The following is a 72,089-nucleotide window of genomic DNA, read 5'->3' on the forward strand; positions in this document are numbered from 1 at the left end:
TGACTAGATCACAGACACGAAATGCAGAAATGCAAACTGATGAGACACCTCGAACTAGGGATGCAAAAACAAATCTAGTGGACAAGACCCTACAGTCCAGTAGAAAAAAAAACACTCGGCGGAAGAAGAACCGAGGCAAACAAACTAAAAGTACATCCACTAGTTCTCAAGAAGCCTCTAAACAAAACATAAAAGATAAAACTTTTACATCCCAAGAAGTGCGTGAGGAACATCAACCTCAACCTGAGCCTAGTGTTAAACAAGATGAGGCTAGTACGACTGAGGATAGTTCTGGGGGTTCTGTCTTTGTGGATAAAGTGAATGAGACTCTAGAGGCCATCATTGATGCTCATAGAAGTCGCATTACAGCCTTATCTGAACTACCCAAGAAGCTTCAAGAATACCCAAACCCTCGTGAGGAGAAGATCAATCTAGCTGTACATCAGCAACTCATTAGGGAAGCTCAGTCAATACTTGAGGGACCACCACCACCTATTTCTCGGGGCCCAGCCTCTCTTAAGCCAACATTAGAACCCATACCGGAAGTGTCATCAAGTAGAGAAATGAAAAGTGAGCTCATTTCACAAGCTCATAGCGAAAGGTCTGCACCAATTGACACCCAATTGAAAGATGAAATTCTGCCACCACCTAGCCTTGTCTTCCCATACAATGATGAAGTTATTGATGCTAATGAGGACATGGCAAATGAAATGTGGGCCGCAGTAACTGAGAAAATTAATGAGAACATGTCTTCTGCTAGTTCGCCTCCATTCCCTGAGGTGGATTTTACCATAGGCACGGAAAACAAATTTAGACACCCAAGCATTCAGGAGGAAGTTCAAACAATTGTTTCTCCTAGAAGTAAGCATACAATGAAAACCTTACCATCATATCTAGGAGAATATGAGAACTGTTCTCAAACCTTGAGGATACCCTCCATGCATAAAAGGTTGACAAAGGAGAAAGATATGAGTATGGTGCAGGCTATTTTGTCAGCACTAGTGGCTTGTACCTTACCTTTGCTTGACTTGATAAAAAGTCGACCTGAATTGTGGAATGATATTGCCACATGTTTGTCAGAGCAGGTATTGCTACAAAAGGGTCACCAAGAGTGTACCATAAACCCTGAGACAAAGCATGTAATGCCAGTTCCTATCAACAAAGTGGGAAAATTTTGTGAGGACGATCAAGGAAATGCTACCCTCCCATTAGAAGTGCGAAAAGTATCTTCAACTGCAATACTTGATAGTGGCGCAGGAGTGGGCATTGTGACAAGGTCCATTTGGGAAAAGTGGGGTAAACCAGCTATTAGGAGTACAAGGATGCGCTTGCAGCTAGCAGATGGAAGCTTAGAACATCCCCTTGGGCTGCTTGAGAACATATTGGTCACCACATGTGGGATTGAATATGAGCACACCTTTGCAGTAGTGGATTTCGGAAAGCATCCAAACTATGAAGTGATATTGGGTAGACCATTTATGCGACAATTTCAAATGATTCAAGATTGGGGATACAATTATTTGTACCTCCGACATGATTCTGTCATCACAAGGGTCAACCTAAGGAATCACTCATATCGTGATGTAACAAGGTCTCCAATAGATGAGTTTGATTCTGCTTCATCTGAGGGCTCAAGAGTTACATTATCAGAGGGACGAGAAGATCTATGGATGTGCGGAGCCTCATGTAGGGATTTCAACACTGAGAGACTTAAGGGTAATCGAAGTGTATCAGACGAGGCATACATTCCACAACCCTTCCCTGAGCATTTAATTGATCCATTAGAATGGAGTCATGTCCTTGCAACATTATCGACATGTGCTTTACCGAAGCCAATTCAATTTTGTGACTCAGATGGATATGATATTATTCCTATACGAATGGTACAACCACGTGCCCTTCTAGATGATTTGTACTATAGGAATGCATCCACAACAGCATTGCATGTTAAGGAAGTCTCGGCTAATCCACGAGCTTTATCGTGTCAAAGGGGTAATGTTTCTACCTTACCCAACCCACAATCAAAATCTGCTGTTGGAATTCCAACACAAATGATGTGGATAATTGATGAGTACTCAAGTGAGGGCCATGGCTGGCATGATCCAACTACTCTAGTTGCTGCTCAAAGAAGGCCAGGTAAGAAGGAATTATCAATGTGGCTACCCAAATATGCGTACAAACTTGTACCATCTAGTCCAGTTGCTAAGCCTCTTAAGAAGCACATCATTTCCAAGCCTAAACCTTGGATTGTCAATCGATGGGTCCCAAAACATGTGCTCAAAGCACAAGGCTATTATGAGGGTGCAACAACAATTTGGCTTCCAAAATGCCATGCTTTGCTAGGGGTAACAGAGTCTTTCAGAAAGATTCCAAATACCACCCTTGATTTTCCATATCAGTGGGTGCAAAAGAAATCAACACAAACTCTTCAAGAAAGGAAAGGTGGCTGTGATAGCACCTACAAAACTACTTGTGTTGATCTTCCTAAAACATGTATTGAAACACCGGTTGTTCCGATTTCTCCTTGTTTCACAATTCTACCATCAACTGGTGTACCTAAGACACATCCAACTCCAAAGGAGTCTCATTTGAGCATAGATTCTAGCATTTCAAAGCCTAAAACCTCTTATCTTGCTCAAATTCCAAGACAATTGATAAAATTTCCACTCAAGAAGGACATACCTAACACCAAAGATAAGGCATTAACACTACAATTGAAGCTCTTTGGTAGATCAATGTTTACATAATGTAGTTCCTTATGCCTTTAAAGGATTATGTTCTTTTTGAGATGATCTCCACTACCCGCGCAAGGGTAAGTTCAACGACTCCATAATAAGATCGACAAGCCAGGGCACTTTTCTCCCATTGGGTTTTTCCCCTCGGCTATATTCAGTGTTTGGCACCAATGGCAAATGTTATTTTTTTCTTTTCTTTTTGTGTTTGTTAATAAAAATTTTGCAGAAATCTCCGTAAAAAACAAGTGCATCAAACACGCCCCAATAGTCCACCTATCGTGCACACAAATTAGGAAGGGGGGAGACATGCTACGCCTACAAAGATCAAGGAGGAGCAATCTGCACAAAATCAGCAATTCATCAATGCAAACGAACAACATCAACAGGGCACTACAACAGGTGTATTCAACTCTTAATCTTTATTTCTTTATGTGCTCTTATCTTTCGAATATATGGTTTGCATGTTCACACAATGTTGGCTGGTTTCAGTTTTTGATTAGTTGTTAAAATATGGTGAGTGAGTTCTAGAGTCTTAGAAGACTTAGTAAAAGATATTTCTATTAAAAGACAGTGTAGGATATATACCAATGGAGTATGCCAAGTACTTATGTTTTCAAGGTATATTAGTTATCCTTAGTGGTAGTTACCTCTTAGATATGAGCTAGGTGCTAGGAGTAATAAAAATTTACGAAAATGTGCCCTAAAAAATATATATCCAAAATAAATTGAGACAGGAAATGTCTACCGCCATGTGAAATGCTTGGTAGGACCTGAGGTTGTCTTAGCACCTTGGGGCCGATGCCTTGGTTTCCATAGGGTGAACACTGATGTCTAAAAACTTCAGAAGAAGAACTTTGAGGAATCTATCGCCTTGATTGATGTTGGTAGGACTCGGGGGTACACTATGGGCCCTCAAGACCGATGCCCTCATCTTCATGGGATACTCCTTAGGTCATAACAGAAAGAAAAAGGGTCTGTCGCCCTTGAGATACTTAGCGGTCTTTAGATTCTCTTGGCGGAGGTCTCTTGGCCATTGCTTGGGTCTCTTTGGGATAGAACCTTAATCTTCATCAACTTCTACACACATATCAAAAAAAAAAAAAAAAAAACGAGAGTTCCAATCACCTTTGCTCATATTTAGGAGTAGGTTTGCCACTTAGGAATAACTTACATACTTGTAGGACATTGAGACTGCGGTCATAACCGGCGGTGTACAAAGCACACTGGCCTTTGCATAGCATTATCTACCACTTAAGTCTCATTTGGACTAGTCTTTACTCACCCATTTTAGTACTCATTAAAACTTTAATCAGCCCTGCACTTGATTGCTCACGTGTGTAATTATCATAGCTGGTTTTTCTTTTCTTTTCTTTTCTTTTCAATAAAGGACTTTACTCGTATCAATTGTTTTTTTTGTTGCAGCTCTTGCTACTACCGCGCTCGAGGACGTGCGCAAAATAGGATGTGGTAGAGTTTATTTACAAGACTGAGCATATGGATTGGGTTTCACCAATCATCATAGTGCCAAAAAGAATGGTAAGCTCAAGGTATGCATGGATTTGAAAGAGATCAATGCAGCAACGTGGAGAGATCATTACCCTTTTACATTGAACATGTTTTGGAAAGAGTGGCAATGGTAGACACATAACTTTTTGGATGGATTTTTGGGACACAATCAAGTGTCTATAGCCTCCCTGAGGATTAGCATGAAATGGCATTGAAAACTACATGGGGAACATTTACCTACAAGGTCACGCCCCTAGGGGAGTCACTTAAAAATATGTAAGATAGCACGTGAGTTCAACAGAAGGGGTTTCTTTCTCTTGTGGAGTTACAGAAAATTTACATACATAAGGGGATTTTTAATTCAAATGGTGAAAATTTTTGTACAAAAGGGGGTACTTTTATTGTAAATAGAGTTATAAAAAGGGTACTTTTATTGTAAATAGAGTTATAGAAGGGTTATTTTTAAAATTCAAAAATCTATAAGTAGGGGGTTTTGTAAATAGCCCTTAAACACACATGCTGCACAAGGGGTTGACAAAGTGATCCCCCCAAGGTCATGGCATTCAGTGCTTGACCAATGCTCTGACAATATTTCAAAGTTTAATGTGTACTACATTCAAGGAACTTAACTTGCAAAAATGGCTAAAAAAATTTATAGATGATCTCTATGCACACACACAATGGAAGGACCATTTGGATTTCCCAAGAAAGATATTTCAAAGATGTGAACTATATCACATATCCTTGAACCCTTTGAAATGTCAATTCTAGGTAAAGCATGGTGTTATATATTCAATGGGTCACATAGTATTAAAAAATGAAACTTCCACAGATGAAAGTAAAGTGAAGCGAATTTGTGAACTACCCCCACCAATTACAAATTACAGCACTCGTAATCTTTAAATGGACCAAAGAGTGTCAGCAAGTTTACAACAATGAATTGAAAAAGGCATTGGCAATTGTTGCATGCAAATGAAGATCAATACAAGGATGCAACAAAAAAGACACTTAGGGCTCTTGAAAAGAGTTCAAAGTTGTAGATGAATGTGGGAGGGGGCTTGACAATAATCCCACATGGGAACTTTTGGGAGTTCTAGAATTTTTGTATAAAAGGTGGCCCATTTGAGAGAGGGAGCACACTCTTTGGTCATTTGGTTGAGAGGCTCATAGAGAGAGCTTGCTCCATAGCTCCTTCTCAAGTGCTCTCCCAAGGCTCTCCATCTCCATTCATGCTTTAATCTTGTACTCTCTACTCTCTACATTTTCAATGATATGAGGTTTTTGTCTACACACTTGCTAATCTAGATTTCTTAATGATGTTTTGATTTGTGAGTTGTGCATGTGATGAAGCTTGTGCTTGAAATAATGTGTAGTTGAGGCTTGTGTGATAGCTCTTTGCATATTAGGTTCTTTGCATAAGTTGTATCTTTGTGCTTAAGTGTAGCCTAATCTTGATGCTTTGATAATGCTAGATTGATGTGTTGATTGTGTTAGATTGATTGCTTGAGTGTTGAGAAGGATTGAGTAGGACTAGAGGTCATTAGTGTGTGGTTAACTCTTCTTCTCCCATTCGGGATAGCCTCTATGCGCTAACCGGGTTGCATTCACGGATTGACAAGTGTGTGGGTTGGAGTGTAGCCTCCGCTATGCTATGATGCCCCAAACAGCAATGCACCTATTTTGAGACCACCTAATTGGGACTTGATCTTTCATGTCCACCTCGATGCCTCCAATTTTGTAATCGGTTGTGTGTTGATGAGATCAGGTGAATTCAAGGTGGACTACCTGGTAACTAGGCTTTGCAAGTAGACAATTAAGTCATGTGAATTCAAGCTAGACTACTCAGTACGCTTTACAAGTAGACAATAAAATGAGATGGAAATGAACTATACCACTACATAATAAGAGGGATTGGTAATGGTTTATGTGGTTAAGTAGAATAGGTAATAAATTTGTGTTCTTTGTAGATCACCAAGGCTTGTTATACCTTGTCAAAACAAACCATGCATAACTAGGCAAATTACGAGATGGTTGCTCTTATGGATGGAATTTAGGAGTTGTTGCTAAATTACCAAATGCGTACTTATTCAAACTCAACTTGGTGCCTGAATGGAGGGCATTAATTTTTGAGTACCTCTCTTATGGATTCCTAAGAGATACGGCCCTGATGAACAAGGATAGGATGCAATAACTTATTAAGTTAATGCTTGCACAAATTTTTGAGTACCTCGCTTCTGGATTCCTAAAAGATAAGGTTCTGAACAAGGAGAGGATGCAATGACTTATTAAGTTGGTAGTCCCCTATTAATTAATAGTCTTACAAATATATAAAACTAGGTAACTACCATGTTGTCTAAGGGAAGATGAATTCGTTTCTGTTCTAGAGGAAGAACATTACAAAATTACAAGAGGACATTTTGCTCACAAGATCCTACAAGCCGATTTATGGAGGCCAACTATGTTTGGAGATTCTATGGGATTTGTGAAGAGGTTCTATGAGGTCAATGCTTCAATGTGCCTCAAGAGAGGGTAGAGTTCCTCTAACCCCTATAATTGTGCAATAAACATTCAAAAAGTGGGGGATAGATTTTGCTATATGCTCGACAGATTGGCAAAGTCAAGCTTGTTATACCATTGTAGCCACTGATTATTTTACCAAATGGATAGAGGCCTAGACATGAAAGGTTGACACTCGTACATCAGCTTAATTTTTATACGAGCATGTGATTTCAAGGTTTGGATACCCATTAGAGCTAGTCAGGATGATGACGATAGGGGGTTACACTTGATAAAAACAAAGTGGTAAAACACATTCTAGCAGGTTTCTTAGTGGTGCACTATTGTAAATCTTCACCCTACTACCCACACAAGCAAAAAGTAACAACAAAATGTCTGCTCCATAATGATAAAAAGATCACCACATGACCCCGCAGCACCTCTGTGCATCCACAAACACCAACTCGCTGGCTATGGAACTAAAAAGACAAAGCTACAAAGCTGGCGGCAATGACATCAAGGCTTTTATCATGGTGGATGGGTAAGAAACTCTTTGTCTTCTCTTAGTGAGGCCACATGGCGAAAACCCCCTTGTACGTATGTACATAGCACTTCCTATTAATTGTAAATACACATACCCGGGAATTATTAAAAACTTGAAACCTAAAACAAAACTAAGAATGATAAAAATTCAAAAACACGCACATGTCTACAGGAACACATCAGATATACACACCCATGCTCAAATCAAATTTGCACACTCTCTATACATGGTGACATACACACATCAGATATACACACCCATGCTTAAATGTGCACACTCTCTATACATGGTAACATACACACATGCACAAGTGCGTAGCACCCCTCTAAAAACCACCCCCTCTCTCTCTCTAAAAAACTTTCCCCATAGATTTCCTCCCCCTAAAATTTTAAAACAACCCTTTTCATGGAGAAAATTTCCACATGCATAACATTTTAAGAAATAGGTTATGTGTGCCCCACGTGGCAATGCAACCCACATTGCTGTTGGAATTAGGCTTGCAGGAAAGCACACAAAGCTTGGAGAAGAAGAAGCAAGAATGCACACAACACAAAGTGTATTAGATTGTGTCAATGTACAAAAGATAAGTTAGCCTTAGAAGGATGGGCATATATACAAGCCGGGGGAAAAAACCTCCTAAAGAGGGAAAAAGTGCCCCGGCAGTCCTAAGTGTGTTCACACACATCACTGCCTATATATATGGCAACAAATCCCCCCTGGGAGTGATGGTGTGAATGAGAGCTGGCACTCATGTATAGGGGAGTGCCATGCCCGAAGTAGATCAATCCACAAAGGGGAGCAAGCCCAAAGCTTTGCGGAAAGCTTCGAACTTCTCACGAGGAAGCACCTTTGTGAAAAGATCGGCGAGGTTGTCCTGTGTTGGCACATAGGCCAAGCTGATCTCTCCTGCTGAGAGTCTCTCCCTGACATAGTGAGCCACACACACTCAACCATAGCTGTGAAAGCTACCATGTACTCAGCTTCACAACTAGAAGTGGCCACAGTAGGTTGCTTCTTGCTCAACCAAGATATGCATGAGCTACCGAGCATGAAACAAAAACCACTTGTGGACACTCTTGTGTCATAGCAACCAGCCCAATCTGAGTCCGAAAAAGCATGTAAATCTAGCGGCAACGATCCCCCTTGGGATAAAACAACCCAAGATGTATGGTGCAACTCAAGTAGCGAAAGATGCGTTTAACTGCCTTTCAATGCTGAGACCCTGGGCTATGCATAAACCTGCTCACCTGTGAGACTGTAAACTGAATGTCCGGCCTCATAATGCATACATAAATGAGGCAACCAACAGCTGTCTGATAGAGTGTGACATCAAAGTGATCTCCAACATCATGAAGACTCAACTTCAAACCTGTCTCCATTGGAGTAGCAATAGGCTTGTAGTCTTCAAGGCCAAATCTCCGCAATAATGTCTCAATATACTTTGTCTAACACAAAGCAATACCTCCATCACACTGCTTAAATTGTATCCCCAAATAATGATGCAAATGCCCCAAATCTGACATCTCAAAAGAGGCATTCAAATCAGTCTTAAAATCAGCAATATGACTCTCATTTGGTCCTTTGAGCAGCATGTCATCGACATAGAGAGCAATGATTAGATGTACACCATCCACACATTTAACATACAAAGTGCTTTCTGTTGGGCTATTCTGAAAACCATGTGCAGTCAAATATGCATGTATCTTTTCATACCAAGCTCGTGGAGCTTGCTTTAAACCATATAAAGCCTTTTTCAACCTGCACACTTTGTTTTCTTGCCCTCTTTGAACAAAACCACGAGGCTGCGATACATACACCTCCTCATGCAAATCTCCATTCAAGAATGCAGTCTTTATGTCCAACTGATGTACATTCCAACCATTATGAGCTGCCAATGCACAAATGCTACGAATGGTAGTCATACGACAACTGGGAGCAAAGGTCTCATCAAAATCAATGCCCTTTTCTTGAGCCTTTTCTTGAGCATAACCCTTTGCAACAAGTCTGGGATTCTTATAGCGATCAACACTGCCATCTGGCTTTCGTTTCAATTTAAAAACCCACTTACATCCAGCAATGGCCTTTTTACCAATAGGCAAATCACACAAAGACCATGTACCATTCTTCATTATAGCATCATATTCACTTTGCATTGCAGCCAACCAATTTTCTGAATTTTGTGCCTCATCAAATGAAAGAGGTTCTTCCTCTTCACACATACTAGACATAGCCAAAGCATAACAATCTGATGCATAAGAGGCATGCTGAAAACCTGAACGAGTACGACTAGATAAAGGTGCATCAATTTTACTATCACGCAAGGTTTGCACCAGCCATTTAGGCATACCTCTAGCCTGCTCATTTTCAGCCCTATCCTCAGAAATTACATCCTATAAATCTGCATCAGAAATAGGCTGATCTATGATGTCGTTTGAAATCTGCATAGGCTGAATATTTGCCTCATTAGGACTTACATTTGAATTCCCACCTGTAAACAGAGGCAACAATGTATCAAATACATCCCGTGAGCTCACACCTGTCTCTTTGGTACATGATAACAAAGGCTGCACAGCATCTTCCACAAAAACAACATCTCGACTAATCAAGATACGCTTTGACTGCGGATGATACAATCTGTAACCTTTGCTCTCAGCACTGTAACCAACAAAAATGCATTTGACAGCTTTATCATCCAATTTTCTGCGTTGTTGCACAGGCACTAAAGCATAGGCCAAGCAACCAAAGACACGCAAGTGACCAATAGAAGGCTTCCTACCATGCCAAGCTTTGTATGGAGTAATAGACTGCAAGGCCTTAGTGGGACACCTGTTGAGTACATATGCAGCACACATGACAGCCTCAAGCCAAAACGCATGTGGCAAAGCTTGGCTCTTGACCATACATCGTGCCATCTCCATAAGTGACCTGTTTTTCCTCTCAGCAACACCATTTTGCTGAGGGGTATACGGCACTGTACATTGGTGTTTTATCCCACGACTAGCCAGAAATGCATCAAATTCTTTAGACATGTACTCCCCCCCTCGATCACTACGGAGGGTACCCACAGTACAATTGGATACATTTTCAACCATAAGAAAAAACTGTTTGAAGCACAAAAACACTTCGGACTTTGCCTTCAGTGGATATACCCATGCATGCCTTGAGTAATCATCAATGAAAGTCACGAAGTACAAGTGTTTACCAAATGACGGAGTTTGCATAGGCCCACATACATCACTATGCACAAGCTGCAATTTGCGAGTGGCCCCCACAGAACCATCCTTTGGAAATGCAGAACGCTGTATTTTGCCCAAAATACAGCCTTCACAAACATGTTTCAATGGTGCCTCAAGAGGGGGCAATGAAGCAACCATATCAAATTTCTACAAACGCAGCAAACTAGCAAAGTTCAGATGACCAAAACGAGCATGCCATAGTTTTGCATCTGAAACTGCCTTTTCATCAGAAACTGCATTTGCTGAATCTTCCACACACGTCATAAGAATTGAGCCTATACAGCCGACGAAACAAGGTGCCAGATACAATAATCGTATCACCAGAAGTCAAATCATGAACAATACATCTGTCATCCACAAATTTAACTACAAGTCCAAGTCTAGCAAGCGCAGAGACAAACAATAGATTCTTCTTTATCCCTGGCACATACAAAGCATCTGAAAGTGTGAAAGCGCTGCCATTTGCAGCAGCAGTAAGCATAATTTTACCAATGCCCTTCACTGGGTAAGAAGCATTATTGGCACATGTGACAGTATTCCCATTAGGGACAGCCTCAAGAGAAGTGAACATATTACAATGCGAGGTAATGTGCTTTGTAGCACCACTGTCAAAATACCATACATGAGAGTCAACAGAAACTGCCAAACATGCATCATGTATAGATGGGTCATACTGGCAATACACGCTAAACGCCCATTCTGTATCCTGCACAACATTTACAGAATCTGCATTTGTAGAAGCATCCGCTATTGTGGCTGCATTTGACTCTTTCTTCTTTGCCTCTTTAGCCTTTAGCTTAGGGCAATTCTTAATGACATGATCATTTACCTTACAATAGTTGCACCTGGTCTTTTTCTTGCCTTTATCAAGAGCCTTCTCAGACTTATTGTTGCTACCTGTGGAAGGAGAAGAAGTTGCAGACCTACTAATAGGAGAAGAAACAGTGGAAGGGGCTGCCTTACCACTTCTTCTTTATTCCTGGTGGGCAGCAATAAATGCTTGATCAGCTGCACGCTGCCTGGCCCTGTTTTGCCTGGACTGCGCTTCTTGCAAGAGCTTGTTGACTAAAGTATCATACTTGACAGCATCAGGTCTGTCCTCATTAAGAAGTCTCAACGTGGAAGCAAAAGTCTGATATGTCTCAAGTAAAGCATCAAGAACAGTCTACACAAGAGAATGATCAGGAATAATCTCACCTGCAGAAATCAACTGTTCTTTGAGATCTTTAATCTCAGCAAGAAAAACATTCATGTCATCATCTTCTTGCATAATCTTCAATTCTAGCTCTTTACGCAGGTAAGCGATTTTTGCCTCGTTACGACCTGCATATTTTACACTACAAGGGATTGGGCTCATACCCGCGCTCTTAGCCGCTAAAAATGACTTGTGAAAAAAAGTAGCGGGCCCGTGTATCAGCGCGTGTATTCTCGCGGCCAGAGACATGCGTGTAAAAACGCGTGTACAGTGCCTCTCAGACGCGCGTATACACGGGTGTGTAGCCGCGTTTTTTTTTTGCAGACGCGTTAATACACGCCAGTATACACGCGTCTTATTCTATTAGACGCGGTTATACACGGGTGTATAGCCGCATCCTGTTCAGTTCCAATGTCCCAGCCGCGTTTTTACTTGCGTCTGTACACGCGTTTCTTTTATTTAGATGCGCTTATACACGCGTTACTGCCAGTTTATACGCGTGTATACACGCGTTATTTTCAGTGTATCCGCGCAGATACACGCAATTTTTAGCAATTTTGACGCGTTTATACACGCGAACAGAGAGCAAAAAAAAAAATCCAGAGAGTGCTATTTGGTGCCTGAATACTGTTCCAGCATTCCAGCACCCAATAGCACTCTCTGGTTTAGGGTTTTTGGTGCATTAGACCATCCCATTAGACCATCCACGAAGAACATATGCACGAGAGAGATTAAGACAAGAACGACATGAATGCATACATTGTCATTACACGATTCAAGACAGCCATGAATGTAATACTATCGATCAATCAATTCAATATTACTATCAAAATTTCATACATGTATACAAGGGAGTCCATATCTCGAAGTAGCCCATGGCTTGAGTTTACAAAAAAATATATACAATCACATCCTAAATATGGAATGTGATACTACAAATCTGAGTACTACTCAGACCCAGATGATGACTCGGTGCTCCCCTCATGCTCAGATGAGCTCGCATCGGTCGGAATGTCCGAGGAGTAGTGCTCACGTCCACCCTCTGCAGCGGCGGCCGGTGGATCATCAGCAGCTTGTGCCTGTTCAAGTAAATTATAGTATATAAGTATATATATATATATATATGCAATTCAATAAACCAAAACCATTCGTTACGAATTTTCAAGTACCTGTCGACCGTATGGTCTCATGGCCAACTCAAACTGCGCGTCCGTAATACGTCCCTCGGCTCTGAAGATGGCCCACGTGTCACGTCTGCTATGCCGGCGAGCATACGCAGTATCGTGGGTTGTGGGCTTCCTCCCCGTAACCCGTCGCTGTATCATAATCAACACAATTTGTAAGATTAAAACAATTCATAGAATCAATGAATTAAGTAAGCAATCAAATAAAGTGACAGGATACTTACGAACTCTGCCTCCCATGACTCGACGCCGCCAGATCCGAAATGCGAAGATCCAACGGTCTCCATCTGGATCCGTCGTGCCTCCACATGCTGCCTGCTCTTCACGCCACCCTCTGCTCGTTTCTTTGCCTCCTTCCACTCGCGTTTGTGCGCAGTGGCAGGTTTCTCGGCAGGATAGCCACCCGCAGCTACATTTAGCCGGTCATCGTACGCGAGTTTTTTAAGGTGAGATCTTTTATTACTTAAGATCTCCCTTATTCGCGTCCTTCCCCATACATCCGAGAATGTAGCATGTGGGGGATTGGGGTACCGACTGTGTACAGCCTCTATCACCTCCCCAACTAATCGGCTATTTTGATCTTTAAATTTAATAAAATAATTTCTATATGAGTTTGATACTACCCCACGCATGTATTCCATTACCTCCCTCCCCCTCGCATCCATCACTATCCCGCCCCTATCCGTCACATCATAGCAAACCACTCTCTCCATCTCTCTCATCTCCTCCTCTTCCGAACTGTCTCCTCTAACTCTTCTCCCTCTATCTCCTCTCTCACCCCGTGCCCTACTACCTCCCCCACCTCCCCCACCTCCCCCACCAAAGCACCCGCCGCATCCTCCCCCACTCCCACTCTTCCTACTGCTGCGGGTGGAGTCACGACTGGGGGATTGTCTACGTGACGGTGGCTGTGAGCCCTGACGTGACGGTGGCTCTGAGGGAGCACGTGATGGTGGCTGTGAGGGTGTACGTGAGTGTGTCTGGGACGAGGTATGTCTCCTCGGTGGACGTGGAAGAGGAGAAGCTGCATGCCGTCTCGTCGGACTCGGAGGAATAGACGGCACTGGAGTGCCCTGGATACTCGCGATAGGGGTATAGACACCAGGCAGGGAAGGAGGGGGATGGACATACATATACTCTGTAAGCTCAACCGGACCAGGTTGGCGCCCAAAGTGATTCATCATCTCCATCAACCAATTGCTGTACGCAAATGGATCGGATGAAGAACCTGGAATATCCATAAAGAACCTGCAACAAACATCATCATGTACATCATGGACTGTCTCTTTACTCACACATTGTCATTACACAAGTCAAATGCCTGCAAACCATGAAATCTGAAACGCCGCAGTTTTCTGTCTGCAGAAACGCGTGTATACACCCGTCAAAAAACGCGTGTATATACCCGGCAAAAAACGCGTGTATATGCGCGTGGAAAAACTCTGCAGACAGGTTACACGCGCTCCTACACGCGTTCTTACACGCGACCTGCGAAAAAAATTTCTCGAAAAGACCGACCCCCCGACAAAAACAGAATGTCCTTATAAAAGGACCAGCCATTGTCGCCCCTGTCAGGATGCAGCAACCCAATCGTGTGCAAAAAGACAAACCCAAAGAGCAAAGAGCAAAGTAAACAAATCTGACAAAAGAGACAAGGCACAGGACAAAGTGACTCACCTCTGAAAAAGTGAGTCCTCTCTGCTCCTTCTCTGCTCCCTCTTTCTCCCGTGTGTGTGTTCCTTTCTCTGCTCCCTCTTTGCTGTTGGAAGAGGCGAAAACAGGCGCACTGTTGATTTCTAAGTTCAAAATCTATATTTGGGGAAGGCGGGCTATGTTTAGTTTAAATATGCCGCCGCGTTTATGGGTGCGTTTATGTTCGCGTTTATAAACGCAGGTATATTCGCGTGTACATGATTTTAGCTGCGTTTATACACGCGTTTTGCAGAAATTAGCCGCGTGAATACACGCGTTTTTTAGGAAGTAGCCGCGTTTATACACGCAAATTTTAGGAGATAGCCGCGTGAATACACGCATTTTTGTGCTTTCATTAAAAATATATAATGAGTTTGTGTTTTCTGGTTTGTACACAGGATGTCATCAACCTCTTCAAGCAGTTTTGAGGAAGATGAGACAATGCGTCATCGTAATCGCGATGTGTGGTTGGGACAACGGATCAAATGTATGTGTAATCGATGTCAAGGATGCATTGTACGAGCACGTCGAATTACCTTGAATCATATCTCCATGTATGGAGAATGGAATCAAACAGGTTTAGAGGTGAGTAGATGTAAATTGATGGTATTCAAATGACTCATGGTATCCAAATTAAATTAATAGAGTTGTAACATATAATTTGATAAATTGAAGCAGGATGCAGTACCACACCCTAACATGGTACCCTACGCGCGACGAGAGCACGTAAAGCGTCGACGAGATGATGCTGGAGCTTCGGGATCTAATGTCAGAGATGAGTGGGAAAGGGACGACAATAGCCCTGCACCTCACGAAGTTGTGGAAGAGGAGGTGCTTGATGATATGGTGCGGAATCTTTTTAAGGATGATCCCAAAGGTATGGACGACGATGATATGGAACAAGAGCATCTTTATAAAGCTTCATCGACACCGGTGTTTGAAGGGTGCACATTCTCAGTTTTACGTGCTTCCCTTGAACTACTTAATATACAAACAGTTTATGGATGGAGCAATGCAAGTCTTGACGCATTGTTGAAGTAAGCATTCTAACTTATAAATTTGAATTAGTGGTTTAAGGTTTAGGATTTAAGACTAATTATAATTGATGATATTGGATGCAGGCTATTGTCAAATATGCTTCCAAAGGAAAATAGACTGCCCACCTCAAGAGACATAGCGAGGCGCTATGTGACATCTCTTGGAGGACTGGATTATGATAAAATACATGCATGCGTCAATGATTGCATTCTCTTTCGTGGGACGCATAAGGAGGCTCTGACATGTCCCACTTGTGGTGAAGCAAGGTACAGAACAGATATGAAGAGTTTTGATGTACCTCGTAAAGTCTTGCGACACTTTCCTATAATTCCTCGCATCAAACACATGTTCAAGTGCAAATCCATAGCAGAGCTCATGTCATGGCATTCCTCACATCGATCGGATGATGGCATGTGGAGAATTCCCGCAGACACTCCTGCTTGGAAGCATATTGAAGATGAGTGGCCCAGCTTTAAAACAGAGCCCAGAAACTTGAGACTTGGCCTGGGTATGGATGGAGTGAATCCATTTGGTTTCAAAAGCACCGCGTACAGCGTGTGGCCAGTTGTGCTGGTGAATTATAACCTTCCACCATCAATGGCGATCAAGAAGGGACATCTTATGTTATCCCTTCTAATTCCAGGGAAACATAAAGTCAAGCATATGGATGTTTATCTTGAACCACTGATTGATGAGTTGGAGGAACTATGGAGAGGTGTTGCGGTGGTGGACATTAGTAGGCCTCCCTCCTCTCGACACTTCGACTTAAAAGCAGTGTTGATGTGGACAATGCATGACTTTCCAGGATACAGCGATTGTTCTGGTAAGAATTCTAATTACCTCCCTACTCTATTACTATTGGCTATATATATTAATTAGACGGTTTGACTTTATTATTCTAACTTTTATTTATATTTTAACAGGTTTGAAAACATCGGGTAAACATGCATGTCCTGTTTGTGGCCCTTCGTTAGTACATGAGTATGCTGATGGTTTGTGTAAGACTATATTCGATAATCATCATCGATTTCTCCCCTCAGATCATCCTAAATATGTTGCTAGTAAGAGTAACATTCCTCCACAAACACTTCGTGCAAAAGATTGGAAGCGTATTTGGGAGTCTACAACTATTCTTCCTCCAGATGGCATGAACAGGTATAGTGATGTTTTTTCAATCTTGTTTTGTGTAGTCTCTAATTGGATTAAAGGTCACATAGAGCAATCCCTTGTGCAGGTACTCCATTTTTTTCCGGCTGCCATATTGGACCCATCTTAAGATCAACCATCTTCTTGATCCCATGCACATCTTCAAGAATGTGGGATCTGGTATTTGGGAACATATTACTGGTAAACGAGACAATGTTAGCGTACGTGAGGACTTGCGGGTCGCAGGACGTATGCGTCAAGCTTGGCCACGAGAGGTGGGTGGGCACGTTCGTCTTCCGCCTGCACCATGGATTATATCAAAGAAAGAGGAGAAGCAGGTAAAGCAGGCCATCACCACTTTGCGTACTCCCACTGGATGCATGAGATCATTGAAGGGAGCCTTTACAACCACTAAGAAAAGAGGCGTTGAGCAACTATATGGGTTGAAGTCCCACGATTGGCACAAGATGCTTCAAGTAAGTGTTTTCCAAGTCTTGTACGTACGTTGAAATTAAATTTTGTAATGCCATAAACCATAAATGTGCTCTTATGTGCGCAGTTCATACTACCTACTAGCATCGACCATTGTGCGAATAAGAGTTTGAAAAAATGTATTTATAAGATGGGCGAGCTTGTGAGGTATGTAAAACCCATGCTCAGATCACCCTTCATTATACCTTGCAAAATGAACGTGCATGAGGTATAACGTACTATTTATTTATTTTTCAGATATGTTAGTTCCAAAGCAATTGATCCAGCCACGTTGGATGATGCGCGTGTTATGGCAGTGGAGGTGGTTTGTTTGGTAGAGGAGACTTTTCCGCGAACCATTCTCACAAGTCAACTACATCTCATTGTGCATTTAGTGGACGAAATTGCTTTATGTGGTACTGTGCATGCACGTTGGATGTTCTTCCTAGAGCGCTTCATGAAGACCTTAAAAGACTTTGTGAGGCAAAGTGCAAGGCCTGAAGGAAGCATGGCCGAGGGTTGGTTGATACAAGAGTCGCTTGTATATATTTCAGAATTTCTTGGTCAGGTGGACAGCTCTTTGCCACGACTATGGAGCAATGAAGAGGACTTGAGGATGACCTCTATTGTGCCTCAAGGAAAAGGACAGAGTAAAGTAATTGACAGAACGTTGATTGATGATCTCAATTTCACTTGTATCCTTAATAGTGATGTGATGAGCAGATGGGTTACAAGATATGAGGATGCAAAGACAAAAAGGCAAGCAGAAAGAGCTCTCTTTCGGAGGCAACATGGCTCTCGGAAGGCGTACCCTAAGCATCTAGCAACACTTCCGAATGATATCCATGTTGATTGGTTGCATGAGGAAATGGAGAGAGCAGAGAGTGACGAGGGGCTGCATATCACGGCGGAAGAATGGGAGTATGCACGAGGATGCATGTCAAAGGTACATAGAACTAATGTTTTGCATTAGTTGTAAGTGATTTTCTTTTAATATTTGTTCACATTGCTTACACAAATATTGTTTCTATTTTGGTCCAGTGCACTATGTTCAATGCTATATGGTGTGAAGGCAAGCATTTTCGAACACAAAGAAATGATGAAAAGAGAAATACACAAGATTGCGGTGTCATTAGTAGCTTTGAGGGAGCTAATGGAAAAATGGATGATTATTGTGGCATAATCCAAGACATATTTAGGCTTGACTTTCGTCGCTTCTTTGTGTATGTTTTGGATGTCAAATGGCAAATGAACGTGGTGGAAAAAGGGCCTGATGCAACGATAAAACGCCATGCAAGTGGATATGTAACTATTGACTCTACAAAGTTCTGGCAAACAAAGAAAGATAGGCTCGTATTGCCACAACAATGTGAGCAGGTATGCATTTTTTTACTAATGTGTTTCATGTACATATATATCTAAGCTCGCGTACCCCTTGACTTTTGATATGCTAATTAATTACTGTACTGTGTGTATTTGAGTAGGTTATCTATCTACCAATGGTGCATGACATCAAATGGTGGTACGTCATCCCTATTGCACCACGTTCCAAAGTGATGTATAATACATTCACTGATATGGAGCATATGGAGGATGTAACAAGCCGCAATGAAGATGACGTCGAACATGCCATTGAAGATGTTGTGATCGATGATCAAGAAATAAGAGATGATCGTGATAATGAGGATGAGCATGCCATTTCTCATGATCATGAGAATGACCCTACCATTGAGGATGATGGTGATGTTGATGAGGATGATCAGGACATCGATACCATTATCAATGGAGTACAGAATATCGATAGTGGAATAAATTTAATCGTAGCCTTACCAATTGATCAAATGGATATTGATGTTGATCGTTTGGCAAGGATGGATCTTATTGAAGATGAGATCGAACCCTAACCAATCCGTCACTGTATGTTCTAAATTGATGACATTTCCATCATCTCATATGCAATATGATTTATTTTTGAATATATTTCATTGTTGTAAATGCATGTAGTGGGATTGTGTAATGATGTATACTGTAATGTACTATGAGATGGTTTAAGGAAAATAGTTTTTAATTTTGTAAAGGAATTCAGTTTTTTTCCAGTTTTTCTCTGCCATGCGTGTATTAATCCGTGTATAGTAGCGTGTATTTATCCGTGTATAATAGCGAGTATTACCCCGTGAATATTATCGTGTATAGGTGCGTGTATTACTGCGTGTATATAGACGCGTTTATACACGCGTTGATTAATGCAAACATACACGCGAATTTAAATGCAAAAATACACGCGCCCGATTCTATTCAAATACAGGCGCGACCATACACGCGTTCGTAATTTATCGCGTGTATGAAACGCGTGTATGGCAGCATTGTCTTGTAGTGAAACCAGCTAGAATATCCCAAGCCTGTTTTGCTATTTTAGCTGAACGAATATGTGGGGTGATGTTACGTTTGACAGAAAGTGCAATCAAGGCATGAGCCTGCGCATCTTTACCATCCCAACGAGCTTGTTCAGCAGTGGGTAAAACAGCAGCAACAGTAGAGCTGCTAGAACCTGCAACATCCTCAATAGATCCTACATCCACAGAACCTGGACGTACATCCGTACCCTGCACAATGTTCCACACTCCTTTTGCAACCAAAACAAGCTGCATCATGTATGCCTAAAGTGGGTAGTTGTTGTCTCCATCCAGTTTGTCTTCAGCAGACAACATGCGAAATACATCATTGATGTTATCAGCCATGGCCACTGACTGAAACTGATGCAAAAGCTACCTATAATGAAGTAAAGACTGAACAGAAGACAACTTGTGCTATGTAGCACGGTCCACAATAGAACACGTATGCTTGTTTTGCAGAAAACTGCACTGTCAAAATTTCTGCAGAAAATGACGAAAACACCAGTGCAGAACTTGAAATGCAAAAACTGAGCCCGAAACGACCTCAAATGCAAATTTTGAGAACGCGAAGCCCTACGGGCAAATTTGTAGAGAATAGGGCTCGTGAAAGCTCACCTCAATCAGAGAACGTGAGTCAGAGGGTGCTGGCGGCATAGCCCTGGGAGCCGATGCCTGCTCTGATACCAATTGCTGGAATTAGGGTTGCAGGAAGGATGGGCGTATATACAAGCCGGGGGAAAAAACCTCCTAAAGAGGGAAAAAGTGCCCCGATGGTCCTAAGTGTGTTCACACACATCACTGCCTATATATATGGCAACAATTGCCAAACGGCACCACATGCTAGGTCATCACCCAAAAGTACAAAGGGGCAAGAAGAAGGGAATCCCCCATGAGGCTTATGTGGATAAGATGTATGTGTTCTATCACAATGAGAAGGTTGATCAAGAGAGTCACACCATAGAGAGGTCTATTAATCAAGATGAAAACCCCGTAGAGGCCAAGAAGGGAATGATAGTCTTAGCATGCATACACTCTCACAGTGGGATCTTGTAAATTATCCATGGTGGATAGACTATCCAAGTGGCCATGTGTTGACAAGATATGGATATCATTATATGCAATAGTCCTCCAATAAAAAGGTGATATGTGTTGACAAGAGAGGGATATCATTATATGCAATATGCCTCCAATAAAAAGGTGATGGATTCACACTTGCAAATTATCCATGTTGGATAAACTTCCCATGTGGCCATGTGTTGACAAGAGAGGGAGATCATTATATGCAATATGCCTCCAATAAAAATGTGCTGGATTCACACTTTGACAAAACAACAAAAGAGATATCTTCTCACCAAAAAAGCCATCCACCAACCAAGAACAAGGTGCATTTTCTTTTTGATAATAATTCTACTTATATATATATTATTTTTTATGTTTAACTTAAGCATAGGGTTTTTTTGGTTTGCGTATGTAGTAGTTGATGCAGATAGTCCATCTCCTAGAAAAAAATGAGGACAAGGATTTGCATTGAGAAGATAAACATGATGATGGTAAAAAATGTTTCATTTTTTTAATCGCTTCCTAAATATGTTTGGTTCTTTTGCACTTCAACAATCTTGAATAATTTAGCATTACAAAGCCAAAGATATTAGAAGGGAGAATATTGAGTACGTGTTTAGTCATCCAACACCAATACATAAGCTTCTACCTCATGGCACCACTTCATTGTATGGCTCTACTAGAGAACGTGTTATACACAAAATTACATGTTTTTTTCTTGAGAATGGCTACAAAAGATAGAGGCTATATTGGGTTAGGCAAGAAACTTTGATGGTGGGCTGTTGCCTTGACTTAAGCATAGGTTTTTTTTTGGTTTAGATATGTAGTAGTTGATGTGGATAGTCCATCTCCTCTTAAAAAATGAGGACAAGGATTTGCATGGAGAAGACAATCATTGATGATGGTAAAAAATGTTTTTTTATCGCTTTCTACATATGTTTTGTTCTTTTTCACTTCAATCTTGAATAATTTAGGTTCACAAAGCCAAAGATATTATAAAGGAGAATATTTAGCTTGTGTTTAGTCATCATCCACCATGGATGACCTTCTACCTCATGGTACCACCACTTCATTGTATGGTTGCCTTTGCCACGCTACAACAGAATGTGTTATACACAAAATTACATGTTTTTTCTTTGGGGATGGTTAGAAGATAGAGACTATATGCGGTTGGGCAAGAATGTTTAATGGTGGGCTATTCCCTTGACTTCATGACTAGCTATGCAATGGAGGGAGTTGGAGCCTCAAAATGGAACAAGCTCACTAAGGAGAATTTATAGTAGGGTATTGTAGTGTAATGGTTGTGGCTAGCTTCGAAAATCTTATCCTTAGTAGGTTGTAAAATATTTCTTGCCACATCAGAGGCTTTTTGTCTTGCTCTAGCCTTGAGATATTGTTGATTGGCATATGTGTAATAGCCTCATAAGGTGGTGATTCATTTGTGCAAATAAATACTAGTAGTGTGGAATTGGAGTTCTTAAATTTGAATTTCAAGGTCCATGAATCACTTGGATGGAAAGATACATTCATGTTCAAGGCCTCCAGGTTACGAGGCATGTTGTCATGTTTGACAAGATTCCAAATGGCTCTCCTGCTATTTATGCATATAGCTAATGGTGGACTTCTAGACTCATTATCTTCAAGAGGCTAAGATAACGATGGGAGTCTATGGGCCTATTTGAGGGGGAGTGGAAAGATCCATTAGTTTTATTTCATGCATCTTGAGTTTGTTGTGTGCTCCAAAGAACTCATTATAGAGATGGAGTGCTCTCTAGAGGTTTCGTTATATAGAGATGGGGTGCTTCAAAGAGGACTCGTTAGATGGGATATGGTATTGATAGTGATTCTTCGATTATGAGCAGTGTGGTAGAACTTCTTGTGAGAGCATGTAGTATTAAGAGAGCTCAATTGGATTTCAATGACTGTGTATATGTGGATCTCCTTGCGTGTTTTTAATTCATAACGTTGGTAAGCACCCACCATTTTTTTAATGTAGAGAGAAAGGCATTTTACTGGATATACCCAATGGCGGACTTCTAGACTCATTATCTTCTAGAGGCCAAGAAGATGATGGGAGCCCATGGGCCTATCAGAGGAGGAGTGGAAAGATCCATTAGTTTTATTGCATGCATCTTGAGTCTGTTGTGTGCTCATCCAAAGGACTCATTGTAGAAATGGGGCGCTCTCCAAAGCGCTTGTTATGGAGATGGGGTGCTTCAAAGAGGATTCATTATGGACATGGGGTGTGCTATTTCACCTCTCGTGAGAGCATGCATGGCATCTACACACCGATGCTTTTCTTTTGATAGTGATTCTTCTATTCTGAGCTCTGTGGTGGACCTTCTTATGTGAGCATCTAGTACTAAGAGAGCTTGAGTGGATTTTAATGAGAAAGGTCAAGGTGATAAGTACGATGTGATGGAGGTGATGTGAGTATGTTCTGATGCCCACTAGAAATCCTTTTTTTTTCTTGAAAAAGATCTTCTATTAGTTACTAAAAAAACAAGCCATGAAGGACTAAAACAAACACAAAGGGCTAGATACAAACTCACCTCATGTATAGGGAAGGGATCAAGTAACCAAAAGAGGGGAAAGAGACGCTTCTCCTCCTTGTTGGCTGCTCTACGAGGAGATGTATATCTCATACAAGAGGGGGGGAACAACCACACAGGTGGTCTGTAATGCCAAGTGGGGTCACCGTCAGGCCACCACAGCCTCAAGAAAGCTTCCCACTGCTTCTGCATGCGGTCAGATCGACCCTACAGCTTCCCCCACTAACCACAACTCGCCAAATGTGTTAAGCTACAATATTGCTCCAAATCTCCCATCTCTGCCATGAGCCTAGTCACCAATGGTCTCTGTAGATTAGGTTACGACTGGTATTACCGAAATGCAGTGGGTGGTGAGAGACCTGTAGGGCTAGCCCTCCACCATCCTCCTAGTCCAGACCTCCTTAACCTCTGTATCCAAGAAACTATGCCCCATGTAATGATCGGGGTCAAAGCCCTGTCCATAGTGAAGATGTGGAGAATCCACCACCAAACCTATTGAGCCTCTAGGAAATCCTAAAGACAATGTCATTGTTGAGACTCTTGTTGTGGGTGGCTACACCTCTGAAAAGCTACTGGGCCAGCCAAGCTCCTATCTTCCACAATCCCAAAGCCTCTTCCAAAAATCTGAGAGGAAACATTGTGAGCCGTGGTCCAATGATTGCCAATGTGCTGCTGCTACCAGGGTGCCATCAATCTCTAGCATCTGGATCATGTGGTCTACCCACGCTGTGTATGCAAAGAAGCGGACATCTAGATTCTCCTCTCAATCAGTGGGGTCCTGCCAAGTCCAATTTCTCGGGTCCCACTAGAGGCATGTGAGAGATCGCCACACCCATATCCAAAGCTACCAGAATCTGTCCGAGGCCACCTTGGTGGCCGATGGTGGGTCTATGTGCCACTCTAATGCTGCCTGAAGTCCAATCATCCTCATCCTCTGTAAGGTGTAGCCACTAAAATCCTCTAAGGGAATCTCGGATCTCTCTAATCGCCATGTGATCCAATAGAAAAAGTGGGCAGACCACTGCCCTCATCTTCTCCTCCGTGGACTGCCACAAGAATATCACGCTTGGCAAACATGCCAGGGGAGTCAAATCTGGGATAGGAGTCAGCCACTCCTGAGGAATAGCTGAGTCGATATCGATGCTGAGCTTGTCTCTACCCTTGATCCCTGCTGTTATGCCTCTCTCCTGTGCAACTCCGGGGTAAACTTCCTATGTGTGATAAAATCTCCAAGGGACCTGGCATATCCTATGCTCAACGCGCCCCATGAAACATGAGGTCGATCCTCCAGCATGTGGCCACTGGATCAGGGGGTTCCAGACCAATGGCTGGTGCCAAAGCCGCTCCTCTAAGGCTATCTAAGCTATCTTCCTAAGGGATGGCCTAAGGTGATGCCAAGCTCGTAGAGTAAACTAGCTGTAATATGTCCTCAAAAGCTAGACTAAAACTCCGGGCATGCATTTTTGTGAAGATCCATCTCGTGCTCTGTAGCCAAGGGCCCCCTAGACTCGGGGTATAGGCTTGGCCCAACAGGAAGTCCTTCCAACGCTCACCACCGAGACAAGGAGTCCTCTAATCAGTTTGCCCAGCAAGTCAAGGATTTGAATAGCGGGGTCAATGATGCCTAGGCCTCCTCTACGTCATGGCTAAATAATCACTCTCCATGCCACCTTGGCACTAGCAGGCCTCCCATCACTAATGCCAACCCATAAGGAATTCCAGATTAACCATTGTACCTGATCAATACATGCTCAAGAGAAGGCCCAACAAGAAGTAATGTACCACATGGTGGCAGGAGGACTTGGTTTACTACCACCACTCATTCAATTAGGGAGAGTCCCGTGGAACTCCAATACAAAAACTTCTTCCGAATGCTCAAAAGAAGGAGAGGGATCTGCTGCTCTAGAGAGATATAAATGCCCACATGACATCCAATATAGCAAATGGGAGTGCCCCTCAGAATCCACTGGAAAGCCTCAACTGGACGCCAAGTCGGGGTAGGTGCAGAGCCTACCCAAAAACCACATGACTTGTGTCAGTTGATTTGCATATAACAAAAAATCTTGATCGCCTCACTGAACCTCTAGAGATTCCCCCCTCTCTTTGTTCCTCTTCAAGCAAATTGGTAACCCATTGTGCTTGCCCTGGAACTATGAATGTTCTCCAAAAGAGGGTTCTACTTGCAATAGCGTTCGAGACGTAAACATTGAGGAAGACAACGCAATCCTCTCCAACCAAATTGGTAACCCATTGTGCTTGCCCTAGAACTATGACTCATAATCCTGTCACTACTGGCAAAAGTTGCTCACTGACAGAGATACAATCTCCTCCATGCGTCCCTAACTCGACCAAAGGATGGAGACCAAAAAGTGTGACTCCTTCCTTGTAAAATCTTCCTGCATCGGTGTGCACCCCTTAGAAAGGTGTGCCCCTAGAGGAAAAGAATGTCTATAAGTCCCCCAACTCTAGCTCTCTAAAGCTCTCCTCTAAGGGGGTGCCTCCTCTAAAAGCACTAAGGCCCCCTAAACCATGAATGTTCCATGAGACTATCCGCATATCAATCTATGTGGGAGGTAGAACTATCGGAACTATCCTCCACTCGAAGAGTCTTGGGCGAGAGTTTATACGGGGAATAATCCCAATCTGTCCTGGAACGAAGTGGGCGTGAATACTATCCTCCATGTGACACCACTCTATCTGAGCACGAGAGTATGCATACTTTAAACTCCATCGATCACAATGGAGGTACCTAACTAGAATATGCATGAACACAAAAAGCAACACCTCCACGCTAGAGAGGCCACGATCTCCCAGACCTAGTCTCTATGGCCTAAGCCTCCAAGCTCCATCCTAGCGAATGGCCATAGATGGGTGATTACATCGGTGATACAAAAGTTGTGAAGATGGTGGGATGGCGGCAGCCACTGATTTCGAGGCCCACTCCATCCTTAGGATTACACTCAAAGGGAAAGAGAAGATCATTATGCCATTCTCTAGCGTAGAGGGTCTGGAATGGTGTGAAAACCACATATATCCAAATGGAAGCTATTGTCTCATCAAACATATATGTCCCTTTTGTTGGAAGACATCAAGCGACAAACAGAACTCACCGGCTATCTCTCCTCCAGGTTGAGGGCTACTACAGGTTGGCAAGAGTGCTCTAGAGAGGTGGAGGGAGGGGGGAGGGTGGCCTCTGATTAGGAGGACGGGATAGAAGGAACTGCTATAGAAAGAGACGGTGCTAAGGATAGAGTAGGAGAGGAAGGAGGTAAGGGGAGAAGGCAAGGGGGCAGGTTACGAAGGGGAAGGAGAGGGCCTCGACTAGGAGTGATCCATTGTAGAGGTATGCTGCTGGGAGAGGCTTGTCAGGGGCTCAATGGGATCTTCACTGGACACTTAGAGCTGGGGGAGGAATCACGACGGGGAATCGGCCACCAAATTGATGAGATCGAAGGGACCCGTTTCGTGGCGGTCCCTTCGATCTACCCCCTAGTGAGGATCTGGATTGGAAAGGGGGGGGAAACCATAGGAGGTGGTCTCCTAGATTGGTGCTGCCAAGGGAAAGCTCTGGCTAGGTGTCCCATCTTCCTGCAAATGAAACGTTAGCCTAGAAGGCCTAAATACTCCACTCGCCGCTAAATGACGCGATTACGCCGAAAGGCATGGAATAGATATAACATGAGGTACTGAATCCAGTGAGACAGCACAGATGCAAAGGAATGGAATCTTGGCTCCTCGATCGAGTGTCGAGGTAGCAGTGGGGGGGATTCCATCACTCCCTCGATGGTACCAGCAATCATCATGAGAACAGGGAGGTATTTGTTCCTAAGGCCGGGGAAGCAAACAATGACTAGGGAGCCGACAGGCCAACTAAAGGGTCCGATGTAGGGTCAAAGCCATGCTACCACTGCGCAAAGAAGTCGTGGCCCGTATGCAATGCAAGGGGGCTCAGTTGCATGACTCCTGAAGCTACTAGAAAGTCAAACTCCACCTAGTAATCGCCTCCGCGCACTACCGGATCTCCAATCTATCACCACCCTCCTTGGGAATCAAATGTATCAAGCCCTCTGTGAGCCTTAAGTTATTGTTTTTCATTTTTGTTTTGAAGCTTGTTTGCATTATAGTTTCGTACTTGGAAGGGAAAAACCTTGGTTTTATTATGATTTGTAGGACTTTAAAGCTTACCACAAGGCTTAGATTTCATTGCATTTAATCAAGAAATAGCTTATTTGTTATTAGGATTGTAATCCACTCTGAAAACATTTAGAGTGGGAAAATTAATTTTTGTTCGAGCATTTATAATTTTCCATGCATTGTTGGGATTGCTTAGAAGCATGAAAAATTTACCAAAAATAGTCAAAACGCACTGAATCACTTGCATAAACATCATTAATTAGGATTATGAATCTTAATCACCACTTTCTACTCTTGTTCATACACCCAAAATTACATGCCAACTCCCAAAGTATAAGGATGTAAAAAACCAAGAAAAATAAATCATGTCGCAGGACATGCAAATGCAGAACATTACATAAACATATTTATACGAAATGTATCGGACATTTAATGTATGACAATAAATTTTAAAAAATTTGTTTTGCATAGAATAAATTTAAGCATAAAATAAAAATAAAAATAATTGAATCCGCCGTACATATATATTTGCATTAACTTTGAACATTTCACTGATTCTCAACCTCTACGGTGATTTTAAGAGAAAAAATAATTCTGTAGAGAGATCTTAGCCGCCGCCGCGCGGCCCTTAGAGGGGTTTGCAGACGACGACGGAGTGGTTGGCGATGTGGAGGCTGAACTGGCCGCCCTCCTCGGAGGTGTCGACTTTGGATTGGCCAGGCGGTGGGAGGAGGTGGAACGATTGGATGAGGCGGCCGAGGACGAGGGCGAGGATGGGCATGGCGAGGACGATGCCCGGGCAGCTCCTACGGCCGACACCGAAGGGCAGGAATCGGAAATCGTTACCGGTGGCATCGATTTTGATGTCAGGGCCCAAGAACCTCCGCGGGTCGAACGCCTCCGGCTTGTCCCACATGGCGGGGTTGTTGGCCAAGTTTCAAGAGTTCACGACGATTCTGCTCTCGGCCGGTATGTCGTAGCCACCAAGCTTGGCCGGCTTGAGGTTCATGTGCGGCACCATCAGCGGTATCGCCATGCGAAGCCTCATCGTCTCCTTCACCACCGCATGCAGGTAGGGCAGCTTGGGGATGTCTGGTTCTGTCAATGCGACGCCCTTGCCTAGCACCCTCTCCATCTCTTCCCGCACCTTCTGCTGTATGTCTTGGTGGTTCACCAGCTCCGCTATGCCCCATTCAACGGACCATAGAGTCGTCTCAATAGCTGCAGCAGTACATACATGCAGAATTAATATACAAGATATATATATATATATATATATATATTGTCAACCCAGTATCATGCAGCTATATTTAAGGTGGACGTCGTATGATCTTAATCAGCTCTCATGATCTTATACTCCGCAATCATGCAGCAAGGCGCAACGAGTCGTGAATTATAATTACTAGCACATACAAATTAGACGCTATCAATTTCTAGTGCGTCATGACCAACTAATTACCAACTCTCTCTGCATGATCCGAGGCTCGCGACCTCACCTGATCATCACCTGCGTAATAATAATTAGTACACAACATATAATGCCACTGAATTCAGTTTTTATACCTGCCACGTTAATGTTCTCCACAATGTACAACACATTGTCCTCATTGATTTCCCCATTCTTCTGCGCATCCAAAATGTGATCGATGCCACACTTCTCCTCAGACTTCAGATCAATATTCATGGCCTTGGAGCTCCTCAATTTCCTGAACCAAGATCACAATACAATAAGAATCCGGGCCCAGTAGCTTTTCGTGATTAGCTGATTAGAACCCCTAATCATCATTCACCTCATATTTTAACATATTCTACAATAGTATACTGCTTTAAAATACCTTCGACGCTCGTCTATGAAGCACTCTTTGAAGAGCTGGAGACGCTCTTCCTTCACCTTCTTGCACAATGCAAGATAACCCCTCAGGAAAGGCCTCAGAATCGGGATGAAATCACCATAATTGAAGTCAAAGCTCTGTGAAAGCCTACTCCTCTCCCCATTCAGCTTCTTGAGCTGCTTGAAGATGGGATCGTCCTCTGTCTCAAACCTCTTGTTGAACATGAGGCGGTACATGTTGTTGTACATGAGCAATTGCAGTCTTCGTCTGATGACAACACCGGTGGTGGAGGCCTCAGGGCGGGCTTTGAGGTCGGCAATGGCGTGATCGATTTCGTCTTCCCAGCAGGCTCTGGATTGCTGCACAACTTTGTTAGTGAAGAAGGGGACAGTCATGATCCTCCTCATCTTTCTCCAGTGGTCGCCATATTCAGTGAACGCCATGTCCTGGCCTTTCCCCGTGAAAACGTCCAAGACGACATTGCGAGAGTGGGAGCCAAACTCTACCCCTTGTGTGTGGAGAACCTCCTTGGCAAGCTCAGGAGACGACACCACCACAAGGTTCCTTTGGCCCATCCTCAGAAGGAAAATGTGCCCAAACTTCTTGGCGAGGTCAGAGAGGTTTCTATGGTTGAGATCATTCCCCACTTGGAACCAGTTGCCAAATATGGGGAGTGCAAGGGGGCCAGGAGGGAGTTTGAGCTTGGGGCGGGCGAGGTGAAGGATGGCAAGGGAGACCAAAACCATTCCCAAAAGGGTTATAAGTAGCATGGATGGCGCAGGAGAAGAGGTCGAGCTGGGGAGGAGAGTCGAAGAGACATCAGAGAGGGCCATGGCCAACATAGCTAGTCGGGCAAGAGCTAGTCCAGCAAAGGTTTACAGTAATTAAACACCCGAAGTACTGTGATGCAAATCGAGAAAAGAGAGTACGTGTGGCTGGGCTGGGAGAGCAGGAGGTGATTATAAGTGCACTACTCTCCAGCTTCGACTAGCTGGGCTCGGCGCACACAGGGATTGAGGATGCTACACAGATTTTTATAGTGGCTTGCACCAAGTCTCTCTCTCTCTCTCTCTCTCTCTCTCTCTCTGTATTGTGACGGAGTCAAGAAGGGCGTTCTTTGCTTCGCAATATTATGACTGGCCTTCTTTGCCTCCTTAGTGTTTGGCTGTCGTGGGCCTTCTGCGCAGTCGCACTCTTATGACTAACCTCCGCAATGTTTCGTTTGAATTTATTTTGTAAAGTTCTTTTCGTGAGGCTCACATTGATAAAACGAAAATAGAATACGATTCTGCCTTGAAAATACCGCATTTCAGACCAACGAGCGAGCAGTGAGCCTTAGCATGACGTACTTGTGCATATGCAAGCACACATACCTCAGCGTGGCGTAGCTATGCATATGAATGAACCTTCTTCCCGCTCATACCTCATTCGTTACATAGTCCTCCATTACACAATGGGACCATGGAAGCAATAGGCCCTACATGAAGCACACCACAAAAAAAAGGAGGATGTCAACGCCCATCATGAATTGGTCCTCAAAATCCAAGATATTGTCTTAATACCTCATCAGCCGGAGGCAAGGATAAGATCATCCCGTTGTATAAACAAGAAAATTAAGAGCTTGCCTCTCAATTCCCAATTTTTGTAGCCTCTGCACTTTTCAAGTACAACAATTGTATCTGTTTTCTTTCCATGTTACACAAATGCGAAATCAATAAATTTTTCTCTAGGGTTTTTGAAATCAACAAATTTTTCTCCAAGGTTTTTGATTGATTACTATATGCTTTATTGCCCAAAGGCAATGCCTTGCCTAAGACACAAGATGAAGCAAAGAAGATATTGACTACAGTCTATAGGCATGGATTTTAAGTGAATTCATGCCAAGGCCTCTTCGTCCAGGTATTTATTGCCTTTTACCTGCTCGTACTACAGAGTGTTCCACCTCCTCCCGAAAGGTATTATCTCTAGAGGGTCTTCCCCTCGTGTGCAGGGAGCAGATACGTAGGAAAAAACCTAAGCTGCGCGAGGGGAGTCCAGCGGATGATTACCCTTTCCGGTCCTATTATGGTTCTTCTCCCTCTAGTGAAGAATAAGGTCCGTTGAACAAACACCTCCATTGAAGAAGAGAGCCGGTTTGGTGCTTGATCTACCACACAAGTACAAACTGTCCACATCTAGCCTCGACCTTTGATGTATTGTGCATATTGTATGCGGCTAGGAAATAATGATATCAATATGTGTGGATATCTGTGGCCACAACAAGCATTATAATTTCCACAACTATCGGTAATAACACCTCCCTTACTGTTACCAACACCCCCTATTCATGGGAATGTTAAAGAAACTCACGTGTCCTAACAACATGCAAAACCAAGCTAGGGGGATGTATACAAATGTACCCGGTACCACCATTAGTATTATCACCATAGCCACCAATGCCCAAACTGACGTCTGTCCACCAGGTGGTTATTGAATGAGTGAGACTACTCTAGGGAGCTAGCGATAGCTTACCTTGATGAAGCTCAAGAGATCAATCTTGAGTATTACATTATGCAAGGAGAGGGACACCACTTACTACATTCTAAACCACAACACAATGGAAAAAGAAAAGTGGATGAACACTACATCAAGGAGAGCCCCACTCTGGATTGGTAACTACACCTTTTAAGGTCAAAACCTAAGCACATACATAAATGATACAAAGGGATCAAACTATGAACCTTGGATCGAACTCGGCACACAAGGCCCAAAAGGAGGAGAAGAGTGAGGAAGGTAGCAAGACGTGAATCATGTAGTTGGTAAGGAAAATAGATCAAAAACAACCTTAGATACTCCAAAGGGAATGGGAGAATACCCTAGAATGAACCTAGAACCTTCATTATGGAAAGTTAGGAGAAATTTGATGAGAGACTAAGCCATTCGAGCTACAAAGATAGTCTAACCAAGTAAGGGAACAACAAGGGACCCAAGAGAACTCTAAGACCCTTGTTGGAATATATAATGGAAGCAGCAAGCTTGGAGTCTAATATGAAGGAGGATTTTTTCAATCATATGCTTGGCTAAAGAGAATGGGCCCTCTCTCAGGAACGAGCAATTCTTGAACATGCTTGTGAGTAATATAAAGGAGAATTTATTTAATCGTATGTTTGCTGAACATGGAGCTCTCTCTTCAACAATTCCTCCCTCTCCCAAGGGGGACCAACAATTCCTCCCTCTCCCAAGGGAGGACTCTCTCTCTTCAACAATTCCTCCCTCTCCCAAGGGGGACCAACAATTCCTAAACAATTTTACTAATTGTTGGCTCCCCCCTCTCCCGAGGGGAACTAGCGATTCGTGAACATTTATCCTTGGAATTTGATGATTACTCAAACCATCTCACCAAGAGATGTAGCATGACTTATGACCTTTCTTTCTTCGTAAAATGAAGCTGCCGATAGGGGCATTGTTGAGGGGAAATAAATGCTTGTGTTGGATGGATTTGAAAGAATGGGAAGAAGGATGACTCCGATCTAAGACAAGGTCTGATGATAATTTTCCAATAGCTATTAAGGAGGCCTTGAACTTGATCAGAGAAGACAAGATACTACTTCAACGTGCACAGATTCTCATGAATCATTTAGGACATTACTAGGAGAGTGATAACACAAATACAAAACTAATAGTATTACACAAGAGTTATCAAGCTACAACTATCCTAGATGGAGGAGAAAGAGTCATTATCGTTACCACAAACAATCCTGGGAGAGGTGGGGTAAACCAAACTTGATTGTAAAAAAGGAAAATGGGATGATAGACAAACCCATGGGAGTTTTGTGGAATTTGAAAATTAATATTTTCCCATTTAAATTTTGCCATAACTTTATGGTAATGAACTTTTCTAGCCAACACAACTCATATGACATCATACGCATGAAATTTACATACATAAGGGGATTTTTAATTCAAATGGCAAAAATTTTTGTACAAAAGGGGGTACTTTTACTGTAAATAGAGTTATAGAAATTGTACTTTTATTGTAAATAGAGTTATAGAAAGGGTACTTTTATTGTAAATAGAGTTATAGAAGGGGTATTTTTAAAATTCAAAAATCTATAAGTAGGGGGTTTTGTAAATAGCCCTTAAACACACATGCTACACAAGGGGTTGACAAAGTGATCCCCCCGAGGTCATGGCATTCAGTGCTTGACCAATGCTCTGACAACATTTCAAAGTTTAATGTGTCCTACATTCAAGGAACTTAACTTGCAAAAATGGTTGGAAATTTTTATAGATGATCTCTATGCACACACACAATGGAAGGACCATTTGGATTTCCCAAGAAAGATATTTCAAAGGTGTGAACTATATCACATATCCTTGAACCCTTTGAAATGTGAATTCTAGGTAAAGCACGGTGTTATATATTCAATGGGTCGCATAGTATCAAAAAATGGAATTTCCACAGATGAAAATAAAGTGAAGCGAATTTGTGAACTACCTCCACCCACCAATTACAAATTACAGCACTCGTAATCTTTAAATGGACCAAAGAGTGTTAGCAAGTTTACAATAAATTGCAAAAGGCATTTGCAATGCACCTATTTTGAGACCACCTAATTGGGACTTGATCTTTCATGTCCACCTCGATGCCTCCAATTTTGCAATCGGTTGTGTGTTGATGAAATCAGGTGAATTCAAGGTGGACTACCTGGTAACTAGGCTTTGCAAGTAGACAATTGAGTCATGTGAGTTCAAGCTAGACTATCCGGTACGCTTTGCAAGTAGACAATAAAATGAGATGGAAATGAACTATACCACTACATAGCGAGAGAGATTGGTAATGGTTTATGTGGTTAAGTAGAATAGGTAATAAATTTGTGTTCTTTGTAGATCACCAAGCCTTGTTATACCTTGTCAAAACAAACCATGCATAACTAGGCAAATTACGAGATGGTTGCTCTTATGGATGGAATTTAGGAGTTGTTGCTAAATTACCAAATGCGGCTTTATTCAAACTCAACTTGGTGCCTGAATGGAGGGCATAAATTTTTGAGTACCTCTCTTATGGATTCCTAAGAGATAAGGCCGTGAACAAGGATAGGATGCAATAACTTATTAAGTTGATGCTTGCACAAATTTTTGAGTACCTCGCTTCTGATCTCCTAAAAAATAAGGTTTTGAACAAGGAGAGGATGCGATGACTTATTAAGTTGGTAGTCCCCTATTAATTAATAGTCTTACAAATATATAAAACTAGGTAACTACCATGTTGTCTAAGGGAAGATGAATTCGTTTCTGTTCTAGAGGAAGAACATTACAAAATTACAAGAGGACATTTTGCTCACAAAGTGACAGCTCACAAGATCCTACAAGCCGGTTTATGGAGGCCAACTGTGTTTGGAGATTCTATGGAATTTGTGAAGAGGTTCTATGAGGTCAATGCTTCAATGTGCCTCAAGAGAGGGTAGAGTTCCTCTAACCCCTATAATTGTGCAATAAACATTCAAAAAAGTGGGGGATAGATTTTGCTATATGCCAGACAGATTGGCAAAGTCAAGCTTGTTATGCCATTGTAGCCACTGATTATTTTACCAAATGGATAGAGGCCTAGACATGAAAGGTTGACACTCGTACATCAGCTTAATTTTTACACGAGCATGTGATTTCAAGTTTTGGATACCCATTACAGCTAGTCAGGATGATGATGATAGGGGGTTACACTTGATAAAAACAAAGTGGTAAAACACATTCTAACAGGTTTCTCAGTGGTGCACTATTGTAAATCTTCACCCTCCTACCCACACAAGCAAAAAGTAACGACAAAATGTGTGCTCCATAATGATAAAGAGATCACCACATGACCCCACGGCACCTGTCTGCGTCCACAAACACCAACTCGTTGGCTATGGAACTAAAAAGATAAAGCTACAAAGCTGGTGGCAATGACGTCAAGGCTTTTATCATGGTGGATGGGTAAGAAACTCTTTGTCTTCTCTCAGTGAGGCCACATGGCAAAAACCCCCTTGTACATATGTACATAGCACTTCCTATTAATTGTAAATACACATACCCGAAAATTATTAAAAACTTGAAACCTAAAACAAAACTAAGAATGATAAAAATTCAAAAACACGCACATGTCTACAGGTACACACATCAGATATACACACCCATGCTCAAATCAAATTTGCACACTCTCTATACATGGAAATTTGCACACTCTCTATACATGGTGACATACACACATCAGATATACACACCCATGCTTAAATGTGCACACTCTCTATACATGGTAACATACACACATGCACAAGTGCATAGCACCCCTCTAAAAACCACCCCCTCTCTCTCTCTCTAAAAAACTTTCCCCATAGATCCTTTAAATTTCCTCCCCCTAAAATTTCAAAACAACCCTTTTCATGGAGAAAATTTCCACACACATAACATTTTAAGAAAAGGTTATGTGTGTGCCATGTGGCAATGTAACCCACATTGCCAAACGGCACCACGTGCTAGGTCATCACCCAAAAGTACAAAGGGGCAAGAAGAAGGGAATCCCCCATGAGTCTTATGTGGATAAGATGTATGTGTTCTATCACCATGAGAAGGTTGATCAAGAGAGTTAAACCATAGAGACGTCTATTAATCAAGATGAAAACCCCGTAGAGGCCAAGAAGGGAATGATAGTCTTAGCATGCATACACTCTCACAGTGGGATCTTGTAAATTATCCATGGTGGATAGACTTTCCAAGTGGCCATGTGTTGACAAGATATGGATATCATTATATACAATAGTCCTCGAATAAAAAGGTGATATGTGTTGCCAAAGATATTATAAAGGAGAATATTTAGCTTGTGTTTAGTCATCATCCACCATGGATGACCTTCTACCTCATGGTACCACCACTTCATTGTATGGTTGCCTTTGCCATGCTACAACAGAATGTGTTATACACAAAATTACATGTTTTTTCCTTGAGGATGGTTAGAAGATAGAGACTATATGCGGTTGGGCAAGAATGTTTAATGGTGGGCTATTCCCTTGACTTCATGACTAGCTATGCAATGGAGGGAGTTTGAGCCTCAAAATGGAACAAGCTCACTAAGGAGAATTTATAGTAGGGTATTGTAGTGTAATGGTTGTGGCTAGCTTTGAAAATCTTATCCTTAGTAGGTTGTAAAATATTTCTTGCATTATCAGAGGCTTTTTCTCTTGGTCTAGCCTTGAGATATTGTTTGATTGGCATATGTGTAACAACCTCATGAGGTAGTGATTCATTTGTGCAAATAAATACTAGTAGTGTGTGGAATTGGAGTTCTTAAATTTGAATTTTAAGGTCCATGAATCACTTGGATGGAAATATACATTCATGTTCAAGGCCTCCAGGTTACAAGGCATGTTGTCATGTTTGACAAGATTCCAAATGGCTCTCCTATTATTTATGCATATAGCTAATGGTGGACTTCTAGACTCATTATCTTCAAGAGGCTATACATACAGCCAATGGTGGACTTCTAGACTCATTATCTTCTAGAGGCCAAGATAATGATGGGAGTCTATGGGCCTGTTTGAGGGGGAGTGGAAAGATCCATTAGTTTTATTGCATGCATCTTGAGTTTGTTGTGTGCTCCAAAGAACTCATTATAGAGATGGAGTGCTCTCCAGAGGTTTCATTATATAGAGATGGGGTGCTTCAAAGAGGACTCGTTAGATGGGATGTGGTATTGATAGTGATTCTTCTATTATGAGCAGTGTGGTAGAACTTCTTGTGAGAGCATGTAGTATTAAGAGAGCTCAATCGGATTTCAATGACTAAGGTGTATATGTGGATCTCCTTGCGTGTTTTTAATTCATAATGTTGGTAAGCACCCACCATTTTTTTAATGTAGAGAGAAAGGCATTTTAATGGATCTAGACTTGTTCTCTTCTAGAGGCCAAGAATATGATGGGAGCCCATGGGCCTATCAGAGGAGGAGTGGAAAGATCCATTAGTTTTATTGCATGCATCTTGAGTCTGTTGTGTGCTCGTCCAAAGGACTCATTGTAGAAATGGGGCGCTCTCCAAAGCTCTTGTTATGGAGATGGGGTGCTTCAAAGAGGATTCGTTATGGACATGGGGTGTGCTATTGCACCTCTCGTGAGAGCATACATGGCATCTACACACCGATGCTTTTCTTTTGATAGTGATTCTTCTATTCTGAGCTTTGTGGTGGACCTTCTTATGTGAGCATCTAGTACTAAGAGAGCTTGAGTGGATTTTAATGAGAAAGGTCAAGGTGATAAGTACAATGTGATGGAGGTGATGTGAGTATGTTGTGATGCCCACTAGAAATCCTTTTTTCTTTCTAGAAAAAGATCCTTCTATTAGTTACGGAAAAAACTAGCCACGAAGGACTTAAACAAACACAAAGGGCTAGATACAGACTCGCCTCATGTATAGGGAAGCGATCACCTCATGTATAGGGAAGGGATCAAGTAACCAAAAGAGGGGAAAGAGACGCTTCTCCTCCTTGTTGGCTGCTCTATGAGGAGATGTATATCTCATACAAGAGGGGGGGAACAACCACACAGGTGGTCTCTAATGCCAAGTGGGGTCACCATCAGGCCACCACAGCCTCAAGAAAGCTTCCCGCTACTTCTGCATGCGGTCAGATCGACCCTACAGCTTCCCCCACTACAAGAGCTTGAGGGCATACCGACGCTAAAATACCGACGCAAATGTCGAACGTCGGTATGTCCGTCGTAATGTTGGAGGAGACAAGTAGGGCGGGGTTTTTTCAAATTTTCGTGTCCCGTCGCGTATACCGACGCCTATACCGACGCACATTCCAATGTATATACCGACGCACATTCCGTAGCATATACCGACGTATATTCCGACGCATATTCCGTAGCATATACCGGCGCTCGTAAGTTTTTCACAGCCGAGAGCCTATTTTCTGGTTTTTTCGCAGAGAAGGCGCGTTACAGGTCAAGAAGGTCTCTTTCTCTCCCTCTTCTCTTTCTCTCCCTCTCCTCTTTTTTCCTCTCTTCTCTTTTCTCCTTCTTTCTTCTTTTCTCCTCTTCTCCTTCTCCTAATATGTTCTTGCAATTGCTTTTACTTTTTAATTTAAGAATTAGGACGTTTAGGGTTTTGTGTTTTTTTGGCTCTCTATGCATGTTGAGAGCTCTCTATGTATGCATAGATCTCCTAATGCATGCATAGAGATTTTAGGGTTTTGTATTAGTTCTTTTTCTTGTGTTTAATTTACTAATTAGTTTGTTTAATATTTTGTTTTGCAGCTCTTTCACCTCACCAATCTTTCACCAATCCTCTCCTTCAACTTTGCAAAAAAGAGGTAGATCCTCTTTCGATTTTTCTTGTTTATGCTATTTTCTATGAATTATTGCATCCCTGTTTTATGGTTTAGGGTTAGTTTTGGGTTCTTGTAAGCTTACACATAGGATTAATTTAATATCTATGCATAAAACCTTTAATAAGCTTGCAATCTCTATGCATAGCCTTCTTGCAAGCGTTATGCATAAGCTCTATTCATAGAGCTTGTGAGCTTGTGAAATCTCTATGCATAAGCTCTATGCATAGGCTTTATGCATAGAGTTTGCAAGCTTATAAAATCTCTATGCATAGGTTTCTTACAAGCTTATAAAATCTCTATGCATAGGTTTCTTGAAAGCTTGCATGGACATTGTACATAGAGCTTGCGTAGCCTTCTTGTTGAAAGCTTTTTGAATGTTTTTACTCTCTTATACATATAACATATAAGTCTTATGCTCTGTTTTTCTATGCATAAGGTATTCTCTTTATTCATAGAGTTTATATATGTTATCAAGGTAAGATCTATTATCCATGTAAAACAAGATCATGTTTATTACACCATTGGGTGATGGGATTAAGGGTTAGCATAGTGCATAAGGCATATAGCATAGAGCTTAATATGCATAAGTCTTGCATAGAGCGTATGCATAAGACTTATGCATAGAGCGTATGCATAAGACTTATGCATATGGCTTATGCATAGAGCTTATGCATATGGCTTTGCATAGAGCGTACGCATAAGACTTATGCATATGGCTTATGCATAAGACTTATGCATATGGCTTATGCATAGAGCTTATGCATAAGGCTTATGAATAGAGCGTGTGCATATGGCTTATGCAAAGAGCGTGTGCATAAGGCTTATGTGAAAGGGATTGTTGGAATGCAATTGCAAGTGGTTAACAAATGCTTATGCAAATGCCATGGTGAGGGCATTGTGAATTGTTGGTTTGTGTTGGAGCTTTTGGATGATGGATTGAGGCATGAGTCCATGCTTTATTGATGAGTTCTAAATTGTAAAAGGGCATGAGTCATGCTCAATACTTGTAAGCCAACAAACTTGTTCTATCATTTGATATTATCCACATCATTTTGTACCTACACTCACCATTGCTACCACTTCAAGTTTCTATAGAATCTAGCAATGTGTGAGGGTACCTTGGCATTGGTTGGAGAGGCCAAGGGGAGAATGGCTTGAACTCTTTGTGCCGTGATTGCTTGGTAAAGCGGTACAAAGGGGGATTAGGTACACCGGTGTGAAGAAATGGCCTCAACCTTCACCTTGGAGGAAAACTCGGTGAAGGGGTGAGAAGAGCTTGGCCAGGAGATCGGCAAGCTTCAACGCGCGTCCTCAACAATCCTCACCATCGACTTTGTGGATGCATTTGGGCAATGGGGCCCCTTTTCCGTCATATTGTGTGGATATTGCAAATGCTTTGATGGACAAAGAGTGCATATGATCTTTCATGACATTGTGGGATACAAAGAGTATTGCATTGTGATTTGAGAAGTTGCATTTTCATTTGAGATTTGGTTCCAATTACAAAGGAGACTCTGGCGGAATTTTTCCAACAAGGGAGCCAAACAAGCTTATTGATTGGAGATTTACCCCATGGATACACTTGAAGAGTTATTCACAACTACCAAGGGGAGAAACACCAATCATTTGTAGCCGGATTGAGCTTTGGGACCGAATTTTGGAAATTTCTGGGATTTTACAAAACCCTAATTCAGTCCTAGGGTTTTTGGGATTAGGTCCGAGTGATTACACGACTCTATTCTACTCCTTGAGAGTTTTCAAATGAGCCATAGAACCCCTTAATCGGATATCACAATCTCGGTCAAAGTAGTCATGTTGACTTTCTGGTCAAAGTCAAACAGAATATACTTCCACTTTGACTGAATCACAATGCTTTTAGGGGTAGGTTCTATCTTCCGTTAGCTTTCTATAGAGCCGTCAAAATCCTAATTCCGACATATATTTTGTATTTTAGAGCCAAATTACTACTTTCAGCTGTCCCGCACAGAAAAGAATTATGGTGACTATGAGCAAAGAAAAGGCAAGGGCATCTTGAATGAGGGTTTAGGGTTTATGCATAGAGCTTATGGCTTATGCATAAGACTTATGCATAGAGCGGTGCATATGGCTTATGCATAAGACTTATGCATAGAGCGTGTGCATAAGACTTATGCATAGAGCTTATGCATATGGCTTATGCATAAGACTTATGCATAAGGCTTATGCATAGAGCTTATGCATAAGTCTTGCAGCCTTATTATGCAAGCTTATACTTATACTATGCATTTAGATTATTGCATAAGGCCTTTATAAATAGCTATTTATGAATAGAGATAGCTTCTCTCTCCATCCTTGTTCAAATTCTATTTAATTTTCTAACAGGGCTGGGAAAAAGAAGCCCTGTTTTATGGTTTACATAGTGCTTTGTGTAATGCATAATGATTTGTGTTTAATGAGCTGCATATACATGTTATCCTGCTAGATGGAGCCTCTCAATCTTGAAGAGAGAATAGCGTGTCCATGCATGCGATGTAAGTACCAAATCTTTCGAAAACGAAGGATTTGCAACGAGCATGTTCATGACGCTGGCATATTTCCAATGGAGCGCTTGCAAAATTTACGGTTTCAATCGTACAACCAAGCAAGTGTGCAGCCGCATCTTGATAACATTGCGCCTGTGAATTCTCGTCCCCAACAAAGGATGAGGATATCGCAGGAGGGAGTGACAGATGGAGCTCAATTAACAGCACCCGAGGGAATGGAAGAAGGTCAGGAAATGGAAGAAGGTGCAATGGAAGAAATGTTGGATGCCTTCATCGAGCAACAAGAAGCTCTCTTCGAGGAGCATGAACATGAAGATCATCAACCACGACATTCTCAACGGTCAAATTATGAACGAGAGGAAGAGTCAAGAGTCATGATTGGCACAAGTTTCTACAATTTGTGCTACCCATAGCAATAAAAGATTGCCTCACTGAAGACATTAGAGCTATTATCTATAAGATTGGCACATTGGTGCGCTGGATTTCTTCAAAAGAGATAAAGAGAGACACTTTGGAGATAGCGCGTTTAAACTCCATAGAGGCAGTCTGCATGGTAGAGAAGTTTTTCCCTACAAGTTTATTAACAATCCAGATGCATCTGCTAGTTCATGTTGTAGATGAGGTTGCAGTTACTGGAACAGTCCATTCAAGATGGATGTTCTTTGGGAGAGGTTTATGAAGACATTAAAGGGATTTGTTCGCCAAATGGCTCGCCCAGAGGGTAGTATGTCAGAAGGGTGCCTGATACAAGAGTCCCTTGTTTACATCACTGAATATTTAAGTTCCTCAGATCCAGAGATACCTCGACTATGGTCTCAAGAGTCCAACAGGCGAGTCATTGGTGAGGAACCTCAAGGCCAAGGCATTAAGAGAAAGATGGATAACACTTTGAGGGAAAAAATCAACAAATTTTGCATCTTGAACTCTCATGTAATGGAGAAGTGGATTGAGACATATGAAGCTCTCAAGCGACAGCGAGTACAAGATCGTTTAAGTTTCAGAAGGAATCGCACTACAAGAAATCTCCCATATCCAGAAGGTATGCAAGATCTTCCGGACTTTCCCACAGGTAGATGGCTAGAAGCTACAATTTTAGAAGCCAAACATGCTGGTTTACCTATAACAGAGGAGGAGGAGGAACTTACAAAAGGATGCGATTGGCATGTAAGTGTTTAAGTTCTACATGTCTCTCTTTTTTTTCTCTACATGTCTCAGTGTTTGATTCTCCATCAACAAACTTTTTGTGCTATTTGTAGTATCACAAATATGGGGCATTTTGGTCACATGGACGTCATTTTCGAGTAGAACGAATAGACCAAAGAAGAGCAACCTTTGATTGTGGTGTCACAGCACAGTTTGTTCAAGAAAGTCGTGCAAGTGCAAGTGATGATAACACAATTACTGGAATGCTTGATTACTTTGGAACCATTCAAGATATATTAAAGGTTGGCTTTAGAAGTTTTGAGTTGTTTATCTTTGATGTGAAGTGGTTCAAGGTAATCATGAATGGGCCACATGCAACTGTACGTAGAGACAAGAGTGGCCTCATCCAAGTGGACTCCACAAAGGTATGGACCGATCAGCAAGATACTTTTGTGCGCCCAGAGCATTGTGAGCAGGTTGTCTTTAAAGCGGATCCAAAAGATCCACGCTGGCTGTTTGTGGTTCAAGTCGCCCCCCGCAGTAAGCAAATTTTTGAAGAATTTGAGCTACAACAAGGTGATGTGGATGCACAAGGTAATGGAGAGCAGCAAGAACAAGCGGATATCAACAATGAAGAGGAGCAAGCAAATGAAGAGGAGCAACTAGAGCAAGATCCAAATGAAGAGGTGCAAACCAAGGAAGCTGAAAAACAAGTTGAGGAAGAAGACATAGATGATGAAGACATCCTTCATCAAGGGACTTTTAATGATGAGGATGCTGAAATGTACATAGACATAGATCTCTTTGGGGCTACTGATCTTAATGAGGATGATAGAATAGATAATGATTTTTAAAATGATGTATCTTAATGATTATGCAAATAGTTATGACAGATTTGTAATGGTTTTATGACATTGAAGGTCCTTTCATTGTTTACCATTGTTAATGTTTACCATCATAACCACTACTGTAGGAGCAAGTTGATATAGTTTTACCAATGTTGTTTATCATTGTTAATGTTTGTCTTATGGTTCTTTCATTCATTGTTTACCATGTAATTTTCATTTCGCACAAGTTTGTCATATGGTTTTTTGTCCAACAGGCCATGGGTGACTCACTGCCCTACGACTACAGTCCAGGTTTCTCATTTAATCCTACACCGCAGGGCATGAGTCCCCAGCAGTTATATGGTTTTCTTTCGTCCATGACTCCAGAGCAGAGAGCCATGGCTCAGAGTTATTGGGGTTCTGGAGCAGGGACATCTGCCTCACCATCTGGCTTCCCGACGCCAGTTCCCACACCCGTGGGCACGACAGCAGCTCCCACACCTCATACCACACAGCCTTCCACTCCTCTTACAGCTCGATCTACCACCTCTTCACATAGACGGCGCTCACGTAGTACGTCTTTAGGGGGAGGTTGTTGTGGTGGTAGTGCTACAGATGCTGTGACACCACCACCACGTGAGCGTCATCCTTCGCTCTCATCTGTTGATAGCACACCCATAGGGTCACCTTCCACTCCCTGGGGTGCACATGACCATGACAACAGCAAGATTTACATAATTAGGGATGGGGCACCAATAATGGATAGTGCAGGGAAGGCAATGAAGACACGCATTCGACAATTGTGCACTATACAGTTTCATGACTCTGTCATGACTAAATGGGATCAGCAAGACAAGGGGAAGAAAAATTATATAAACACAAAGATAAAGCAAGAGTTCCAGCCATCTGACCCTATGAATGTCGTCTCTAATGAGTGGATACAGTATACAGCTCGCATTTTGATGGGGCATCGTAGGTCAGAGGCGAGGGACGCATATCATGTAACATATCCATGGAAAGCTCTTGATGCGTAGATCACGGATCTGTAATCTCCGCTCAAATCGGAGCTTGTATGTAGAAGTTATGGAGGTCCGAAAATTGTAAAATTGCCCCCCCTTTTTGGGGAAAAAAGTGCACCCTTTGACCACTCTTACACCTCTCTTAATCACCAATGGTTTTTGCTTACATGGCGGGCTCCTATTTGTCAAAAAGTTAAACGTTTCCATAATCTCATGGCAAATTAAAGGGCCCAAAAAGACTCCATTGAGTTCCTAATGAATCGACCATGTGATCCAATAGAAAAAGTGGGCAGACCACTGCCCTCATCTGCTCCGTGGACTGCCACAAGAATATCATGCTTGGTAAACTAGCCAAGCCACACTGGGGGAGTCGGATTTGGGATAGGAGTCACCCACTCCTGAGGAATAGGTGAGTCGATATCGATGTTGAGCTTGTCTCTACCCTGGATCCCTATTAGGCCTCTCTCCTGTGCAACTCCGGGGGAAACTTCCTATGTGTGATAAAATCTCCAAGGGACCTGGCATATCCTATGCTCAACGCGCCCCATGAAACATGAGGTCGATCCTCTAGCATGTGGCCACTGGTTCAGGGGGTTCCAGACCAATGGCTGGTGCCAAAGCCGCTTCTCTAAGGCTATCTAAGCTATCTACCTAAGGGATGGCCTGAGGTGATGCCAAGCTCGCAGTAAACTAGCTGTAATATGTCCTTAAAAAGCTACACTGAAACTGCGGGCATGCATCTTTGTGAAGATCCATCTCGTGCTCTGCAGCCAAGGGCCCCCTAGACTCGAGGTATAGGCTTGTCCCAAGAGGAATTCCTTCGAATGCTCACCACCGAGAAGGAGTCCTCTAATCAGTTTTCCCAGCAAGTCAAGGCTAAATCAGTTTGCCCAGCAAGTCAAGGCTTTGAATAGCGGGGTCAATGATGCCCAGGACTCCTGTACGTCGTGGCTAAATAATCACTCTCCATGCCACCTTGGCACTAGCAGGCCTCCCATCACTGATGCCAGCCCATAAGGAATTCCGGATCAACCATTGTATATGACCAATACATGCTCAAGAGAAGGCCCAACAAGAAGTAATGTACCACATGGTGGCAGGAGGACCTGGTTTACTACCACCACTCAACCAGTTAGGGAGAGTCCCGTGGAACTCCAATACAAAAGCTTCTTCCGAATGCTCGGAAGAAGGAGAGGGATCTGCTGCTCTAGAGAGATATCAATGCCCACATGACATTCAAGATAGCAAATGGGAGTGCCCCTCTACTGGATGCCAAGTTGGGGCAGGTGCAGAGCCTACCCAAAAGCCACTTGACTTGTGTCAGTTTATTTGCATAACAAAAAATCTCGATCGCCTCAGCGAACCTCTAGAGATTCCCCCCTCTCTTTGTTCCTCTCCAACCAAATTGGTAACCCATTGTGCTTGCCCTGGAACTATGAATGTGCTCCAAAAGAGGGTTCTACTTGCAGTAGCGTTCGAGAGGTAAACATTGAGGAAGCCAACGCAATCCTCTGCAACCAAATTGGTAACCCATTGTGCTTGCCCTAGAACTATGACTCATAATCTTGTCTCACTGCTAGCAAAAGTTGCTCACATTGATAGAGATACAGACTCCTCCATGTGTCCCCGAGGGGCCAAAGGATGGAGACCAAAAAGTGTGACTCCTTCCTGGTAAAATCTTCCTGCATCAGTGTGCGCCCCTTGGAAAGGTGTGCCCCCAGAGGAGAAGAATGTCTATAAGTCCCCCAACTCTAGCTCTCTAAAGCTCTCCTCTAAGGGGGTGCCTCCTCTGAAAGCACTAAGGCCCCCCTAAACCATGAATGTTCCATGAGACTATCCGCATATCAATCTATGTGGGAGGAAGAACTATCGGAACTATCCTCCACTCGAAGAGTCTTGGGCAAGAGTTTATACAAGGAATAATCCCAATCTGTCCTGGAACGAAGGCGCACCAAGTGGGCGTGAATCCTATCCTCCATGCGACACCACTCTATCTGAGCATGAGAGTATGCATACTTTAAACTCCATCGATCATAATGGAGGTACCTAACTAGAATATGCATGAACACAAAAAGCAACACCTCCACGCTAGAGAGGCCACGATCTCCCCGACCTAGTCTCTATGGCCTAAGCCTCCAAGCTCCATCCTAGCGAATGGCCATAGATGGGTGATTACATCGGTGATACAAAGGTTGTGAAGATGGTTGGATGGCGGTAGCCAACTGACTGCGAGGCCCACTCCATCCCTAGGATTACACTAAAAGGGAAAGAGAAGATCATTATGCCATTCTCTGGCATAGAGGGTCTGGAATGGTGTGAAAACCACATATAGCTACTGTCTCCTCAAACATATATGTCCCTTCTGTTGGAAGACATCAAGCGACAAACAGAACTCACCGGCTATCTCTGCTCCGGGTCGAGGGTTACTAGAGGTTGACTGGAGTGCTCTAGAGAGGCGAAGGGAGGGGGGAGGGTGGCCTTTGATGAGGAGGACAAAACAGAAGGAACTGCTATAGAAAGAGACGGTGCTAAGGATAGAGGAGGAGAGGAAGAAGGTGAGGGGAGAAGGCAAGGGGGCAGGTTACGAAGAGGAAGGAGAGGGCCTCGACTAGGAGTGATCCATTGTAGAGGTATGCTGCTGGGAGAGGCTTGTCAGGGGCTCAATGGGATCTATCAGCCTCACTAAACACTTAGAGCTTTGGGGGAGGAATCACGACGGGGAATCGGCCACCAAATTGAAGAGATCGAAGGGACCCATTCCGTGGCTAGAGGGGGGCTGTCCGTCGCCAACTAGAGGTGCTGTGATAAATTCTCAAACCGGTTGTCTAACTTAATCGAATCCTCCTGTACTCTACCAGCCTGGCGCATGTGACGGCAACGCTCGGCTCCAGTTGACTGCTCGGGTGCGGCTGCCACTCTTCAGTAGCTGGGTCGTCCTCGATCAAAACCTAGTGTTGCGCTACCTGAGAACATGGCTCTCGCTCTACCCCCTAGTGAGGTTGTGGATGGGAAAGGGGGGGGGAACCATAGGAGGTGGTCTCCTAGACTGGTGCCAAGGGAAAGCTCTGGCTAGGTGTCCCATCTGCCTACAAATGAAACGTTAGCCTAGAAGGCCTGAATACTCCACTCGCGAATGACGAGATTACCCCCCGAAGGCATGGAACGGATATAACATGAGGTACTGAATCCGGTGAGACAACACAGATGCAAAGGAATGGAATCTTGGCTCCTTGATCGAGTGTCGAGGTAGCAGTGGGGGGGATTCCATCACTCCCCCGATGGCACCAATAATCATCATGAGAACAGGGAGGTATTCCTTCCTAAGGTCGGGGAAGCAAACTAAGCCTGACACGCGAGCTAAAGGGTCCGATGTAGGGTGTGTAAATGGATAAATGGCAGACAACAAGGGGCAGGCAACAGCTAGGCTAGAGGCAACAGAAGAGGAGGTTAATGTGCAATAGGTGTAAAAATAAAGCATATAAACAATAAATTATTTGTTATTTGTTACATCTTATATTAACCTTGCTTTTACATTTCAGATTGCAAATTATGGGAAAACAATTCTCCATTAGAACAAAACTCAAGTTGCTCAATAAAGGGTAAACATTTTAATTTTAAAATATACAAAAAATTAAACTAATAAAGCTTTTTTCTTCAAATGTAGATCTGTATTCTTGGAGCGCTCCGATATCAGCAAATTTAATTGGAAAGCTACTAAAATATGCAAGCGAAATACGGGTTAAAAATAGCATGAATACATTAAAAAACTATTAATAAAAAATTCCCATTAAATAATTATTTCATCTATTTTGGACATATCTACCAAATAAGGAAAGAATTCGTGCAAAAGTACTTTTTTTTCCAAAGCCAAAGAGAAACGAAATGTATATCTAACATGCGGATATTATTTCATAAAAACAATAGAAAAGAGACAAATAAAATTGAAAATGGCCCTCTACAAATAAAATTCTTTTTTTGCGGATGTAAAAAACCAAGAAAAATAAATCATGTCGCAGTACATGCAAATGCAGAACATTACATAAACATATTTATACGAAATGTATCATACATTTAATGTATGACAATAAATTTTAAAAATTTGTTTTGCATAGAATAAATTTAAGCATAAAATAAAAATAAAAATAAAAATAATTGAATCCGCCGTAGGCCGCTCGATATATATTTGTGTAGTATCTATTAACTTCAAACATTTCACTTATTCTCAACCTCTATAGGGGTTCACGGTGTTTTTAAGAAAAAAAATTATTCTGTAGAATATGGTCAAATGACCAAGGACCAAAATCAGCTTTCACGTTGTACATCAAACCTTTGATTGACTATTGGAAAACCATGATGCAAGAGCTTCAGAAGCCTAATGTAGAACAAGTTGGTTCGTATGTAGATTTCTGGCCAAGAACACCAAGGATAGATAAAGAGAATTAAGAGGAGAATCTGGATGATGACTTCTTGGGAATACCTCATATTAACCTTGCTTTTACATTTCAGATTGCAAATTATGGGAAAACAACATCACAACAAACTCAAGTTGCTCAATAGAGGGTAAACATTTTAATTTTAAAATATACAAAAAAATTAAACTAATAAAGCTTTTTTCTTCAAATGTAGATCCGTATTCTTGGAGTGCTCCGATATTAGCAAATTTAATTGGAAAGCTACTAAAATATGCAAGCGAAATACGGGTTAACAATAGCATGAATACATTAAAAAAATATTAATAAAAAATTCCCATAAAATAGTGATTTCATCTATTTTGCACATATCTACCAAATAAGGAAAGAATTCATGCAAAAGTAATTTTTTTCCCAAAGCCAAAGAGAAACGAAATGTATATCTAACATGAGGATATTATTTCATAAAAACAATAGAAAAGAGACAGATAAAATTGAAAATGGCCCTCTGCAAATAAATTTTTTTTTTTGGATGTAAAAAACCAAGAAAAACAAATCATGTCAGAGGACATGCAAATACAGAACATTACATAAACATATTTATACGAAATGTATCGAACATTTAATGTATGACAATAAAGTTTTAAAATTTTGTTTTGCATAGAATAGATTTACGCATAAAATAAAAATAAAAATAATTGAATCGGCCCCTCGATATATACGTGCGTAGTATCTATTAACTTTTATACATTTCACTTTTATATCTTTGCGTAGTATCTATTAACTTTTATACATTTCACTTATTCTCAACCTCTATATGGGTTCACGGTGTTTTTAAGAAAAAAAAATATTCTGTAGAGATCTCTTGGGTATATTTAGCCGCCGCCGCCGCCCTTAGAGGGGTTTGCAGACGACGACGGAGTGGTTGGCGATGTGGAGGCTGAACTGGCCGCCCTCCTCGGAGGTGTCGACTTTGGATTGGCCAGGCGGTGGGAGGAGGTGGAACGATTGGATGAGGCGGCCGAGGACGAGGGCGAGGATGGGCATGGCGAGGACGATGCCCGGGCAGCTCCTACGGCCGACACCGAAGGGCAGGAATCGGAAATCGTTACCGGTGGCATCGATTTTGATGTCAGGGCCCAAGAACCTCCGCGGGTCGAACGCCTCCGGCTTGTCCCACATGGCGGGGTTGTTGGCCAAGTACCAAGAGTTCACGACGATTCTGCTCTCGGCCGGTATGTCGTAGCCACCAAGCTTGGCCGGCTTGAGGTTCATGTGCGGCACCATCAGCGGTATCGCCATGCGAAGCCTCATCGTCTCCTTCACCACCGCATGCAGGTAGGGCAGCTTGGGGATGTCTGGTTCTGTCAATGCGACGCCCTTGCCTAGCACCCTCTCCATCTCTTCCCGCACCTTCTGCTGTATGTCTTGGTGGTTCACCAGCTCCGCTATGCCCCATTCAACGGACCATAGAGTCGTCTCAATAGCTGCAGCAGTACATACATGCAGAATTAATATACAAGATATATATATATATATATATATATATTGTCAACCCAGTATCATGCAGCTATATTTAAGGTGGACGTCGTATGATCTTAATCAGCTCTCATGATCTTATACTCCGCAATCATGCAGCAAGGCGCAACGAGTCGTGAATTATAATTACTAGCACATACAAATTAGACGCTATCAATTTCTAGTGCGTCATGACCAACTAATTACCAACTCTCTCTGCATGATCCGAGGCTCGCGACCTCACCTGATCATCACCTGCGTAATAATAATTAGTACACAACATATAATGCCACTGAATTCAGTTTTTATACCTGCCACGTTAATGTTCTCCACAATGTACAACACATTGTCCTCATTGATTTCCCCATTCTTCTGCGCATCCAAAATGTGATCGATGCCACACTTCTCCTCAGACTTCAGATCAATATTCATGGCCTTGGAGCTCCTCAATTTCCTGAACCAAGATCACAATACAATAAGAATCCGGGCCCAGTAGCTTTTCGTGATTAGCTGATTAGAACCCCTAATCATCATTCACCTCATATTTTAACATATTCTACAATAGTATACTGCTTTAAAATACCTTCGACGCTCGTCTATGAAGCACTCTTTGAAGAGCTGGAGACGCTCTTCCTTCACCTTCTTGCACAATGCAAGATAACCCCTCAGGAAAGGCCTCAGAATCGGGATGAAATCACCATAATTGAAGTCAAAGCTCTGTGAAAGCCTACTCCTCTCCCCATTCAGCTTCTTGAGCTGCTTGAAGATGGGATCGTCCTCTGTCTCAAACCTCTTGTTGAACATGAGGCGGTACATGTTGTTGTACATGAGCAATTGCAGTCTTCGTCTGATGACAACACCGGTGGTGGAGGCCTCAGGGCGGGCTTTGAGGTCGGCAATGGCGTGATCGATTTCGTCTTCCCAGCAGGCTCTGGATTGCTGCACAACTTTGTTAGTGAAGAAGGGGACAGTCATGATCCTCCTCATCTTTCTCCAGTGGTCGCCATATTCAGTGAACGCCATGTCCTGGCCTTTCCCCGTGAAAACGTCCAAGACGACATTGCGAGAGTGGGAGCCAAACTCTACCCCTTGTGTGTGGAGAACCTCCTTGGCAAGCTCAGGAGACGACACCACCACAAGGTTCCTTTGGCCCATCCTCAGAAGGAAAATGTGCCCAAACTTCTTGGCGAGGTCAGAGAGGTTTCTATGGTTGAGATCATTCCCCACTTGGAACCAGTTGCCAAATATGGGGAGTGCAAGGGGGCCAGGAGGGAGTTTGAGCTTGGGGCGGGCGAGGTGAAGGATGGCAAGGGAGACCAAAACCATTCCCAAAAGGGTTATAAGTAGCATGGATGGCGCAGGAGAAGAGGTCGAGCTGGGGAGGAGAGTCGAAGAGACATCAGAGAGGGCCATGGCCAACATAGCTAGTCGGGCAAGAGCTAGTCCAGCAAAGGTTTACAGTAATTAAACACCCGAAGTACTGTGATGCAAATCGAGAAAAGAGAGTACGTGTGGCTGGGCTGGGAGAGCAGGAGGTGATTATAAGTGCACTACTCTCCAGCTTCGACTAGCTGGGCTCGGCGCACACAGGGATTGAGGATGCTACACAGATTTTTATAGTGGCTTGCACCAAGTCTCTCTCTCTCTCTCTCTCTCTCTCTCTCTCTGTATTGTGACGGAGTCAAGAAGGGCGTTCTTTGCTTCGCAATATTATGACTGGCCTTCTTTGCCTCCTTAGTGTTTGGCTGTCGTGGGCCTTCTGCGCAGTCGCACTCTTATGACTAACCTCCGCAATGTTTCGTTTGAATTTATTTTGTAAAGTTCTTTTCGTGAGGCTCACATTGATAAAACGAAAATAGAATACGATTCTGCCTTGAAAATACCGCATTTCAGACCAACGAGCGAGCAGTGAGCCTTAGCATGACGTACTTGTGCATATGCAAGCACACATACCTCAGCGTGGCGTAGCTATGCATATGAATGAACCTTCTTCCCGCTCATACCTCATTCGTTACATAGTCCTCCATTACACAATGGGACCATGGAAGCAATAGGCCCTACATGAAGCACACCAACAAAAAAAAGGAGGATGTCAACGCCCATCATGAATTGGTCCTCAAAATCCAAGATATTGTCTTAATACCTCATTGGAGCCGGAGGCAAGGATAAGATCATCCCGTTGTATAAACAAGAAAATTAAGAGCTTGCCTCTCAATTCCCAATTTTTGTAGCCTCTGCACTTTTCAAGTACAACAATTGTATCTGTTTTCTTTCCATGTTACACAAATGCGAAATCAATAAATTTTTCTCTAGGGTTTTTGAAATCAACAAATTTTTCTCCAAGGTTTTTGATTGATTACTATATGCTTTATTGCCCAAAGGCAATGCCTTGCCTAAGACACAAGATGAAGGGACCCAAGAGAACTCTGAGACCCTTGTTGGAATATATAATGGAAGTAGCAAGCTTGAAGTCTAATATGAAGGAGGATTTTTTCAATCATATGCTTGGCTAAAGAGAATGGGCCCTCTCTCAGGAACGAGCAATTCTTGAACATGCTTGTGAGTCTAATATAAAGGAGAATTTATTTAATCGTATGTTTGCTGAACAGGGAGGACTCTCTCTCTTCAACAATTCCTCCCTCTCCCAAGGGGGACCAACAATTCCTAAACATGTTTACTAATTGTTGGCTCCCCCCTCTCCCGAGGGGAACTAGAGATTCGTGAACATTTATCCTTGGAATTTGATGATTACTCAAACCATCTCACCAAGAGATGTAGCATGACTTATGACCTTTCTTTCTTCGTAAAATGAAGCTGCCGATAGGGGCATTGTTGAGGGGAAATAAATGCTTGTGTTGGATGGATTTGAAAGAATGGAAAGAAGGATGACTCCGATCTAAGACAAGGTCTGATGATAATTTTCCAACAGCTATTAAGGAGGCCTTGAACTTGATCAGAGAAGACAAGATACTACTTCAACGTGCACAGATTCTCATGAATCATTTAGGACATTACTAGGAGAGTGATAACACAAATACAAAACTAATAGTATTACACAAGAGTTATCAAGCTACAACTATCCTAGATGGAGGAGAAAGAGTCATTATCGTTACCACAAACAATCCTGGGAGAGGTGGGGTAAACCAAACTTGATCGTAAAAATGGCAAATGGGATGATAGACAAACCCATGGGAGTTTTGTGGAATTTGAAAATTAATATTTTCCCATTTAAATTTTACCATAACTGGAGTTGATGGCCTTACTTGTCTTGAATACTCATCATAGGGCCTACGGCCTCTCACTCTCAGTGGGAATTTTTCCTCTCTTTGGTAAGATGGTCCACATGCATCCCAAATTGGTGGGGTCCCCTATTACCTGCCTCACCAACCCCCTATTACCTGCCTCATCAACCCCCTCCAAAGATCTTGTTACCGGCATTTCAGGAGGTGCATTTATGGGAGGCCGAGTTGGCTCCCCTACCCTCAGATTGTCATAGTGAGAGAAACGTTGTTGTGGTGTGATCTGTGGTCGCACTTTTGGTGTAGGATAATGTCTTGGTGCTAGAGTTGGGATACTTGCAGTGGTCCACTTTGATGTTGAGGGTCCCTCTCTAGTGAACTCTCGTAGGGGAGGAGCAGCAGTTTCTCCAAGAAAGGCTGTCTCTCCTGGTTTAGCTGTATTTGTTGAGAACACTTCCATGAATAATGGTTGTCCTTTCCACGTGAGCTCCCGAATCTCCTTCCAATCTAAGGTTCGGTATTCATTGGCCCATTTATCAACGATTCGGTTCTTGTATTCTGCAAGCTTCTCGACTACCACCACAAGTGCTAGAGGAAGATCTAGCTCTGGCAATCTAGTTGTGGCATAATATCCTTCTAAAGAGTCCTTATAGACCTCTTGAAGTGGGTCATCCTGTAAGACCTTTGTCACACTGGAATTTGTCGTACAAACTCCCATTGGTTCTCAGTCCCCTGATCCATTTTGCTCTTGCCTTTCCTATCCCTTTCCAAATTTAGATCTACAAAAAGTAAATCATCTATGGATGGCTTTGAGGACTGGGCATTGGATGGTCCAAGCATGTCCGGCTCAATGAGCCAATCATCTCTAGACTCCCTTGCTCTGGAAAGCTTTGATAAGTCTAAGAACTCGCTTTTAGAGAGCTTCCCTAATTTGTCTACATTCTCTGGATGATAGGTGACTTCGTAGTGAACACCATCTCCACCCATGTACATGTTACCCTGGTCATTGACTAGAGGTGCTCTATCAAGCTCTGAGAAAAAGTCTGCGATCTTAACGAGATACCGTTGTTGTGGATCCCTAAAGATCTCAGCTCCTTGAGCATTCGTGTAGACATATTGAAGTCTCACATTGAGTGGTAACCCCATGGTGTCGGCTTCAAATGGATTAAAAGATCTTGTGGGTGTCCTATTGGGGGCTAAGGGATGACTATTTGACGGCCCTAGATTGTCCATAGACAATGAGCTAGTTGTGCTGGAAAGGGTATCAGATTGGGATTCGAAAAAGGTTTCAGCAATATCTGCCAAATTTCCTACCGATTGGGTTCCACTTTCCTGCGTAGGTACTCTAGAAGGTGCCCTAGGCCCTATGGCAGTGTCTATATGACGTCCCGACCGCAAGTGCATAAGGTCAAATTTTAAGGTTTTTTTTAATATATATATATATATATATATATATTTTTAAACCCTACCTAACCACTAAATGCAACTAACATGAATATGTGTGTAAATACATATTTTTATTTTTCTATTTTTTTATTTTTTTTATTTTTTTATTTTTTTATTTTTTTATTTTTTATTTTTATTATTTAAAAAAAATAATTACACAAAAATACTAATTATGCACAAAATTACAAAAATAAAAAAAATGCAAGTTACACTAATTATGCAAAAAAATGCAAACAGTTTGCCCAGCAAGTCAAGGCTTTGAATAGCGGGGTCAATGATGCCTAGGCCTCCTCTACGTCGTGGCTAAATAATCACTCTCCATGCCACCTTGGCACTAGAAGGCCTCCCATCACTGATGCCGGTCCATAAGGAATTCCGGATTAACCATTGTACCATATCAATACATGCTCAAGAGAAGGCCCAACAAGAAGTAATGTACCACATGGTGGCAGAAGGACTTGGTTTACTACCACCACTCATTCAGTCAGGGAGAGTCCCGTGGAAGTACTCCAATACAAAAACTTCTTCCGAATGCTCAAAAGAAGGAGAGGGATCTGTTGCTCTAGAGAGATATCAATGCCCACATGACATCCAATATAGCAAATGGGAGTGCCCCTCAGAATGGAAAGCCTCAACTGGACGCCAAGTCGGGGCAGGTGCAGAGCCTACCCAAAAACCACATGACTTGTGTCAGTTGATTTGCATATAACAAAAAATCTCGATTGCCTCAGCGAACCTCTAGAGATTCCCCCCTCTCTTTGTTCCTCTCCAAGCAAATTGGTAACCCATTGTGCTTGCCCTGGAACTATGAATGTGCTACAAAAGAGGGTTCTACTTGCAATAGCATTCAAGACGTAAACATTGAGGAAGCCAACGCAATCCTCTCCAACCAAATTGGTAACCCATTGTGCTTGCCCTAGAAATATGACTCATAATCCTGTCACACACTACTGGCAAAAGTTGCTCACTGACAGAGATACAATCTCCTCCATGCGTCCCTAACTCGACCAAAGGATGGAGACCAAAAAGTGTGACTCCTTCCTTGTAAAATCTTCCTGCATCGGTGTGCACCCCTTGGAAAGGTGTGCCCCTAGAGGAAAAGAATGTCTATAAGTCCCCCAACTCTAGCTCTCTAAAGCTCTCCTCTAAGGGGGTGCCTCCTCTAAAAGCAGTAAGGCCCCCCTAAACCATGAATGTTCCATGAGACTATCCGCATGTCAATCTATGTGGGAGGTAGAACTATCGGAACTATCCTCCACTCGAAGAGTCTTGGGCGAGAGTTTATACGGGGAATAATCCCAATCTGTCCTGGAACGAAGGCGCACAAGTGGGCGTGAATACTATCCTCCATGTGACACCACTCTATCTGAGCACGAGAGTATGCATACTTTAAACTCCATCGATCACAATGGAGGTACCTAACGAGAATATGCATGAACACAAAAAGCAACACCTCCACGCTAGAGAGGCCACGATCTCCCCGACCTAGTCTCTATGGCCTAAGCCTCCAAGCTCCATCCTAGCGAATGGCCATAGATGGGTGATTACATCAGTGATACAAAGGTTGTGAAGATGGTGGGATGGCGGCAGCCACCACTGATTTCGAGGCCCACTCCATCCTTAGGATTACACTCAAAGGGAAAGAGAAGATCATTATGCCATTCTCTGGCATAATGATAGAGGGTCTGGAATGGTGTGAAAACCACATATATCCAAATGGAAGCTATTGTCTCATCAAACATATATGTCCCTTCTGTTGGAAGACATCAAGCGACAAACAGAACTCACCGGCTATCTCTCCTCCAGGTCGAGGGCTACTACAGGTTGGCAGGAGTGCTCTAGAGAGGCGGAGGGAGGGGGGAGGGTGGCCTCTGATTACGAGGACGGGATAGAAGGAACTGCTATAGAAAGAGACGGTGCTAAGGATAGAGTACGAGAGGAAGGAGGTAAGGGGAGAAGGCAAGGGGGCAGGTTACGAAGGGGAAGGAGAGGGCCTCGACTAGGAGTGATCCATTGTAGAGGTATGCTGCTGGGAGAGGCTTGTCAGGGGCTCAATGGGATCTACCAGCCTCACTGGACACTTAGAGCTGGGGGAGGAATCTACTTAGAGCTGGGGGAGGAATCATGACGGGGAATCGGCCACCAAATTGATGAGATCGAAGGGACCCGTTCCGTGGCTAGAGGAGGGCCGTCCGTCGCCAACTAGAGGTGCTGTGATAAATTCTCAAACCGGTTGTCTAACATAATCGAATCCTCCTGTACTCTACCAGCCTGGCGCATGTGACAGCAACGCTCAGCTCCAGTTGACTGCTCGGGTGCGGGCCAATTGTCTGCCACTCTCCAGGTCGTCCTTGATCAAAACCTAGTGTTGCGCTACCTGAGAACATGCCTCTCGCTCTACCCCCTGGTGAGGATCTGGATGGGAAAGGGGGGGGACCATAGGAGGTGGTCTCCTAGATTGGTGCCAAGGGAAAGCTCTGGCTAGGTGTCCCATCTTCCTGCAAATGAAACGTTAGCCTAGAAGGCCTGAATACTCCACTCGCTGAATGACGCGATTATGCCGAAAGGCATGGAATAGATATAACATGAGGTACTGAATCCAGTGAGACAACACAGATGCAAAGGAATGGAATCTTGGCTCCTCGATCGAGTGTCGAGGTAGCAGTGGGGGGGATTCCATCACTCCCCCGATGGCACTAGCAATCATCGTGAGAACAGGGAGGTATTCTTTCCTAAGGCCGGGGAAGCAAACTGTGACTAGGAAGCCCGACACGCCAACTAAAGGGTCCGATGTAGGGTCAAAGCCATGCTACCACTACACAAAGAAGTCGTGGGCCGTATGCAATGCAAGGGGGCTCAGTTGCATGACTCATTTTGAAGCTGCTAGAAAGTCAAACTCCACCTAGTAATCGCCTCCGCGCACTACCGGATCTCCAATCTATCACCACCCTCCTTGGGAATCAAATGTATCAAGCCCTCTGCGAGGCTTAAGTTATTGTTTTTCATTTTTGTTTTGAAGCTTGTTTGCATTATAGTTTCGTATACTTGAAAGGGAAAAACCTTGGTTTTATTATGATTTGTAGGACTTTAAAGCTTACCACAAGGCTTAGATTTCATTGCATTTAATCAAGAAATAGCTTATTTGTTATTAGGATTGTAATCCACTCTGAAAACATTTAGAGTGGAAAAATTATTTTTTGTTCGAGCATTTATAATTTTCCATGCATTGTTGGGATTGCTTAGAAGCATGAAAAATTTACCAAAAATAATCAAAACGCACTGAATCACTTGCATAAACATCATTAATTAGGATTATGAATCTTAATCACCCCTTTCTATTCTTGTTCAATCAGTAAGAAATTGAATTGAGGATCAAGCTCTACTCCGCTTTGGTCTACACCCAAAATTACATGCCAACTCCCAAAGTATAAGGATATAAAAAACCAAGAAAAATAAATCATGTCGCAGGACATGCAAATGCAGAACATTACATAAACATATTTATACGAAATGTATCGGACATTTAATGTATGACAATAAATTTTAAAAAATTTGTTTTGCATAGAATAAATTTAAGCATAAAATAAAAATAAAAATAATTGAATCCGCCGTACATATATATTTGCATTAACTTTAAACATTTCATTGATTCTCAACCTCTACGGTGATTTTAAGAGAAAAAATAATTCTGTAGAGAGATCTTAGCCGGCACCGCGCGGCCCTTAGAGGGGTTTGCAGACGACGGCGGAGTGGTTGGCGATGTGGAGGCTGACAGAGATACAATCTCCTCCATGCATCCCTGACTCGACCAAAGGATGGAGACCAAAAAGTGTGACTCCTTCCTTGTAAAATCTTCCTGCATCGGTGTGCACCCCTTGGAAAGGTGTGCCCCTAGAGGAAAAGAATGTCTATAAGTCCCCCAACTCTAGCTCTCTAAAGCTCTCCTCTAAGGGGGTGCCTCCTCTAAAAGCACTAAGGCCCCCCTAAACCATGAATGTTCCATGAGACTATCCGCATGTCAATCTATGTGGGAGGTAGAACTATCGGAACTATCCTCCACTCGAAGAGTCTTGGGCGAGAGTTTATACGGGGAATAATCCCAATCTGTCCTGGAACGAAGGCGCACAAGTGGGCGTGAATACTATCCTCCATGTGACACCACTCTATCTGAGCACGAGAGTATGCATACTTTAAACTCCATCGATCACAATGGAGGTACCTAACGAGAATATGCATGAACACAAAAAGCAACACCTCCACGCTAGAGAGGCCACGATCTCCCCGACCTAGTCTCTATGGCCTAAGCCTCCAAGCTCCATCCTAGTGAATGGCCATAGATGGGTGATAACATCAGTGATACAAAGGCTGTGAAGATGGTGGGATGGCGGTAGCACTGATTTCAAGGCCCACTCCATCCTTAGGATTACACTCATCAAAGGGAAAGAAACACCATATTGGGGAATATGGGAATTTCCCACAAGTTTGGGACATGTGGTCAAAACTTTGGATTTTCCATAACTTGAACACCATTAATCCAAAATGAGTGGTTTATGGCTCTTTAGATCCCATTTTTCAAGCGCTTTCCAATGATAGGTCACATGATAGGGCTTTGAGAAACTTACAAACATGTTATCCATGTCCCCCTTTTTTAGTATTCAAAAATGAGAATTGGGAGATTCCCAAATTCTCTAATATGGTGTTAAGAGAAGATCATTATGCCATTCTCTGGCATAGAGGGTCTGGAATGGTGTGAAAACCACATATATCCAAATGGAAGCTATTGTCTCATCAAACATATATGTCCCTTCTGTTGGAAGACATCAAGCGACAAACAGAACTCACCGGCTATCTCTCCTCCAGGTCGAGGGCTACTACAGGTTGGCAGGAGCGCTCTAGAGAGGTGGAGAGAGGGGGGAGGGTGGTCTCTGATTAGGAGGACGGGATAGAAGGAACTGCTATAGAAAGAGACGGTGCTAAGGATAGAGTAGGAGAGGAAGGAGGTAAGGGGAGAAGGAAAGGGGGCAGGTTACAAAGGGGAAGAAGAGGGCCTCGACTAGGAGTGATCCATTGTAGAGGTATGCTGCTGGGAGAGGCTTGTCAGGGGCTCAATGGGATCTACCAGCCTCACTAGACACTTAGAGCTGGGGGAGGAATCACGACGGGGAATCGGCCACCAAATTGATGAGATCGAAGGGACCTGTTCCATGGCTAGAGGGGGGCCGTTCGTCGCCAACTAGAGGTGCTGTGATAAATTCTCAAACCGGTTGTCTAACATAATCGAATCCTCCTGTACTCTACCAGCTTGGCGCATGTGACGGCAACGCTCAGCTCCAGTTGACTGCTCGGGTGCGGGCCAATTGTCTGCCACTCTCTGGTAGTTGGGTCCTCCTCCTCGATCAAAACCTCGCGCTACTTGAGAACATGCCTCTCGCTCTACCCCCTGGTGAGGATCTGGATGGGAAAGGGGGGGGGAACCATAGGAGGTGGTCTCCTAGATTGGTGCCAAGGGAAAGCTCTGGCTAGGTGTCCCATCTTCCTGCAAATGAAGCGTTAGCCTAGAAGGCCTGAATGCTCCACTCGCTGAATGACGCGATTACGCCGAAAGGCATGGAATAGATATAACATGAGGTACTGAATCTAGTGAGACAACACAGATGCAAAGGAATGGAATCTTGGCTCCTCGATCGAGTGTCGAGGTAGCAGTGGGGGGATTCCATCACTCCCCCGATGGCACCAGCAATCATCGTGAGAATAGGGAGGTATTCCTTCCTAAGGCCGGGGAAGCAAACTGTGACTAGGAAGCCCGACACGCCAACTAAAGGGTCCGATGTAGGGTCAAAGCCATGCTACCACTGCACAAAGAAGTCGTGGGCCGTATGCAATGCAAGGGGGCTCAGTTGCATGACTCATTCTGAAGCTGCTAGAAAGTCAAACTCCACCTAGTAATCGCCTCCGCGCACTACCGGATCTCCAATCTATCACCACCCTCCTTGGGGAATCAAATGTATCAAGCCCTCTGTGAGCCTTAAGTTATTGTTTTTCATTTTTGTTTTGAGGCTTGTTTGCATTATAGTTTCGTACTTGGAAGGGAAAAACCTTGGTTTTATTATGATTTGTAGGACTTTAAAGGCTTAGATTTCATTGCATTTAATCAAGAAATAGCTTATTTGTTATTAGGATTGTAATCCACTCTGAAAACATTTAGAGTGGGAAATTTAATTTTTGTTCGAGCATTTATAATTTTCCGTGCATTGTTGGGATTGCTTAGAAGCATGAAAAATTTACCAAAAATAATCAAAACGCACTGAATCACTTGCATAAACATCATTAATTAGGATTATGAATCTTAATCACCACTTTCTACTCTTGTTCAATCAGTAAGAAATTGAATTGAGGATCAAGCTCTACTCCGCTTTGGTCTACACCCAAAATTACATGCCAGCCAACTCCCAAAGTATAAGGATGTAAAAAACCAAGAAAAATAAATCATGTCGCAGGACAGAACATTACATAAACATATTTATACGAAATGTATCGGACATTTAATGTATGACAATAAATTTTAAAAAATTTGTTTTGCATAGAATAAATTTAAGCATAAAATAAAAATAAAAATAATTGAATCCGCCGTATATATATATTTGCATTAACTTTAAACATTTCACTGATTCTCAACCTCTACGGTGATTTTAAGAGAAAAAATAATTCTGTAGAGAGATCTTAGCCGGCGCCGCGCGGCCCTTAGAGGGGTTTGCAGACGACGACGGAGTGGTTGGCGATGTGGAGGCTGAACTGGCCGCCCTCCTCGGAGGTGTCGACTTTGGATTGGCCAGGCGGTGGGAGGAGGTGGAACGATTGGATGAGGCGGCCGAGGACGAGGGCGAGGATGGGCATGGCGAGGACGATGCCCGGGCAGCTCCTACGGCCGACACCGAAGGGCAGGAATCGGAAATCGTTACCGGTGGCATCGATTTTGATGTCAGGGCCCAAGAACCTCCGCGGGTCGAACGCCTCCGGCTTGTCCCACATGGCGGGGTTGTTGGCCAAGTACCAAGAGTTCACGACGATTCTGCTCTCGGCCGGTATGTCGTAGCCACCAAGCTTGGCCGGCTTGAGGTTCATGTGCGGCACCATCAGCGGTATCGCCATGCGAAGCCTCATCGTCTCCTTCACCACCGCATGCAGGTAGGGCAGCTTGGGGATGTCTGGTTCTGTCAATGCGACGCCCTTGCCTAGCACCCTCTCCATCTCTTCCCGCACCTTCTGCTGTATGTCTTGGTGGTTCACCAGCTCCGCTATGCCCCATTCAACGGACCATAGAGTCGTCTCAATAGCTGCAGCAGTACATACATGCAGAATTAATATACAAGATATATATATATATATATATATATATTGTCAACCCAGTATCATGCAGCTATATTTAAGGTGGACGTCGTATGATCTTAATCAGCTCTCATGATCTTATACTCCGCAATCATGCAGCAAGGCGCAACGAGTCGTGAATTATAATTACTAGCACATACAAATTAGACGCTATCAATTTCTAGTGCGTCATGACCAACTAATTACCAACTCTCTCTGCATGATCCGAGGCTCGCGACCTCACCTGATCATCACCTGCGTAATAATAATTAGTACACAACATATAATGCCACTGAATTCAGTTTTTATACCTGCCACGTTAATGTTCTCCACAATGTACAACACATTGTCCTCATTGATTTCCCCATTCTTCTGCGCATCCAAAATGTGATCGATGCCACACTTCTCCTCAGACTTCAGATCAATATTCATGGCCTTGGAGCTCCTCAATTTCCTGAACCAAGATCACAATACAATAAGAATCCGGGCCCAGTAGCTTTTCGTGATTAGCTGATTAGAACCCCTAATCATCATTCACCTCATATTTTAACATATTCTACAATAGTATACTGCTTTAAAATACCTTCGACGCTCGTCTATGAAGCACTCTTTGAAGAGCTGGAGACGCTCTTCCTTCACCTTCTTGCACAATGCAAGATAACCCCTCAGGAAAGGCCTCAGAATCGGGATGAAATCACCATAATTGAAGTCAAAGCTCTGTGAAAGCCTACTCCTCTCCCCATTCAGCTTCTTGAGCTGCTTGAAGATGGGATCGTCCTCTGTCTCAAACCTCTTGTTGAACATGAGGCGGTACATGTTGTTGTACATGAGCAATTGCAGTCTTCGTCTGATGACAACACCGGTGGTGGAGGCCTCAGGGCGGGCTTTGAGGTCGGCAATGGCGTGATCGATTTCGTCTTCCCAGCAGGCTCTGGATTGCTGCACAACTTTGTTAGTGAAGAAGGGGACAGTCATGATCCTCCTCATCTTTCTCCAGTGGTCGCCATATTCAGTGAACGCCATGTCCTGGCCTTTCCCCGTGAAAACGTCCAAGACGACATTGCGAGAGTGGGAGCCAAACTCTACCCCTTGTGTGTGGAGAACCTCCTTGGCAAGCTCAGGAGACGACACCACCACAAGGTTCCTTTGGCCCATCCTCAGAAGGAAAATGTGCCCAAACTTCTTGGCGAGGTCAGAGAGGTTTCTATGGTTGAGATCATTCCCCACTTGGAACCAGTTGCCAAATATGGGGAGTGCAAGGGGGCCAGGAGGGAGTTTGAGCTTGGGGCGGGCGAGGTGAAGGATGGCAAGGGAGACCAAAACCATTCCCAAAAGGGTTATAAGTAGCATGGATGGCGCAGGAGAAGAGGTCGAGCTGGGGAGGAGAGTCGAAGAGACATCAGAGAGGGCCATGGCCAACATAGCTAGTCGGGCAAGAGCTAGTCCAGCAAAGGTTTACAGTAATTAAACACCCGAAGTACTGTGATGCAAATCGAGAAAAGAGAGTACGTGTGGCTGGGCTGGGAGAGCAGGAGGTGATTATAAGTGCACTACTCTCCAGCTTCGACTAGCTGGGCTCGGCGCACACAGGGATTGAGGATGCTACACAGATTTTTATAGTGGCTTGCACCAAGTCTCTCTCTCTCTCTCTCTCTCTCTCTCTCTCTGTATTGTGACGGAGTCAAGAAGGGCGTTCTTTGCTTCGCAATATTATGACTGGCCTTCTTTGCCTCCTTAGTGTTTGGCTGTCGTGGGCCTTCTGCGCAGTCGCACTCTTATGACTAACCTCCGCAATGTTTCGTTTGAATTTATTTTGTAAAGTTCTTTTCGTGAGGCTCACATTGATAAAACGAAAATAGAATACGATTCTGCCTTGAAAATACCGCATTTCAGACCAACGAGCGAGCAGTGAGCCTTAGCATGACGTACTTGTGCATATGCAAGCACACATACCTCAGCGTGGCGTAGCTATGCATATGAATGAACCTTCTTCCCGCTCATACCTCATTCGTTACATAGTCCTCCATTACACAATGGGACCATGGAAGCAATAGGCCCTACATGAAGCACACCAACAAAAAAAAGGAGGATGTCAACGCCCATCATGAATTGGTCCTCAAAATCCAAGATATTGTCTTAATACCTCATTGGAGCCGGAGGCAAGGATAAGATCATCCCGTTGTATAAACAAGAAAATTAAGAGCTTGCCTCTCAATTCCCAATTTTTGTAGCCTCTGCACTTTTCAAGTACAACAATTGTATCTGTTTTCTTTCCATGTTACACAAATGCGAAATCAATAAATTTTTCTCTAGGGTTTTTGAAATCAACAAATTTTTCTCCAAGGTTTTTGATTGATTACTATATGCTTTATTGCCCAAAGGCAATGCCTTGCCTAAGACACAAGATGAAGCAAAGAAGATATTGACTACAGTCTATAGGCATGGATTTTAAGTGAATTCATGCCAAGGCCTCTTCGTCCAGGTATTTATTGCCTTTTACCTGCTCGTACTACAGAGTGTTCCACCTCCTCCCGAAAGGTATTATCTCTAGAGGGTCTTCCCCTCGTGTGCAGGGAGCCGATACGTAGGAAAAAACCTAAGCTGCGCGAGGGGAGTCCAGCGGATGATTACCCTTTCCGGTCCTATTATGGTTCTTCTCCCTCTAGTGAAGAATAAGGTCCGTTGAACAAACACCTCCATTGAAGAAGAGAGCCGGTTTGGTGCTCGATCTACCACACAAGTACAAACTGTCCACATCTAGCCTCGACCTTTGATGTATTGTGCATATTGTATGCGGCTAGGAAATAATGATATCAATATGTGTGGATATCTGTGGCCACAACAAGCATTATAATTTCCACAACTATCGGTAATAACACCTCCCTTACTGTTACCAACACCCCCTATTCATGGGAATGTTAAAGAAACTCACGTGTCCTAACAACATGCAAAACCAAGCTAGGGGGATGTATACAAATGTACCCGGTACCACCATTAGTATTATCACCATAGCCACCAATGCCCAAACTGACGTCTGTCCACCAGGTGGTTATTGAATGAGTGAGACTACTCTAGGGAGCTAGCGATAGCTTACCTTGATGAAGCTCAAGAGATCAATCTTGAGTATTACATTATGCAAGGAGAGGGACACCACTTACTACATTCTAAACCACAACACAATGGAAAAAGAAAAGTGGATGAACACTACATCAAGGAGAGCCCCACTCTGGATTGGTAACTACACCTTTTAAGGTCAAAACCTAAGCACATACATAAATGATACAAAGGGATCAAACTATGAACCTTGGATCGAACTCGGCACACAAGGCCCAAAAGGAGGAGAAGAGTGAGGAAGGTAGCAAGACGTGAATCATGAGTGAGTGATGAGGGGACTACTGAAATTATATCCACACAATCCAAGGAGGAGGAACCACAATTACAAGAAGGGAAGGATGTAGTTGGTAAGGAAAATAGATCAAAAACAACCTTAGATACTCCAAAGGGAATGGGAGAATACCCTAGAATGAACCTAGAACCTTCATTATGGAAAGTTAGGAGAAATTTGATGAGAGACTAAGCCATTCGAGCTACAAAGATAGTCTAACCAAGTAAGGGAAAAGAGAACTCTGAGACCCTTGTTGGAATATATAATGGAAGCAGCAAGCTTGGAGTCTAATATGAAGGAGGATTTTTTCAATCATATGCTTGGCTAAAGAGAATGGGCCCTCTCTCAGGAACGAGCAATTCTTGAACATGCTTGTGAGTAATATAAAGGAGAATTTATTTAATCGTATGTTTGCTGAACAGGGAGCTCTCTCTTCAACAATTCCTCCCTCTCCCAAGGGGGACCAACAATTCCTCCCTCTCCCAAGGGAGGACTCTCTCTCTTCAACAATTCCTCCCTCTCCCAAGGGGGACCAACAATTCCTAAACAATTTTACTAATTGTTGGCTCCCCCCTCTCCCGAGGGGAACTAGCGATTCGTGAACATTTATCCTTGGAATTTGATGATTACTCAAACCATCTCACCAAGAGATGTAGCATGACTTATGACCTTTCTTTCTTCGTAAAATGAAGCTGCCGATAGGGGCATTGTTGAGGGGAAATAAATGCTTGTGTTGGATGGATTTGAAAGAATGGGAAGAAGGATGACTCCGATCTAAGACAAGGTCTGATGATAATTTTCCAATAGCTATTAAGGAGGCCTTGAACTTGATCAGAGAAGACAAGATACTACTTCAACGTGCACAGATTCTCATGAATCATTTAGGACATTACTAGGAGAGTGATAACACAAATACAAAACTAATAGTATTACACAAGAGTTATCAAGCTACAACTATTCTAGATGGAGGAGAAAGAGTCATTATCGTTACCACAAACAATCCTGGGAGAGGTGGGGTAAACCAAACTTGATTGTAAAAAAGGAAAATGGGATGATAGACAAACCCATGGGAGTTTTGTGGAATTTGAAAATTAATATTTTCCCATTTAAATTTTGCCATAACGTTATGGTAATGAACTTTTCTAGCCAACACAACTCATATGACATCATACGCATGAAATTTACATACATAAGGGGATTTTAAATTCAAATGGCGAAAATTTTTGTACAAAAGGGGGTACTTTTACTGTAAATAGAGTTATAGAAATTGTACTTTTATTGTAAATAGAGTTATAGAAAGGGTACTTTTATTGTAAATAGAGTTATAGAAGGGGTATTTTTAAAATTCAAAAATCTATAAGTAGGGGGTTTTGTAAATAGCCCTTAAACACACATGCTACACAAGGGGTTGACAAAGTGATCCCCCCGAGGTCATGGCATTCAGTGCTTGACCAATGCTCTGACAACATTTCAAAGTTTAATGTGTCCTACATTCAAGGAACTTAACTTGCAAAAATGGTTAGAAATTTTTATAGATGATCTCTACGCACACACACAATGGAAGGACCATTTGGATTTCCCAAGAAAGATATTTCAAAGGTGTGAACTATATCACATATCCTTGAACCCTTTGAAATGTGAATTCTAGGTAAAGCATGGTGTTATATATTCAATGGGTCGCATAGTATCAAAAAATGGAATTTCCACAGATGAAAATAAAGTGAAGCGAATTTGTGAACTACCTCCACCCACCAATTACAAATTACAGCACTCGTAATCTTTAAATGGACCAAAGAGTGTTAGCAAGTTTACAATAAATTGCAAAAGGCATTGGCAATGCACCTATTTTGAGACCACCTAATTGGGACTTGATCTTTCATGTCCACCTCGATGCCTCCAATTTTGCAATCGGTTGTGTGTTGATGAAATCAGGTGAATTCAAGGTGGACTACCTGGTAACTAGGCTTTGCAAGTAGACAATTGAGTCATGTGAATTCAAGCTAGACTATCCGGTACGCTTTGCAAGTAGACAATAAAATGAGATGGAAATGAACTATACCACTACATAGCGAGAGAGATTGGTAATGGTTTATGTGGTTAAGTAGAATAGGTAATAAATTTGTGTTCTTTGTAGATCACCAAGCCTTGTTATACCTTGTCAAAACAAACCATGCATAACTAGGCAAATTACGAGATGGTTGCTCTTATGGATGGAATTTAGGAGTTGTTGCTAAATTACCAAATGCGGCTTTATTCAAACTCAACTTGGTGCCTGAATGGAGGGCATAAATTTTTGAGTACCTCTCTTATGGATTCCTAAGAGATAAGGCCCTGAACAAGGATAGGATGCAATAACTTATTAAGTTGATGCTTGCACAAATTTTTGAGTACCTCGCTTCTGATCTCCTAAAAAATAAGGTTTTGAACAAGGAGAGGATGCGATGACTTATTAAGTTGGTAGTCCCCTATTAATTAATAGTCTTACAAATATATAAAACTAGGTAACTACCATGTTGTCTAAGGGAAGATGAATTCGTTTCTGTTCTAGAGGAAGAACATTACAAAATTACAAGAGGACATTTTGCTCACAAAGTGACAGCTCACAAGATCCTACAAGCCGGTTTATGGAGGCCAACTATGTTTGGAGATTCTATGGAATTTGTGAAGAGGTTCTATGAGGTCAATGCTTCAATGTGCCTCAAGAGAGGGTAGAGTTCCTCTAACCCCTATAATTGTGCAATAAACATTCAAAAAAGTGGGGGATAGATTTTGCTATATGCCGGACAGATTGGCAAAGTCAAGCTTGTTATGCCATTGTAGCCACTGATTATTTTACCAAATGGATAGAGGCCTAGACATGAAAGGTTGACACTCGTACATCAGCTTAATTTTTACACGAGCATGTGATTTCAAGTTTTGGATACCCATTACAGCTAGTCAGGATGATGACGATAGGGGGTTACACTTGATAAAAACAAAGTGGTAAAACACATTCTAACAGGTTTCTCAGTGGTGCACTATTGTAAATCTTCACCCTCCTACCCACACAAGCAAAAAGTAACGACAAAATGTGTGCTCCATAATGATAAAGAGATCACCACATGACCCCACGGCACCTGTGTGCGTCCACAAACACCAACTCGTTGGCTATGGAACTAAAAAGATAAAGCTACAAAGCTGGTGGCAATGACGTCAAGGCTTTTATCATGGTGGATGGGTAAGAAACTCTTTGTCTTCTCTCAGTGAGGCCACATGGCAAAAACCCCCTTGTACGTATGTACATAGCACTTCCTATTAATTGTAAATACACATACCCGGGAATTATTAAAAACTTGAAACCTAAAACAAAACTAAGAATGATAAAAATTCAAAAACACGCACATGTCTACAGGCACACACATCAGATATACACACCCATGCTCAAATGAAATTTGCACACTCTCTATACATGGAAATTTGCACACTCTCTGTACATGGTGACATACACACATCAGATATACACACCCATGCTTAAATGTGCACACTCTCTATACATGGTAACATACACACATGCACAAGTGCATAGCACCCCTCTAAAAACCACCCCCTCTCTCTCTCTCTAAAAAACTTTCCCCATAGATCCTTTAAATTTCCTCCCCCTAAAATTTCAAAACAACCCTTTTCATGGAGAAAATTTCCACACACATAACATTTTAAGAAAAGGTTATGTGTGTGCCACGTGGCAATGTAACCCACATTGCCAAACGGCACCACGTGCTAGGTCATCACCCAAAAGTACAAAGGGGCAAGAAGAAGGGAATCCCCCATGAGTCTTATGTGGATAAGATGTATGTGTTCTATCACCATGAGAAGGTTGATCAAGAGAGTTAAACCATAGAGACGTCTATTAATCAAGATGAAAACCCCGTAGAGGCCAAGAAGGGAATGATAGTCTTAGCATGCATACACTCTCACAGTGGGATCTTGTAAATTATCCATGGTGGATAGACTTTCCAAGTGGCCATGTGTTGACAAGATATGGATATCATTATATACAATAGTCCTCCAATAAAAAGGTGATATGTGTTGCCAAAGATATTATAAAGGAGAATATTTAGCTTGTGTTTAGTCATCATCCACCATGGATGACCTTCTACCTCATGGTACCACCACTTCATTGTATGGTTGCCTTTGCCATGCTACAACAGAATGTGTTATACACAAAATTACATGTTTTTTCCTTGAGGATGGTTAGAAGATAGAGACTATATGCGGTTGGGCAAGAATGTTTAATGGTGGGCTATTCCCTTGACTTCATGACTAGCTATGCAATGGAGGGAGTTGGAGCCTCAAAATGGAACAAGCTCACTAAGGAGAATTTATAGTAGGGTATTGTAGTGTAATGGTTGTGGCTAGCTTCGAAAATCTTATCCTTAGTAGGTTGTAAAATATTTCTTGCATTATCAGAGGCTTTTTCTCTTGGTCTAGCCTTGAGATATTGTTTGATTGGCATATGTGTAACAACCTCATGAGGTAGTGATTCATTTGTGCAAATAAATACTAGTAGTGTGTGGAATTGGAGTTCTTAAATTTGAATTTTAGGGTCCATGAATCACTTGGATGGAAAGATACATTCATGTTCAAGGCCTCCAGGTTACAAGGCATGTTGTCATGTTTGACAAGATTCCAAATGGCTCTTCTATTATTTATGCATATAGCTAATGGTGGACTTCTAGACTCATTATCTTCAAGAGGCTATACATACAGCCAATGGTGGACTTCTAGACTCATTATCTTCTAGAGGCCAAGATAATGATGGGAGTCTATGGGCCTGTTTGAGGGGGAGTGGAAAGATCCATTAGTTTTATTGCATGCATCTTGAGTTTGTTGTGTGCTCCAAAGAACTCATTATAGAGATGGAGTGCTCTCCAGAGGTTTCATTATATAGAGATGGGGTGCTTCAAAGAGGACTCGTTAGATGGGATGTGGTATTGATAGTGATTCTTCTATTATGAGCAGTGTGGTAGAACTTCTTGTGAGAGCATGTAGTATTAAGAGATCTCAATCGGATTTCAATGACTAAGGTGTATATGTGGATCTCCTTGCGTGTTTTTAATTCATAATGTTGGTAAGCACCCACCATTTTTTTAATGTAGAGAGAAAGGCATTTTAATGGATCTAGACTTGTTGTCTTCTAGAGGCCAAGAATATGATGGGAGCCCATGGGCCTATCAGAGGAGGAGTGGAAAGATCCATTAGTTTTATTGCATGCATCTTGAGTCTGTTGTGTGCTCGTCCAAAGGACTCATTGTAGAAATGGGGCGCTCTCCAAAGCTCTTGTTATGGAGATGGGGTGCTTCAAAGAGGATTCGTTATGGACATGGGGTGTGCTATTGCACCTCTCGTGAGAGCATGCATGGCATCTACACACCGATGCTTTTCTTTTGATAGTGATTCTTCTATTCTGAGCTCTGTGGTGGACCTTCTTATGTGAGCATCTAGTACTAAGAGAGCATGAGTGGATTTTAATGAGAAAGGTCAAGGTGATAAGTACAATGTGATGGAGGTGATGTGAGTATGTTGTGATGCCCACTAGAAATCCTTTTTTCTTTCTAGAAAAAGATCCTTCTATTAGTTACGGAAAAAACTAGCCACGAAGGACTTAAACAAACACAAAGGGCTAGATACAGACTCGCCTCATGTATAGGGAAGCGATCACCTCATGTATAGGGAAGGGATCAAGTAACCAAAAGAGGGGAAAGAGACGCTTCTCCTCCTTGTTGGCTGCTCTATGAGGAGATGTATATCTCATACAAGAGGGGGGGAACAACCACACAGGTGGTCTCTAATGCCAAGTGGGGTCACCATCAGGCCACCACAGCCTCAAGAAAGCTTCCCGCTACTTCTGCATGCGGTCAGATCAACCCTACAGCTTCCCCCACTACAAGAGCTTGAGGACATACCGACGCTAAAATACCGACGCAAATGTCGAACGTCGGTATGTCCGTCGTAATGTTGGAGGAGACAAGTAGGGCGGGGTTTTTTCAAATTTTCGTGTCTCGTCGCGTATACCGACGCACATTCCAATGTATATACCGACGCACATTCCGTAGCATATACCGACGTATATTCCGATGCATATTCCGTAGCATATACCGGCGCTCGTAAGTTTTTCACAGCCGAGAGCCTATTTTCTGGTTTTTTCGCAGAGAAGGCGCGTTACAGGTCAAGAAGGTCTCTTTCTCTCCCTCTTCTCTTTCTCTCCCTCTCCTCTTTTTCTCCCTCTTCTCTTTCTCTCCCTCTCCTCTTTTTTCCTCTCTCCTCTTTTCTCCTTCTTTCTTCTTTTCTCCTCTTCTCCTTCTCCTAATATGTTCTTGCAATTGCTTTTACTTTTTAATTTAAGAATTAGGACGTTTAGGGTTTTGTGTTTTTTTGGCTCTCTATGCATGTTGAGAGCTCTCTATGTATGCATAGATCTCCTAATGCATGCATAGAGATTTTAGGGTTTTGTATTAGTTCTTTTTCTTGTGTTTAATTTACTAATTAGTTTGTTTAATATTTTGTTTTGCAGCTCTTTCACCTCACCAATCTTTCACCAATCCTCTCCTTCAACTTTGCAAAAAAGAGGTAGATCCTCTTTCGATTTTTATTGTTTATGCTATTTTCTATGAATTATTGCATCCCTGT

General features: G+C 42.7%; 3 protein-coding genes across 3 annotated transcripts; all 3 read right to left on the reverse strand.

Annotated features, from left to right (window-relative positions):
* Positions 1 to 28,285: 28,285 nt before the first annotated feature.
* On the reverse strand, positions 28,286 to 30,275 carry LOC147604041 (trans-cinnamate 4-monooxygenase-like). The gene is made up of 3 exons (XM_086795142.1): positions 29,217 to 30,275; positions 28,945 to 29,087; positions 28,286 to 28,602 (listed from the first exon to the last, which is right to left on the reverse strand). The coding sequence occupies exons 1-3, from the start codon at positions 30,053 to 30,055 to the stop codon at positions 28,319 to 28,321; spliced, it is 1,266 nt and encodes a 421-aa protein (XP_086651268.1). The 5' UTR covers positions 30,056 to 30,275; the 3' UTR covers positions 28,286 to 28,318.
* An 18,844-nt stretch (positions 30,276 to 49,119) lies between these two features.
* LOC147604042 (trans-cinnamate 4-monooxygenase-like) lies at positions 49,120 to 51,630 on the reverse strand. The gene is made up of 3 exons (XM_086795513.1): positions 50,572 to 51,630; positions 50,300 to 50,442; positions 49,120 to 49,957 (listed from the first exon to the last, which is right to left on the reverse strand). The coding sequence occupies exons 1-3, from the start codon at positions 51,408 to 51,410 to the stop codon at positions 49,365 to 49,367; spliced, it is 1,575 nt and encodes a 524-aa protein (XP_086651639.1). The 5' UTR covers positions 51,411 to 51,630; the 3' UTR covers positions 49,120 to 49,364.
* Positions 51,631 to 61,243: 9,613 nt separating this feature from the next.
* LOC147604043 (trans-cinnamate 4-monooxygenase-like) lies at positions 61,244 to 63,821 on the reverse strand. Its single transcript, XM_086795516.1, has 3 exons — positions 62,622 to 63,821; positions 62,350 to 62,492; positions 61,244 to 62,007 (listed from the first exon to the last, which is right to left on the reverse strand). The coding sequence occupies exons 1-3, from the start codon at positions 63,458 to 63,460 to the stop codon at positions 61,415 to 61,417; spliced, it is 1,575 nt and encodes a 524-aa protein (XP_086651642.1). The 5' UTR covers positions 63,461 to 63,821; the 3' UTR covers positions 61,244 to 61,414.
* Positions 63,822 to 72,089: the final 8,268 nt, after the last annotated feature.

The sequence above is a fragment of the Cibotium barometz genome, chromosome 62 (assembly GCF_041138505.1).
Source record: "Cibotium barometz isolate CiBa-2024 chromosome 62, ASM4113850v1, whole genome shotgun sequence".
Taxonomy (NCBI): domain Eukaryota; kingdom Viridiplantae; phylum Streptophyta; class Polypodiopsida; order Cyatheales; family Cibotiaceae; genus Cibotium; species Cibotium barometz.

Coding starts and splice junctions, on each gene's coding strand:
- LOC147604043 (XM_086795516.1), bottom strand. CDS start 63,460: ATGTTGGCCATGGCCCTCTCTGATGTCTCTTCGACTCTCCTCCCCAGC. Junction 62,493..62,621: donor TTCATAGACGAGCGTCGAAG/GTATTTTAAAGC, acceptor ATCTTGGTTCAG/GAAATTGAGGAGCTCCAAGG. Junction 62,008..62,349: donor GGAGAACATTAACGTGGCAG/GTATAAAAACTG, acceptor GTACTGCTGCAG/CTATTGAGACGACTCTATGG.
- LOC147604041 (XM_086795142.1), bottom strand. CDS start 30,055: ATGTTGGCCATGGCCCTCTCTGATGTCTCTTCGACTCTCCTCCCCAGC. Junction 29,088..29,216: donor TTCATAGACGAGCGTCGAAG/GTATTTTAAAGC, acceptor ATCTTGGTTCAG/GAAATTGAGGAGCTCCAAGG. Junction 28,603..28,944: donor GGAGAACATTAACGTGGCAG/GTATAAAAACTG, acceptor GTACTGCTGCAG/CTATTGAGACGACTCTATGG.
- LOC147604042 (XM_086795513.1), bottom strand. CDS start 51,410: ATGTTGGCCATGGCCCTCTCTGATGTCTCTTCGACTCTCCTCCCCAGC. Junction 50,443..50,571: donor TTCATAGACGAGCGTCGAAG/GTATTTTAAAGC, acceptor ATCTTGGTTCAG/GAAATTGAGGAGCTCCAAGG. Junction 49,958..50,299: donor GGAGAACATTAACGTGGCAG/GTATAAAAACTG, acceptor GTACTGCTGCAG/CTATTGAGACGACTCTATGG.